This window comes from Natator depressus, chromosome 6 (assembly GCF_965152275.1).
Source record: "Natator depressus isolate rNatDep1 chromosome 6, rNatDep2.hap1, whole genome shotgun sequence".
Classification (NCBI taxonomy): Eukaryota; Metazoa; Chordata; order Testudines; family Cheloniidae; genus Natator; species Natator depressus.
This window is the reverse complement of record NC_134239.1, coordinates 2,758,328-2,815,915: the sequence shown is the minus strand read 5'-3', so window position 1 is coordinate 2,815,915 and position 57,588 is coordinate 2,758,328. Positions and strand designations below refer to the sequence as shown.

The 57,588-nt window shown below is 52.2% G+C and overlaps 1 protein-coding gene across 1 annotated transcript; it reads right to left on the bottom strand.

The window, feature by feature from the left end:
• Positions 1-39,453: 39,453 nt before the first annotated feature.
• Positions 39,454-45,682, bottom strand: LOC141988454 (serine protease 27-like). Its single transcript, XM_074954245.1, has 6 exons — positions 45,532-45,682; positions 43,553-43,585; positions 43,128-43,290; positions 42,706-42,977; positions 40,068-40,237; positions 39,454-39,735 (listed from the first exon to the last, which is right to left on the bottom strand). Exons 1-6 carry the CDS (start codon positions 45,680-45,682, stop codon positions 39,454-39,456), a joined length of 1,071 nt encoding a protein of 356 aa, XP_074810346.1.
• Between the last annotated feature and the right edge of the window lie 11,906 nt (positions 45,683-57,588).

Genomic DNA, 57,588 nt, shown 5'->3' with positions numbered 1-57,588 from the left:
AACCACCAGTTTGGGGAGAATCTGCTCTCCTTTCGGCAGCCTGCCACGACCTTGGCATTTGCAATGTGGGTTACCCTGGGCACCTCGGGTCACGCAAGACACAAGGCATTGCAGCCTTTAGATTGATTTAGGGTGCAAATTGCATGAGTCACTAATAACAGGTTCTTTCCTCAGGTGGCTTTATGAAATTCTATAACGAGTGGGACTGGAGGTTACAGATATAAAGGCAGGAAGCCTTCATTTCAAATCCAAATTACAACAGTGAATTGCACCCATACGGTAGCAGAGAGAGGTCCTGGAGCACTGGGCCTGGGGCAAGACCTGAGGCCGGAACCAGAGGCTGGGAACCAAAGTCAGGCCACGCATTAAAGCAGATGCTCACAAGTTCACTGTCCAGTACGTGAACTTGGCAAACTTGTTGCTAGTGTAGTAAGTATTAGATGTTCATGTACAAATCTGGTTCAAGGCTGGCACATTTACACCCCAGTCTAGTACAAGGCAAGATGGTTTGACAGATTTGTTCAAGATATCAGGAGCAAGGGGAGGTAACAAACAAATGTCATGCCACAGGTAAGATGGTACGTAAGCTGTGTGTTCTAGTTATTTGTCTCAGTCTATAAATGTCGGGATACCTCTCCTTAACCTGCTGCATCCGTTGTAACGACCATAGATGTGTGAGTGTTCCTGCAGACATTGATCCAGGGAGCTAAGGCCATGCTTTGCTGGCAATAAACCTGGCCAAGCACCTTCGCCACCCAACCGAGTTGGTGGCCTTTTTAGGTAGTGCTATCGAGGCCTGCTGGGTCAGCTCTCTGCACAGAGCTGGGACAGCACACAGAAAAACACACATGCAAGCCAACTGACAACACATACAAGGAAGAGATCCACATAAGGGAGCAGTTTCCAATGCTTGTGAGGATGGGTGAGAACAAAGAGAGAAGAAAGCAGTCAGTGGTCAGTACCGTGAGCGGGATATGACAAGTCAGTTTATGCCATCCTCTCAACTGGCTGTATCCAACTAGGGGCTGGGCAGAGACCTCTTTTAGACACCTTTTCCTTACATCGATACATGTCTGGAGAGGGCAAAAAAATCGCCTCAAAGCCAACAACAAGAAGTGCAACCTCCTCATAAACTTATGGGAGACCCAAGCCCTCGGCTGGTTCAATGGAGAAGGACCTTGTGGCAAGGATCCCACTGTTTCGAGACCCAGTGAAGACAACAGGAAACGGAGAGACGGGAGAGGAGGTGAGAACACAGCACAGCTTGATTCAACAACCCAGATCGTCCCCTTCCACTGGAAAACATCTGCCCCATCTGTCTTAAAATCTGTGGATCCCAGATTGGCCTCATTAGAGGAATCCACCAGCGATAAGTAGCTATCATTTTTTGGAAGACAATCACCCTCGAATTCCAAGAGATTGCCACTTACTACATGTGTGGGGCCATATTTCATTAGGTCTCAGCTCCCTGTCAGCATGTGGTATTCCAGACAACCCTAATTAAAGTTCTGGCTGTTAACATGAGCTGTTTGTGTCAAGACGTCTTCCCAGTGCTTTAGATCCACCAATATGGTTCTTGCCCTTGTTACAAACACCAAAAAGCCTATGTAAGTCTACTGTTTGAAACTTGTCTTGTTCCTTTGCCGTTTCCTTGTTTATCACAAGAAACATATTTCTAAATCTTATAATGCTGGGCTGTGCACGTATGCTAGCAGTTAGGCCTCAAACACATTCCAAAACTTATTGCAATATTAATATATATGTATATTTTATCTGTCCCTACATTCATTACAGATGTAATGACTGGCCTTTTTATCCCTCTCTTAAGTGTTTGAGCATATGAATCTCTCAACGTATGTGCATCATGCCCCATATTGTCATTGGCCAGGTGGAGAGCCGGTAGCCCGCCATTGAATTAAGTCAGTGGGCACTCGTCAAGGATATGAGACATAACGCTGACCACAGATGCGTCGCGGATCATTAGAAAAGCATATGAAAGATAGTGACGTTGAGCTATAAACCTTCCAAGATCAGGTTGGGGTGAAAGGTCAACACCATCAAAGACCAGATCAGGGGTCGGCAATCTTTGGCACACGGCCCATCAGGGTAATCCACTGGCGGGCCGCGAGATATTTTGTCTACGTTGACCATCTGCAGGCGCAGCTCCCAGTGGCTGCGGTTTGCCCGGCCGCCACTTCCCACAGCTCGCATTGGCTGGGAACAGCGAACCACAGCCCCTGGGACCTGTGGACGGTCAACATAAACAAAATGTCTCACGGTCCGCCAGTGGGTTACCCTGATGGGCTGTGTGCTGAAGGTTGCTGACCCCTGGACCAGATCCTCCAAGGTATTCAGGAGCTTAATCCCATTGATTTCAGTGGAAGTTAGGAGAGTTAGGCTCTGCACACAAGTCAGGTCTGCTTCTACCACAGGTTCAGGGCTTGTGTGTAGGCCACGTGTAGGTAGCTCCTGTCAGCTAGGCCTGAGCCGAACTTGAGTTTTCTCACAGCAGGAAGTAGGAGCTCATTTTTGGCCTACAATGGTCACGTCCCCTGTAGCAACTCTCAGGGCAGAGCGCTCGTGTCTACAGATTCTAAAGACAGAAGAAGCCATCGAGTCTAAACTCCTGCATAACACAGGCCAGAGAAATAATTCCTCCAGTCTTACAGCTGGGCAAATAATGGATCGTTCAGCTCATGGGCAAGTCTGGAGGGTGGAAATTGTTTTCTCGGGTCAAAGAAAAATGATTTTTTTTTTTGGAAAGTTTTGTGACACCAAAGAGTTTTGGATCAAACGAAACATTTCACTGTGATTTGGATGGTGCTTCAAGCTCTTTTAAAAACTTCCACTGAAAGGCTATTGCACCACAAAAAGTCATTTCACATCAAAAGGTTGAAACATTTGAATAATGTTAAGGTTTTGACTCCCCCGCCCCAATTTATTGTAGGTTTTTCTTCAACTCCAACAATTCAGCTAATCTGAAAAGGGGTAAACAGTGAGGTGGCAAAGTTTGAAGACGATACAAAACTACTCAAGGTAGTTAAATCCAGAGCTGACTGCAAAGAGCTACAAAGGGATCTCACAAAACTGGGTGACTGGGCAACAAGATGGCAGATGAAATTCAATGTTGAGTAATGCACATTGGAAAACACAGTCCCAACTGTACACATAAAATGATGGGGTCTAAATTAGCTGTTACCACTCAAGAAAGAGATCTTGGAGTCATTGTGGATAGTTCTCTGAAAACATCCACTCAATGTGCAGCGGCAGTCAAAAAAGCGAACAGAATCTTGGTCCTCATTAAGAAAGGGATAGATGATAAGACAGAAAATATCATATTGCCTCTATATAGAATCTTAGGACTGGAAGGTACCTGGAGAGGTCGTCAAGTCCAGTCCCCTGCACTCAAGGCAGGACTAAGTATTATCTAGACAATCCCTGGCAGGTTTGTCTAACCTGCTCTTAAAAATCCCCAATGATGGAGACTCCATAACCTCCCTAGGCAATTTATTCCAGCGCTTAACCACCCTGACAGGTAGGATGTTTTTCCTAATGTCCAACCAAAACCAACCTTGCAGCAATTTTAGCCCATTGTTTCTTGTCCTATCAGAGGTTAAGAAGACCAATTTTTCTCCCTCCTCCTTGTAACAACCTTTCATGTACTTGAAAACTTATCACGTCACCTCTCAGTCTTCTCTTCTCCAGACTAAACAAACCCAGTTCTTTCAATCTTCCCTCACAGCTCATGTTTTCTAGACCTTGAATCATTTTTGTTGCTCTTCTCTGGACTTTCTCCAATTTGTCCACATCCTTCCTGAAATGTGACGCCCAGAACTGGACACAATACTCCAGCTGAGACTGTATCAGCGCGGAGAAGAGCGGAAGAATTACTGCTCGTGTCTTGCTTACAACACTCCTGCTGATACAGCCCAGAAGGATGTTTGCTTTTTGTGCAACAGCGTTACACTGTTGACTCATATTTAGCTTGTGATCCACTATGACCCCCCCAGATCCCTTTCCGCAGTACTCCTTCCTAACCAGTCATTTCCCGTTTTGTATGTGTGCAACTGATTGTTCCTTTCTAAGTGGAGTCCTTTGCATTTGTCCTTATTGAATTTCATCCTGTTGACTTCAGACCATTTCTCCAGTTTGTCCAGAGCATTTTGAATTTTAATCCTATCCTCCAAAGCACTTGCAACCCCTCCCAGGTTGGTATCATCTGCAAACTTTATACGTGTACTCTCTATGTCATTATCTAAATCATTGAGGAAGATATTGAACAGAACCAGACCCAGAACTGATCCCTATGGGACCCCACTCATTATGCCCTTCCAGCTTGACTGTGAACCACTGATAACTACTCTCTGGGGATGATTTTCCAACCAGTTTTGCACCCACCTTGTAGTAGCTCCATCTATATTGTATTTCCCTAGTTTGTTTATGAGAAGGTCATACGAGACAGTATCAAAAGCCTTACTAAAGTCAAGATATACCACATCTACCACTTCCCCCATATCCACAAGGCTTGTTACCCTGTCAAAGAAAGCTATCAGGTTGGTTTGACATAATTTGCTCTTGACAAATCCATGCTGACTGTTATTTATCACCTTATTATCATCTAGGTGTTTGCAAATTGGTTGTTTAATTATTTGCTCCATTATCTTTCCAGGTACAGAAATTAAGCCAACTGGTCTGTAATTTCCTGGGTTGTCCTTATTTCCCTTTTTATAGATTGAGTCTATATTTGCCCTTTTCCTGTCTTCTGGAATTTCTCCCCTCTTCCATGACTTTTCAAAGATAATTGCTAATGGCTCAGATATCTCCTCAGTCAGCTCCTTGAGTATTCTAGGATGCATTTCATAGGCCCTGGTGATTTGAAGACATCTAACTTGTCTAAGTAATTTTTGACTTGTTCTTTCCTTATTTTAGACTCTGATTCTACCTCATTTTCACAGGCATTCACTACGTTAGGCGTCCAATCGCCACCAACCTTCATGGTGAAAACCGAAACAAAGAGGTCATTAAGCACCTCTGCCATTTCCACATTTTCTGTTATTATTTTTCCCCCCTCATTGAGTAACGGGCCTACCCTGTCCTTGGTCTTCCTCTTGCTTCTAATGTATTTGTAGAATGTTTTGTTGTTTCCTTTTATGTCCCTAGCTAGTTTGATCTCATTCTGTGCCTTGGCCTTTCTAATTTTGTCTCTACATGCTTGTGTTATTTGTTTATATTCCTCCTTTGTAATTTGACCGAGTTTCCACTTTTTGTAGGACCCTTTTTTTTATGTTTAGATCACTCGAAGATCTCCTGGTTAACCCAGGGTGGTCTCTTGCCATACTTCCTATCTTTCCTAAGCAGCGGGATATTTTGTTCTTGTGCCCTTAATAATGTCTCTTTGAAAAACTGCTGACTGTCTTCAATTGTTTTTCCGCTTAGACTTGCTTCCCATGGGATCTTACCTACCAACTCCCTGAGTTTGCTAACGTCCGCCTTCTTGAAATCCATTGTCTTTATTGTGCTGTTCTCCCTCCTACCCTTCCTTAGAATCGTGAACTCTTATCATTTCACGATCACTTTCACCCAAGCTGCCTTCCACTTTCAAATTCTCAACCAGCTCCTCCCTATTTGTCAAAATCAAATCTAGAACAGCCTCCCCCCAGTAGCTTTCTCCACCGTCTGAAATAAAAAATGGTCTCCAATACAGTCCAAGAACTTGTTGGATAATCTGTGCCCTGTGGTGTTATTTTCCCCACAGATGTCTGGGTAGTTGAAGTCCCCCAACACCACCAAGCCCTGGGCTTTGGATGATTGTGTTAGTTGTTTGAAAAAAACCTCATCCACCTCTTCTTCCTGGTTAGGTGGTCTGTAGTAGACCCCTACCATGACATCACCCTTAGTTTTTTTACCCCTTTTATCCTTACCCAGAGACTTTCAGCAAGTCTGTCTCTTATTTCTATCTCAGTCTCAGTCCAAGTGTGTACGTTTTTAATATATAAGGCAACACCTCCTCCCTTTTTTCCCTGCCTGTCCTTCCTGAGCGAGCTGTACCCTTCTCTACCAATGTTCCAGTCATGTGTATTATCCCACCAAGGCTCCGTGATGCCAACTAGGTCATAGCTGTGTTTATTTACTAGCATTTCGAGTTCTTCCCGCTTATTCCCCATACTTCTCGCATTAGTACACAGGCATCTCAGATACTGATTTGATTCCCCCCACCCCCAGTTCTGTCTTGCCTCTCCCTTATCCCAGCCATAACAGCCCATGCTCCCCCCAGATTCTGACCCTTCTCCTGGGTCTCCATGTTTTTGACTTACCTGTGGGCTTTGGTCACCTGCCCCGTCGAACCTAGTTTAAAGCCCTCCTCACTAGGTTATCCAGTCTGTAGCCAAATATGCTCTTCCCCTTCCTCGATAGGTGGACCCCATCTCTGTTTAGCAGTCCTCCTTCCTGGAACAGCATCCCGTGGTCAAGGAAGCTGAAGCCCTCCTAGCGGCACCATCCTTGCAGCCAGGCATTCACCTCCAGGATGCATCTGTCTCTGCTTGGGCCCCTACCCTTGACCAGAAGGATGGAAGAGAACACCACCTGCGCTCCCAACTCCTTCCCCCATACTCTCAGAGCCCTGGAGTCACTTCTGATCTGCTCAGGGTCATACTTCGCAGTATCATTAGTGTCCACATGGATGAGTAGCATGGGGTAGTAGTCAGAGGGCTGGGTGATCCTCGACAATCCTGCCATCACATTTCAGATACGGGCCCCTGGCAGGCAGCATACCTCCCGGGATGCCATGTCAGGATGACAGATGGGTGCCTCCGTCCCCCTCAGAAAAGTCTCCAACCACCACCACCCTACGTTTCCTCCTGGGAGTGGTGGCTGCGATCCTCCCAGCCATGAGGGTACATGGCTTCTCCTCCTCCACCTTAGGGGTGATTCCTCATCGCTCGTTGCCAGGCCAGCATATCGGTTTTCCATCACCACGGTGGGTGGGTGGGGAGTAGGGGTGGAGCACTGCCTGCTGCCAGAAATAACCAGCAGCCAGTGTCCTCCCTGTGACAGAGCCATACCCTCCTCCCCTGGTGTTGTGACAGCAGTCCTCTGTAAGCTGGATAGCTTCCTCCGCCTTGGATGTCTCCATATGAATACTGTCAGTGAATTCCTCGTGTGCGCAGATGCTCCTCAGCTTAGCCACCTCCTCCTGTACCTCTCCCACCTGCTTCCTGAGCAATCCCACCAGCAGGCACCTCTCACACTGGATGGTCCCCCCAGCCTGGCTTTCTGTGAGTGGGAAATGCAGGCCACAGTCTCTGGAAATCCACGCCAGGATCTGGGTAGAGGCATCCATGGTTAGGTTCTCTGTCTGGATGCAGGTGCAAGTGGAGGAGACAGGAGCAGTGTCGGCACTGGTGATTTGGCCCTTCCTAACCATAACAATTATATTAGGACTCCCTCCTACAAACTCCTTTGGTCGCTTAACCTCTGGCTTTTAAGGCTTTTAAGGCTATTAGCCAAGATGGGCAGGGACACAATCCCATGCTCTGGGTGTCCCTAAACCTCCAGCTGCCAGAAACTGGGATAACAGGGGATGGATCACTTGATAATAGCCCTGCTCTGTTCATTCCCTCTGAAACATCTGGTGCTGGCCACTGTCGGAAGACAGGGTACTGGGCTCGATGGACCATTGGTCTCACCCACTGTGGCCATGCTTATGACACAAATTTGTGAAACTATTCCGGGTCTTCAAACCTGTATTTTCAGTGGAAAAAAGTTTCTGCCAAATGTTTTTATCTCTTGGTAGGATGTGTGTTCTTGGCATGGTGGGGCATAGAATGAAGGCTAAGCCGTGGGGGTGGTGCGGACTTTCATTTTGTGTTACACGTTTTTTTTTAAATGGTTTAAAGTTGTATTACTTGAACCCTTCACTTCCTGGTTTTTCAGCCGTTTATATTCACTCACCCTCTGGAAGGCTCCCAGCCACCCCCAGACAACTTGAATTTGACATTAACGAAGTTTGGGGGCTTTTGATTTCCTTGGTTTTTTTTTTAAATATAATTTCTCCGCATCCCCACCTGTCAGAGCCCAGCTCTTCCCCCCGCTCCTCCGCTGCCCCTGCTCCTTGGCAAGGATTATCCTGGCACCAGAAGACCATGGCTGTATGTCACTCCGCCCACTGCCTCTCTTGTCTGTCCGTCCATCCGCACAGCCTAGCCCTCCCTCCCCAGTCCTCTTCCCCATGCCGAGACAGGCATCCCTAGGGGAATCTGCAGTGACGTCCGTGGGGCCAGACATTGCGGGGGAGGGGGGATTTGGAGGAAGGAGCAGAGGACGGTCCCCCACTCTCCCCCACTGCTTAGCCTGACCCTCCCCTTTCCACCCCACTCTCCAATGCAATTCTCCAACTCCCCCCTAGCCCCCACCCTTTGCTGCTCCAACCCCTCATAGCTCCGCCCCCCACTGGTGTCATTCCCATGCGCCCCCTTGTGGCCACGTGCGATGCTGCCTTCCCAACCAAGTCATTCACCAAGGCTCTTAGAACGGAAGCCCTTGGGGATGGGGGTGGGGTGACGACACTCTTCTGTGTCTGTACAGCGCCCAGCACGCTGGGATCCTGAGCCAGAAGTGGGGGCTACCGTAATACACCTAATAAATAACGTACAGCACCGAGCTCAATGGGAGTTGGGCACCTTTGGGGACCGGGGCCTATGAAAATGGAAATAATACGTAGCAAACAGCCCCACCCCCTTCTGTGGGTCAGCTTTGTGAACAGAAAAGGGGGACAATTGTACCTCCCCCCCCAAAAATGTCTGTCACTGGGAGTGTCCCCCGAAAACATGAGGCCCCAAATTCCTCTGGATGGGCTGGAACTCACAGCACAGGGGTGCTGTAGCTCAAACCTAAGGCCCACACCCTGTCTCTGGAGCCACCCACTGCCCATGGGGACTTGGGGGGGGGTCTTGGTACACATACTCATGTTGCTCAGTCCCTTTGGGGCATCACCATGGGCAGGTGCCAACATTTCTGGTCCCAAAGGGGCCCCCAGAGAAATCTTAGCACTCAGTTGAGGGAAGGGCCCAGCTTCGAGCCGGAAGGTGCTTAAAAGAAACTGTTGGATGAATGAGGAGATTTGGTACCACACTGGGGTGGTGGGGGGTGTTGGAGAAGGGGAGGCTGTATCTCGGGAACCTCTAGGTGAAATAACGTCCAAGTTGGATCATTAAAGCTACCCAGCACCACCACTGGACAGAGCCAATTTCAAGACAATCAGAGTCAGAATGTGGCTTTTGGAGCCCTTCAACTAGTCCACCGCTAAACAGTGGGCTCATTCTGGATTTACACCGCGGTCGCTGAGATCAGAATCCAGCCCTCACTCCACTAGCCTCAGTGGGGGTCTCTCCAGATTTACACCACTGTCACTGAGATTAGAATCTGGCCCTCACTCCATTGGTATGAGTGGAGGTCACTCCAGATTTACACCGTGGTCACGGAGATCAGAATCCAGATCTGACTGCACTGGCATCAGAGAGATCGCTCCGGGTTTACACCGGAATAAAATCTGCAGAGACTTTTTTAGTGCCATGAGATATGCGCCTTTGATTCCTCCCCAGCTGCTCCCTGTGGGGGCAGTTTTGCTCAGATGCGCCAGACAAAACAAGCACGCTCAGCCGTGAGCTCAGACACGTAGGATCTACTTACCTCCCTGGTGTAACACTGGTGACTTCAGTCCCCTTACACCAGGAGACGAGCTGGCCCACAACTCACTGGGAGCCAGCTCGCCATTCCTGTACAAAGCTCTTGGTAAAAGCGAAGGCAGGCGTGGAAGTGGCTAGCGGCGTATTTCCTCTGCGCTCATGCCTGGCTGTAATTTCCCGGTGTACAGGGCCTAGCACCATGAGAGGATCCTTCCCTGGGATCCCCAGGCACTAATCAGTCTTCAACAATTTCTTCGAAAGTGACCAGGAAATTGGATCCAGGAAGGCCAGGAGCATGAGACCTTGACGCCACCACTGAGATCGGGGCCCCCCCCGTCGTGTTGGGCACTGCACAGACCTCTCCCCACCAGGGCTGAGATAGGATTCCCTGTTGTTCCAGGTGCTGCAGAGACCCAAGGTGGGTCTGGTCCTCCTATTGTGGTGGGCACTGTCCAGACCCAGATATTAGGCCCCCATCGACTTCTTTCCCCAACTCTGGGAGGGGTGCGGGGTCTAGTTGTTACTTAGCAGCTCTGTGTTCTTGGGGAACCAGGGCGCAGTACCCAGCCTGTCTGACACACAAAAGACCTTCCCCCCACCCCAGCCTCTGCTTGAATCAGATCTGCATCAGAAGGAAGACTTACAAAAAGCAATGGAAAGGCTGGGGGAGACACACCTCAACCCTTGGGATCGGGATGAGCAAATTAAGGAAAAAGAAAAGGAGGACTTGTGGCACCTTAGAGACTAACAAATTTATCTGAGCATAAGCTTTCGTGAGCTACAGCTCACTTCATCGGATGCATGCAATGGAAAATACAGTGGGAGATTTCACGAAAGCTTATGCTCAAATAAATGGGTTAGTCTCTAAGGTGCCACAAGTCCTCCTTTTCTTTTTGCGGATACAGACTAACACGGCTGCTACTCTGAAACCTGTCAGAATTAAGGAAACTCCCCTAGCCTCATTTGCATCGAAGATGGGGCAAGGAGGCATCTCCATGAGCATACAGCATGGAGAACAGTGATTCCTAGGCAAGAACTGCACTGAACTCTAAGACCAGAAAAGCAGGGAAGCGCACGGCATGATGGGGGATCTCTGCTCCAGATGTTAATGAACCCACGCCTGTGCACACCCAGCTCAGTAGTTATCAGCCCAATTCTGGTAATAAATCCTTTATTGGTATCCAAAATAGTGACGCTCCCTAATTGCATTGTGAGCTCCCTCCAAGGAACATCGCCCAAAGCCAGGAATGATCAGCTCCCATGTCTAGCCTGAACAAAAAAACTTTGGTATCCTCCCTTGTTTACCCATAAACAAATCTCGTGTTCTCCCTTGAACCACTGTTCTTTCCCTACAAAACCCCCCTACACACGCTCAAATAAGTGCTCTGTTGCCTGGATCCAAACTCTGCATCAGGTCCACTGGGACTTCACCTTCTCCTGACTGATCGTGCTGCGGGCTCTGCCTGGCTCCCGCACTCAGGACTCTCAGCTACCATCACCTGGGACCCCCCATCGATTCAAGCTTCATGGAGTGGTGATAACCTAGCTCTCTCTCTCTCTCTCGGTATAGCCTTCTGACCCTGACTTGTGTGATCAGTTATAGTTTTCTAAACCTGAATTTTATAATCAAATTTAAGTTAGATTTAATATTATCACTGTTTTGCTTGTTTGGCTCCCCTGTGGTTATTACCTGGCAATAAATAACTTTCATGATTAAGCTGGTTGCTTCTCTCTCTCTCTCTCCCTCCCCCCACCCCCCTTGTGGGTGTTTTTTGGCTTCTTCATTCACTCTGCAACAACACTCCTTGTACCTCAGCTAAAAATCCCTGCAGCGCCCAAAAATCCTTTGGGGTTCGCTCGTCAAGTGGGTTACTACCAGAAGAATTGTAACGTGAAAGTGGGGATAGGGACGTGCTGAACCTGGGGCCTAGGAGAGTGACAGCTTGGAGGTGCTGTTTGACCCGGCCTGCTGAGTCCAAGGTCAAATAAGGGATCAGCTTGGGAGTGCTGATTAACCTGGTCCTCTCAGATGTGTGTTTGTTTGTGTGTGTGTGTTCATTTGAGTCTGGAAGAACCCAGTCCTGGGGAACCGAGGTCCTGCAGGACAGCGCCGTTGGGAGGGAACTTGCAGCAGGGAGAAGCAGGGCTCCGTATGAGAGCACAAGGGACACAAGCACTGATAGAATTACAGACCCCCCCCCGCCCCCCAGAAGAGTAACCTTAATAAATGAGCATATCCCAAAGTAATGGGCAAAGCTGGTAACATAACGATTAGAAGCGGTGGGCTAGGAGTCAGGACTCCTGGGTTCTATCCCTGGCTCAGGGAGGGAAGTGGGGTCTAGTTGTTAGAGCAGGGGGCTGGGAATCAGGGCTCCTGAGTTCCACCCCCTATTGTGACCTCAGGCAAATGGATATCTCATTTTCCTTCCTGCTAATGAGCTCATTCTACCTCCCCCGGGGTGGTGTGAGGCTAAAGTCATTAACCTCTGCGAAGCCCTGGGAGCCAGCAGGTGGGCAGTGGCTGTAATTAACCCATATTATCCACCATCGCTCTACAGGGTCAGGAGAGGAGGCTGTGCATTACTGGGCGAGGCAAGGGCGTGCCACAGGGAAAGACGCTTATCAGCTTGTTTTGCAATTTGAAGCACTCACCACGGATCTGTCACGCTGGAAGGTGCCAGCCGGTTGGTCCTTGATCCAAAGACAAACACAGCCCTGCTTGAAGCCGAAGGCTATGCCAGGCACCCATGGAAGGAGAAATCAACCCTGCTTACAGAGTTGCAGGACTGGAAGGGATCTCAGCAGGTCTAGTCCAGCCCTCTGTGGTGAGGCAGGACCAAGTAACCCTAGACCATCTCCGACAGGGATTGTCCCACCTGTTCTTAAAACCCTCCAATGACAGGGATTCCCCAACTTCCCTTGGAAGCTCGGTTCAGTGATGGAGTAGCCTTAGATTTCCCCCCTAATCTCTCACCTAAATCTTCCTTTCTGCAAACTAAGTGGATTCCTTCTTGTCCCACCCTCAATGGATGCAGAGAATAATTGATCCCCATCCTCTTTCTAGCAGCCCTGAACATCTCCCATGATTGCTATCAGCTTCCTCCTCAGCCTTCTCCGCTCTAGACTAAATGTGCCCATTCTCTCAGCCTCTCCTCATAGTTCGCATGTCTCACAACTCGGGCTTGGCAGAGCCAGGGGTCAGATGACCAAGACACAGATCCACCGCGACAGCTCGCACGAGAGCCGACCTTGTCTCACAGCTGCTTCCTGGAATTCCTCCTGGGCTTAAATAAGGGGGCTGGACCAATCAGGGGCCACGAGGGAAGGTGTCAGTCTGGCCTGGAGGAGGAACTTCCTGTGGTATATATCTTACCAGGGTTTTATTAGGTGCTAACGCACACACACTTTGTATAGCTACTGGGTAGCTATGTGGTGGTGTTGGCTAGCCTGCACCTTCTAGGCCTGCCCCTGCAGCGTTTTACTCGCTCCAATTTGGCTCCCAAAGTTCGGCGCCCAGACTTGGACGCAATTCTCCAGCTGAGGCCTCCTTGGTGAAACAGTCGCCTCCCGTGTCTTGCAGACGAGGCTCTCTTTAGCGCAAGAGTGATACTGAGAGATCGCCCAGCGCGACGGTCCCAGAGCAGGAATTCGATCTCGCTGGCTCCCCGACACGTAGAGCCATCACTGATTGTGTTTGCAGATGACACAAAACTCGGGCGGAGTGGGAAATAATGAAGAGGACAGGTCACTGGCTCGGAGAGAGCTGGATCGCTCGGTAACCTGGGTGCAAACAAACAACCTGCGTTTAAATAAGGCTAAAGAATGCAGGCCAGACTTACAGGACTGGGGGCTCTCTCCTGGGAAGCAGTGACTTTGGAAAAGGTTTGGGGGTTGTGGTGGATAATCAGCTGAACAGGAGCGCCCAGTGTGACAAAGAGCTAATGCCATCCTGGGATGCATGAACAGGGACTCTCAAGTAGGGGTAGAGAGATTATTTGACCTCTGTATTCATGACTGGTGCAGCTGCTGCTGGAATGCTGTGTCCAGTTCTGGTGCCCAAAATTCAAGAAGGATGTGGATCAATTGGAGAGGGATCAGAGAAGAGACACAAGAATGATTAAAGGATTGGAAACCTGCCTTATAGTGAGATCTGACCCCAATGGAGCTACGGCCGAGTGACCCCAGCTGGGGGTCTGGCCCCATTGACCCAAATGGAGCTACGGCCAAGTGACCGCCCTGGGGATCTGGCCCCATTGACCCCAATGAAGCTACGGTCGAGTGACCCCAGCTGGGGATCTGGCCCCATGGACCCCAGCGGAGCGACGGCCGAGTGACCCCAGCTGGGGATCTGGCCCCATGGACCCCAGCGGAGCTCAGCTTCTCATGGTGTCCCTGGGAGCAGAGGGCTAGTCTCCCCTAGAATAATGGGGGCAACACGTTCTGACTTGTCAAGCGGTTCCAAGTGAGGTGGGCACACAAAGTCCAGGCCCAGCCAGGGCCTGAATCTCTCCTAGCTCTGCCTCCCGATTCCTCAGTTACACTTGCTTGCAATGGGTTTGTCTGAGGTTCCTGTCGGCGTGAGCTGCTGGTGTTGCTAATTTAGTGCAAATGAAAGTAAAGCTGTAATGCAAGTAGGAGCATGCAATGACATGTAACGTTCGTTTCAGACTGGCTTTGGAGTAGGCCTGAGGCCTAGTATTCAGCTTGAATCCTAGCAGTAGTAGTGGTTTTGTGCGTAAGTAACCTTGGGTCAGAGGATTTAGTTACAGGTATCTTGTGATAATCTATTCGCTTTATTCAGCCAGACCTTCTTATCCCCACTTTATAGAGACCCAGCTGTCTGCACAAATGCTTACGACAATAGTTGGGGACCCCTCATAATAAATAGCAGGAGTAGCCAATAGGGGCAAGAGGCCAAGACTTAACTAACTACGCTCTTGGAAATAGGTGGGTGGAAGGAACAAGTAGATAAAAAGGGGCTCAGACCCGACCTTCCGTGGGACCTTGGGATGGCAGGGCAAGTGGCAGCAGCCTTAATGTTTGTCTCATCTTCAGGGGAATTGGCGGATCTGCATGGATCTGGGATGCGGATTCTCTTATCTTGGGTTTTTTTATTCTCTGATGTGGCTTATGTTGATCATGGTACTCATGGAACTCAAGGTCTCTTGATGCGTCTCCCCAGAATCCTCTGAATTCACCTCCAAGGAGCCACCCAAGAAGGAACGTGTTGCTGGTGCCAAGTACATTTTGCACCCCAGCAATATTCAGAAGGTCAGAAGGTCCATCAATGGCGATTAGCCAAGATGGTCAGGGACCCAACCCCATTCTCAGGGCGACGGTAAGCCCCTGACTTCCAGAAGCTGGGAGTGGAGGATGGGGTGGATCACCCCATAAATGTCCCATTCTGTGCGCTTCCCTTGAAGCTCTGGTCTGGGCCACTGTCGGAGACAGGATACTGGGCAAGATGGACCATGGTCTGACCCAGTCTGGTCATTCTTATGGCTGGAAGGACCTTGTCTCCTGGGGTCCTGGCCGGAAGGACCAGGTCTCATGGGAGATTCCCAAATCTGAGCCATTCTTTTTAGGTGACAGATCTGAGGAACTGTCCCACATTGAGGTATCATTAGAGGAGGTTTTGGAACAAATTGATAAATTAAACAGCAATAAGTCACGAGGATCAGATGGTATTCACCCAGAGTTCTGAAGGAACTCAAATGGTTGAAACTATTGTAAAGAACAAAATTGTCAGACACATAGATGAACATAATTTGTTGGGGAAGAGTCAACCTTGTTTTAGTAAAGGGAAATCATGCCTCACCAATCTACTAGAATTCTTTGAGGGGGGTCAACAAGCATGTGGACAAGGGGGATCCAGTGGGTTTAGTGTACTTAGATTTCAGAAAGCCTTTGACAAGGTCCCTCATTAAAGGCTCTTAAGCAAAGTAACCTGCCATGGGATAAGAGGGAAGGTGCCCTCATGGACTGGTAATTGGTTAAAAGATAGGAAACAAAGGGTAGGTATTAATGGTCAGTTTTCAGAATGGAGAGAGGTAAATAGTGGTGTCCCCCAGGGGTCTGTACTGGGACCAGTCCCATTCAACGAATTCATAAATGATCCGGAAAAAGGGGTAAACAGTGAGGTGGCAAAGTTTGCAGATGATACAAAACTACTCAAGATAGTTAAACCCAGAGTTGATTGCAAAGAACTACAAAGGGATCTCACAACACCGGGCAACAAAATGCTAGATGAAATTCAATGTTGATAAATGCAAAGTAATGCACATTGGAAAGCATAATCCCAACTATACATATTAAAAGATGGGGTCTAAATTAGCTGTTACCACTTGGAGTCATTGTGGATAGTTCTCTGAAATCATCCACTCAATGTGCAGTGGCCATCAAAAAGGCAGACAGAATGTTGGGAATCATTAAGAAGGGGATCGATAATAAGACAGAAAATATCATGTTGTCTCTATATAAATCCATGGTATGCCCACATCTTGAATACTGTGTGCAGATGTGGTTGCCCTGTCTCAAAAGAGATAGAGTGGAAATGGAAAAAGTTCAGAAAAGGGAACAAAAATTATTAGGGGTCTGGAACGGCTGCCGTATGAGGAGAGAGTAATAAAACTGGGATTTTTTAGCTTGGAAAAGAGACGACTAAGGGGGGGATATGATAGAGCTCTATAAAATCGTGACTGGTGTGGAGAAAGTAGACAAGGAAGTGTTGTTTACTCCTTCTCATAACACAAGAACTAGGGGTCACCAAATGAAATTAACAGGCAGCAGGTTTAAAACAAAAGGAAGTATTTCTTCACACAACGCACAGTCAACCTGTGGAACTCCTTGCCAGAGGATGTTGTGAAGGCCCAGACTATAACAGGGTTCAAAAAAGAACTAGATAAGTTCATGGAGGATAGGTCCATTAATGGCTATGAGCGAGGATCGTGTCCCTAGCCTCTGTTTGCCAGCAGCTGGGAATGGGCGACAGGGGATGGATCACTTGATGATTCCCTGTTCTGTTCATTCCCTCTGGGGCACCTGGCACTGGCCACTGTCGGAAGACAGGAGACTGGGCTAGATGGACCTTTGGTCTGAACCAGTATGGCCATTCTTATATGTATCCTGGGGCCCCATGTCTCCTGGGGCCCTGGCTGGAAGGACCATGTCTCCTGGACCTGTGATGGGCTGTGCAAACCCCACACTGGGAACAGAGGGTTAAGGAACAGCTCTGTTCATTCACATGTGTTAAGACAGCTTGATCTTCCAGTTGGCAGAGGCCGGTAGCTTGATCGATGGCACACCCAACACCTGGCCAACTGATACACCTACTCTGGGAGGAGATACCAGTAAAACTTAACACAGCCCACCTCCAGTCTGACTGGTGTCTCTGGCCCAAGATGCCTAGAGCGATGAGTATTAAGGGAGGGTACAGATGGCCAGGAAATTGCTCTTGGCTCTGTAATTGGAGTGGGTGGACAATGAAACCTAGAAATGTTGCAGGAAAATAAGGAACAATGGGGCACGTGGGCAGATCGCTCTTTGCCATGTGTAGCCTGCCTGGGATAATCGTGTTGGGGGAGAGCATTGTGTGCTCAAGTCTTGGCATAGGAGGTTGAGGTGATATTATAGCTATTTGAAAGAGGGGGAAACTGAGGCAGAGAAGAGACTTCATAGATCTGGAAATACCAGTCAAGAGTCCCAGCTCCCCTGCTATAACCCACTTCTCTCCCAGAGGTGGGGATAGAACCCAAGAGTCCTGGCTCCCAGCGCCCCCTGCTCTAACCCACTAGACCCCACTACCTTCCCAGGACTAGGGGTAGAACCCAGGAGTTCTGGCTCCCAGCCCCACCCTGCTCTAACCCCCTCCACTCGCAGAGCCAGTGATAGACGTCACAAATCCATAGGAGGCCCTTTCTCTCAAAATTGTAATTTAATTTTATTTTATATAAAAACATTGAAAATGGTCTAAAAGTAAACAAAAATATTTTGATTTTGTTGAAACAAACTGTTTCATTTAACTCGAAACAATTCCCTCTCCTCCTCCCCTCTCCCCAATTTGTTGAAAGTTTCAAAAAAATTCATTTTTGGTCCCACCTTAAACGTTTTTTCCCCCCAAGGTTTTTTGGACTCACCAGCTAGCCAGAAAAATCCATCATGTCCCATATCCCAGGAAATGGGGCCGTTCAATTATATTGCACTGTTGGGAAATATGAAAGTGATAAAAGGAGATTGTGTCCCAGCCATCCGATGATTAGTCAGTGGGACTCCCTGCCACTGGTAGTGGCTGAGAACAAGAAACAAGCAAGAGATCTTGGAGTCACTGTGGATAGTTCTCTGAAAACTTCAGCTCAGCGTGGAGCAGTGGAGAAAAAGCGAACAGATGTTCGGAGCGATTAGGAAAGGGAGGGAAAACAAGACAGAGAATATCATAATGCCACTGTCTAAAGCCATGGTGTGTCCACACCTTGAATACTGGGTCCAGTTCTGATTGACCCATCTCAAAGAGGATATAGTGGAAGTGGAGAAGGTTCAGAGAAGGGTGTCACGGAGTGTGGGGGAGTCCAGGCCCTGCACCCCTCTTCCTGGGATTCACTGAGACTCTCAGCCAGCCAGTAAAACAGAAGGTTTATTGGACAACAGGAACACAGTCCAAAACAGAGCTTGTGGGTACACCCAGGACCCCTCAGTGAAGTCCTTCTGGGGGAGCAGGGAGCTTAGACCCCAGCCCTGGGGTTCCCTGTGTTCCTCCACCCAGCCCCAAACTGAAACTAAACCCACCCAGCAGGTTCCCTGCTGCAGCCTCCGTCCACATTCCTGGGCAGAGGTGTCACCTCCCCTCCCCCTCCTGGCTCAGGTGACAGGCTCTCAGGTCTCCCCTCCCCAGGGCACATTCCCAGGTCAACACTCCCCCCTCCCTGCTGCGTCACATCGTCACATCTCTCCCCCCTTCGAGACTGAACTGAGCGGGGTCACTGTGACCAGTGACCTGGGGAAGTTCGGGGCCCCCTCTCCGGGACAGCGCATCCGCTATCAGGTTGGCACTTCCCTTCACATGGACCACGTCCATGTCGTAATCCTGCAGGAGCAGGCTCCACCTCAGGAGCTTGGCGTTGGCTCCTTTCATCTGGTGCAGCCAGGTCAGGGGAGAGTGGTCGGTGTACACGGTGAAGTGTCGCCCGAAGAGATAGGGCTCTAGTTTCTTGAGGGCCCACACCATGGCCAGGCACTCCTTCTCGATGGCCGCGTAGTGTTGCTCCCGGGGTAGCAACTTCTTGCTCAGGTACACGATGGGGTGTCTCTCCCCCTTTTCATCCTCCTGCATTAACATCGCCCCCAGTCCCGTGTCTGAGGTGTCAGTGAACACCACAAAGGGCTTGTCAAAGTCTGGGTTTGCTAGAACTGGGCCACTGACCAGAGCCTCCTTCAGCGCCCGGAAAGCCTCCTGGCACTGCTCGGTCCAGACCACCTTGTCTGGCTTCCCCTTCTTGCATAGCTCAGTGATGGGGGTGGCTATGGCGCTAAAGTGGGGCACAAATCTTCGGTAGTATCCTGCCATCCCAATAAAGGCTTGGACCTGCTTTTTGGTGTGGGGAGCGGGCCAGTCTCTGATCACCTCCACCTTGGCCGGTTCTGGCTTTAGGCGGCCGCTCCCCACCCGATGGCCCAGGTAAGATACTTCAGCCATCCCCACCTTGCACTTCTCCGCTTTGACAGTCAGCCCAGCCCCCTGGAGTCGGTCCAGCACTTGTCTAACCTGGGACACGTGGTCCTCCCAGGTCTGGCTAAAGACACAGATGTCGTCAATATACGCCACGGCAAAACTCTCCATCCCCCTCAGGAGCTGGTCCACCAGGCGCTGGAAGGTGGCCGGCGCTCCCTTGAGGCCGAAAGGCAGGGTCAGAAACTCATAGAGCCCCAGAGGGGTGATAAAGGCCGATTTCAGCCGGGCATCTGCATCCAGCGGCACTTGCCAGTAGCCCTTTGTAAGGTCCATGGTGGTAAGGTACCGAGCTCCTCCCAGCTTGTCTAGGAGCTCGTCCGGCCTGGGCATGGGGTAGGCATCCGATACAGTGATGGCATTGAGCTTCCGATAGTCCACACAGAACCGGACTGACCCATCCTTTTTGGGGACCAGCACCACCGGCGAGGCCCAAGGGCTGGCCGATGGCTGGATCACCCCCAAAGCCAGCATGTCCCGGACCTCTCTTTCCAGGTCCTGAGCAGTTTTCCCTGTGATTCGGAAGGGGGAGCATCTTATCGGCGGGTGCGACCCTGTCTGCACCCGGTGGACAGTCAGATTAGTGCGTCCAGGCTGGTTGGAAAACAGCTGTCGGTACGGATGCAGCACCCCCCTGACCTCAGCTTGCTGGGCAGGGGTGAGCTGATCCGAGAGGGGGATTGTTTCCAGGGGGGAACCAGCTCTGGTCCCAGGGAATAGATCTACTAAAGGGTCATCTCCCTGCTCCTCCCACTGACCACACACAGCTAACACCACATTCCCCCTGGCATAATATGGCTTCATCATATTCACATGGTACACCCGGCGGTGGTGGGCCCGGTTCGACAGCTCCACCACATAGTTTACCTCATTGAGCTGCTTGACGACCTTGAACGGGCCCTCCCAGGCGGCCTGTAGTTTGTTCTTTCTCACGGGGATGAGAACCATCACCTGATCCCCGGTGGCGTAGGCACGGGCCCGCGCCGTGCGGTCATACCAGACCTTCTGCTTCCTCTGGGCTCTGGCCAGATTCTCCCTGGCCAGGCCCATGAGTTCAGCCAGTCTCTCTCGGAAGGTCAGGACATACTCCACCACTGACTCTCCATCGGGAGTGGCCTTCCCCTCCCACTCGTCTCTCATCAGGTCCAGGGGGCCCCTCACCCTCCTTCCATATAACAGTTCGAAAGGCGAAAATCCGGTAGACTCCTGGGGCACCTCCCTGTACGCGAACAGCAGGTGAGGTAAGTACTTGTCCCAATCCTGCGGGTGCTGGTTCATAAAGGTTTTCAGCATCATCTTTAGCGTCCCGTTAAACCTCTCCACCAGCCCATTGGACTGGGGGTGATACGCTGAGGCCCAGTCATGCCGGACCCCACATTTCTCCCACAAGCACCGGAGCAGGGCCGACATGAAGTTGGAGCCTTGGTCTGTCAAGACTTCCCTGGGGAACCCCACTCGGCTGAAAATGGTCAGGAGCGCATCTGCCACGGTGTCTGCTTCAATGGAAGCTAAGGGCACTGCCTCGGGGTAGCGGGTGGCGAAATCTACCACCACCAGAATGTATTTCTTCCCCGACCGGGTCGTCTTGCTGAGAGGCCCCACGATGTCCATGGCCACCTTCTGGAAAGGCTCCTCTATGATGGGCAAAGGTCTCAACGCCGCTTTCCCCTTGTCCCGGGCCTTCCCCACCCTCTGACAGGGGTCACAGGATCGGCAATACTGCCGGACGGTGGTAAAGACGCCGGGCCAGTAAAAGTTCTGTAGCAACCTCTGCCGGGTGCGCCGGATTCCCTGGTGCCCTGCGAGGGGGATGTCATGGGCCAGGGACAGGAGCTTGCGGCGGTACTTCTGGGGGACCACCAGCTGCCTCCTGATCCCACAGGACTCCCCTTCCCCTGGGGGAGCCCATTCTCGGTACAGGAACCCCTTCTCCCACAGGAACCTCTCCTGGCAGCCTCTCCTCATGGTCCGTCCCTCACTGAGGTCGGCCAGGTCCCTGAGCTTCTGCAAGGAGGGATCTTTCCTCAACTCGGCCTGGAACTCAGCGGCTGGGGAAGGGATGGGGCCCGGTTCCCCCTCCGTGGCCAGGTCTGAGGCCGCAGCCTCTCTGAGCCGTGCCCCTCGGCGCTCCCTCCCCACCCGAGTAGGGTCTCGCGCCTCCAGTGTGGTACCCTCCCCAGGGTCAGGTCGCAGTGCCCCTCGCCGGCTCTGGCTACGGGTCACAACCAGGGCGGTCTGGGGGTCGCTTGGCCAGTCCTCTAGGTCTCCCCCCATCAAAACTTCAGTGGGCAAATGGTGGTGTACCCCCACATCCTTGGGGCCCTCCTTGGTCCCCCATTTCAGGTGTACCCTTGCCACGGGCACCTTAAATGGGGTCCCGCCCACCCCCGTCAGGGTCAGGTAGGTGTTGGGCACCACCCGATCTGGGGCCACCACCTCGGGCCGGGCCAGCGTCACCTCCGCGCCCATATCCCAGTATCCATTGACCTTCCTCCCATCCACCTCCAGGGGAACAAGGCACTCTCTCCGGAGGGACAGCCCCGCACCCACCCTGTAAACCGAGCACCCTGAGTCCAGAGCCTCCAGCCCTCTGGCGGGGCTGGCTGGGGGTACTCTTCCCTCCTGAGCAGGTGGCAAACTGGTAGCCCCCCTTTCCTGGGTCGCCTGCCCCTCGTCCAGCTGAGTCCCTACCCAGTTAACCCTGGGTAGGTTGGGTCTGCTCAGTTTGTCCCTGAGCCCGGGGCACTGGGCCCGTACGTGGCCTCTCTGGCCACAGTGATAGCAGCTCAGGTCACGTTGGTCCCCTCGAACGGGTCGGAGGGGCCCGACACCAGGCGTGCCCCTTTGGAGGGGGTTCTCCCTATTTCCCCGCTGGGAGGCCCCCTGGTGACTCTCTCTCTGCATCGGGGGGGGCCTGTTCTTTTGGGACTCCTCCCGGCTACCCCCTGACCGACTGTTCACAAACTCGTCGGCCAGCTGCCCTGCATGCTGGGGGTTCGCGAGCTTTTTGTCCACCAGCCACAGCCTCAGGTCGGAAGGGCACTGTTCATACAGGTGCTCCAGTACAAACAGGTCAAGCAGGTCCTCTTTAGTTTGGGCCCCCGCTGTCCACTTGCGGGCATATCCCTGCATCCTGTTGACCAGTTGTAGGTAGGTGACCTCAGGCGTTTTACGCTGACTCCGGAACCTTCTCCGGTACATCTTGGGGGTCAGCCCAAACTCACGGAGCAGGGCCTGTTTGAACAGTTCATAGTCCCCTGCCTCTGCCCCTGTCATCCGGCTGTAGACCTCCACGGCTTTGGGGTCCAGTAAGGGGGTGAGGAACTGGAGCCTGTCTGCGGGGTCAACCCTGTGCAGCTCGCAGGCATTCTCAAAGGCCGTCAGGAAGCTATCTATGTCCTCCCCCTCCTTCCGCTGGGCCAGGAAGCACTTATCAAAGCTCCTTGCAGTCTTGGGTCCCCCCTCACTCACCGCAGCCGGGGCCCCACTGCTCCTCAGCCTGGCCAGCTCCAGTTCATGCTGTCTTTGTTTCTCCTTCTCCTGCTGCTCATGTTGACGTTCCCTCTCCTTCTCCTGACGCTCCCTCTCCTTCTCCTCCTGCTCATGTTGACGTTGTTTCTCCTCATGTTGACGTTGTTTTTCATGATCCTCCAGCTCCCTCATTTTCCTCTCCCTCTCCCATTCCAGCCACATCCGCTCCAGGGATGGGGAGCTCCGCTGGGAGGATCCCCTGCTGGCTGCTGGGGTCAGGGGGCCCTCGGTATTCGCTGGGCTTCCCACAACCCCTCCCCCAGGCATAGGTAGGAAGGGTCTCGGGGTGTCCTGGGCAGCAGTCTGACCCCTCCCAGCCTGGTCAGGCCCCAGGGCCCACGCTGCGTCCGCCGGGCGGCTTCCCTCAGGGACAGGGATCGGGTCATCCAAGCGATCCCTCTCCTCCAGCTGGGCAATCAGCTGTTCCTTGGTGGACCTCCCGACGCGCAGCCCCCTCTGCCTGCACAGCTCCACCAGGTCGCTCTTAAGGTGTTTAGCGTACATCTCCCGGCTGGCCACTCGCAGGCCGGGCAGCTGTCCACGGTTTCCAGGAAAAGCCCCTAGTGTGCCGGTCCTTCTTGAGGTCACCACCTCTTTGCCAGGGTCGAGCTGCAGACTCCTCCGCCCCTGGGACCGCTCGCTGCAATCCCCCGGGGGACCCTGTTACTGCAAAAGTCCTTCTCTCTGGTCACACACTCCCAGGGGTTAACCGCCCCCTGAAACCGTCTCTCTCTGAATCTTCAGCACGCCTGGTCCCCGTCAATCCCCCTTCGTTTTACTGTTCCCCAGTCACTTACTGCAGGAAGCGCCGTTCACGGGGTGCAGTAGATCCCACCGCTGCCACCAGTTGTCACGGAGTGTGGGGGAGTCCAGGCCCTGCACCCCTCTTCCTGGGATTCACTGAGACTCTCAGCCAGCCAGTGAAACAGAAGGTTTATTGGACAACAGGAACACAGTCCAAAACAGAGCTTGTGGGGTACACCCAGGACCCCTCAGTGAAGTCCTTCTGGGGGAGCAGGGAGCTTAGACCCCAGCCCTGGGGTTCCCTGTGTTCCTCCACCCAGCCCCAAACTGAAAACTAAACCCACCGAGCAGGTTCCCTGCTGCAGCCTCCATCCACATTCCTGGGCAGAGGTGTCACCTCCCCCTCCCCCTCCTGGCTCAGGTGACAGGCTCTCAGGTCTCCCGTCCCCAGGGCACATTCCCAGGTCAACACTCCCCCCTCCCTGCTGCGTCACATCGTCACAAAGGGCAACAAAGATGATCAAAAGTATGGAACGACTTCCATACCAGGGGAGACTAAAAAGATTTGGGCTGCTCCACTTAGAAAACAGATGACCAAGAGGAGATGTGACTGAGGGCTACAAAATCATGACTGGTGCGGAGAAAGTGAATAGGGAAGTGTTATTTACTGCTTCACATAACACAAGAACCAGGGGCCACCCCGTGAACTTAACAGGCAGCAGGATTAATACAAAACCCCCCCAAAAAACAAAAACAAAAAGATGGGACGTTGCACTCCACAATGTTTTATGGAAATATGCTTATGAGTGTAAATATGATGTAATTGGAATATGCTTTATGCAAAAGGTCTCTTGTAAGGTACCATTACAAAGCTTATAATGTACTGAGTGTGGTCATCCTATTTGTATGAATGTATCGTTCTTGTATCTGAAACTAGGAATATGAAGTGTAACTCTGAGGTCCTATTGTAATTATGCAAAGTGTGGACCATTAATGGTGTTTTGCAATCTTGATGGCTCCCATTGTAAACGGTCTGTTTACTTGCTAAGCTTCCTGGGTGCCTGTGGGCCAGCCCTGGAAGAATGGGAGCTGGGGTCTTACAGTGGCAGGTGATCATGTCACCTGAACTGGAAACCATCTTAAACCTGGTGCTTTTCCATTTAGAAGGAGGAGTGGGGACCCAGAAAGGCAAAAGATTCTTGCCTTGTGCCAAAGATATAAAAGGGTGTGTGTAGCGAGGGTGATGACTCACCGGTGCGGTGCCTCCTTCTGGTTGTCTTGGGGATTAGCTCTTTCCAGTGTACAGCGCGCCCTTTGCAGGCCGGTGTCTCGCCTGCCGCTGGCCCCCGTGTCCCTCCCGTACCCCGGTACAATTTACCTTGGGGTTCTGCCACAGCAGTACCCCCCTCTCTGGGTCCACACTCTGGGTCTCCCCTCCCAGGGGAACTCCCAACCCTCCAAACCCACCTTGCCTCAGTGGCTACTGCCAGTCATCATCTAGCCCCCGCTCACTGGGCAAACTGCAGTCGGTCATGGCCACTCATCATTGGCAAGGAAGTTGGACCAGCTGCCTCTGCCTAACCCCGGGCTGCACCTCTGCAACCCCAGTACCTGTGTAGGCCTTCACCAAGGCCTGCAGCCTGGGGGTTTACCAGGCTGGAGCTCCTCAGCTCCCTTTGCCCTTCCCCAGCACTGCTCCACTTCAGGTACCTTCTCTCTCAGGCAGTTAGCCCTTCTCCCTCCAGGGCTAGAGTGAGATTCCTTCAGCTCCTGGCCCCCAGCCCTCTGATAAGGCCAGCTGTGCCCTGATTGAGCTGGCCACAGCTGTGGCTACTTCCCCAATCAGCCTCGCTTGGCTGCTTTTAACGCCTGTTCTCCAGGAGTGGGGCAGCAGCCCCACTACAGGTGGAACAGAAAAAAGGGGGTCACAGTCATGAGAACACCCCTGCTTTCCACCTAAGATGTCTGCTGGAACTAACAACGACTGTACCAGGGGAAAGGATTGGGCCCAGACTAGGAAGGAGTCTAGTCTGTGAAAGAAGCTTATTGGAACATCTCTAAGGGTGAGACATTACCTGTAACAGTTTCTTAATGTATTAGGCTTAGACTTACATGTTTTTACTTTATTTTGCTTGGTAACATACTTTGTTCTGTCTGTTATTACTTGAAACCACTTAATACCTACATTTTATACTTAATAAAACCACTTTTGTTTATTAATGAACCCAGAGTGATTAATACCTGGGGGAGCAAACAGCTGTGCATATCTCTCTATCAGTGTTATAGAGGGCGGACAATTTATGAGTTTACCCTGTATAAGCTTTATACAGAGTAAAATGGATTTATTTGGGGTTTGGATCCCATTGGGAGCTGGGTGTTTGGGGAGCTGGAGATAAGTGACCTGCTGAGCAGTTTTTGGTTATAGTCTTCAGCTTTGGGGACATGGACAAGACCCTGGGTCTGTGTTGCAGCAGGCTAGCGTGTCTGACTCAAGAAGGCGGGGTTCTGGAGGCCCAGGCTGGCAGGGAAAACGGGCTCAGAGGTAATTTCAGCACATCAGGTGACAGTCCCAAGGGGGTCTCTGTGACCGAACCCATCACAGATTCACACATTGCTAGGGCCCTACCAAATTCACAGTCCATTTTGGTCAATTTCACGGTCATAGGATTTTAAAAATCGTAAATTTCATGATTTCAGATTTTTAAATCTGAAATTTCACGGTGTTGTAATTATAGGGGTCCTGACTCAAAAAGGAGTTGTGTGTGTGTGTGGGGGGGAGGGGTCACAAGGTTATTGTGTAGGGTAATTGTGATACTGCTACCCTTACTTCTGCCGTCAAGGCTGGGCAGCTGGAGAGCGGTGGCTGCTGGCCGGGAGCCCAGCTCTGAAGGCAGAGCCGCTGCCAGCAGCAGTAAGGATGGCCTGGTATGGTATTGCCACCCTTACTTCTGCACTAGATGGACCACGGTCCAGCAGTGCTTAGGCTTACCAAAGGGATTGGCCATTTCTATTGAGACCAAGAATGTCCAGAGTGATGAGAACTGATGAGACAATTTGGGAAGGGATATTGAAACACCTGTTTCAGGGCTATTGTCCACTTAGAGAGCAAGCTGAGATGGTCATCTTGAGAGGGCAGATCCTCCCACATCTGTTTACTGAGAGGGTCAGTACTTTCCTCTAGAGGAACATCTGGATCTGAAACATCTCATACCAGCCACTGCTGGCGACTGACTGAAAAGGCCCATGGCCTGACCCAACCTGGCAATTCCCATGCTCCTAAAATATCTGCACGGTCATTTGGGAAAGGCCCAAGTCAGTTCTACAGGACAGCGCCCCTTGCAAGTGATCTCAAATGCACGGGGGTCCGCAGACTATGACTAAGACTTGCAAAGGGGCCCGCCCCTCCAGTCAATATTGCTTAGGGGGCTGCAAATGAAAGAAGATTGAAACCACTGTCCTAGACCAAGAGCAAGGCCTCAGACACACCAGTAGCGGTTTGGGCAGAGCACTCATTGCAGGGGGCGGGGGGCAGAAGACCCTGCATTGTGTCCCTTCACTATATTAGGCACCGCGAGAACTGGAAGCTGGGTCTGAGTTTCATTATGACATGGATTGAAAAAAGTAACCTCTTTTTTTTCAAAATGGAATTCTTGTTTTCCACGGATCCGCACAGCAAAGCACCTTGCATATTATCCCAGCACGAATGAGCTTGTACAGAAGACATCACCTGCACCCTGGCTGGAAGCACCAGGTCTCCTGGGGCTCTGGCTGGAAGGACCAGGTCTCCTGGGGCTCTGGCTGGAAGGACCAGGACTCCTGGGGCCCTGGCTGGAAGGACCAGGTCTCCTGGGGCCCTGGCTGGAAGGACCAGGACTCCTGGGGCCCTGGCTGGAAGAACCAGGTCTCCTGGGGCCCTGGCTAAAAGCGTTGGATCATATTAAAGAAATTCTGTATTAAAATCACAAACGAGTTTGATTCCCCATAGTTTAAATTCCAGGGTATTACTAATTAAGAGGGAGGTCTCTTGGGTTTTGGCTGCTAATTGTGTTCGTACATCCTACGAAGGAGTCTGTTCTCAAAGCAATACTTTGTAACAACAACTACTCACACCGAGAGAGACTCCAAGCGATCCTTTGTAACAACAGAAACAGCACCCAGAGACTCCCCGCCCTTTTGTTGTATTCATCTCGCTTTAACAATTGTGATTAAAATAGAGAGAGAGGATGGATGGGGACGGAGACTTGGTGTGGATAAGAAATGAATGATCAGGGAGCCTAAGAATCTAGTGACCATCAGCCGAAGAAGGCGTCAAGTGGAAACAACCAGAGGACCCCCGGAGGGCAGACTGGAATCCACCCAACAGCCTCAAGGATGGGAGAACCGAAGAACAAGATGACACCTGGCAGCACGGAGCCGTCAGGAATGTGCCATCTGCTGATTGATTCAGCAACAGCGTGATGAAGCAATTCCCATAGACTGGCACAGGAAGAAATTCCTATAAAAATGGACTCTAGAAAGTGAGAACTTTGGGGTCTGATTCTGCAAACCAACTTCCAGGAGCATCAGATGAGCATCTGACAAGGCCCTGCTCCCTCCTCATGTCCAGGCCACCTGGCCAGTGGCTTGGCATGAGCAACTCTAAGGCTGGTAACTATGCTAACAACCTTGCAGAACCTGTGTGTGTGTGTGTGTGTGAATAAATATGAGATTGAATGGCATGTTATAGCTATAACTAACTGCTTACTATGATTCTTTCTGTATTCACAATAAATGTGGCATTTTGCCTTTTCCCCTTTAATAAGATCCTGCTGGTTTTTAATTTATTGGTATAACAGAAGAACCATGTCTCCTGGGGCTCTGGCTGGAAGGACCAGTTCACCTGGGGCCCTGGCTGGAAGGACCAGGTCACCTGGGGCCTTGGCTGGAAGGACCAGGTCTCCTGGATCTGGGATGGGCTGTACAAACCCCACAAGGGGAAGCAGGTGGTTAAGGAGCAGCTCTGGGCCCGGAGGCCTCGCCCAGCCGCACCTGCCTGGCACCCTCTCACTGGGGGTACAGTGCAGCTCAGTCGGGGGGGGCCAGTGAAAGGGAGCCGACCTGCACTGGTAGGTCCTGCAGGAGCACGGCCGGAACCCCATGCCACCTGGAGCAGACCCCAGAGAGCCTGTGAGTGAGGGGGAAGAGCCCCTGGCCCCCTTTCAGTTGAAGACAGGTTGTAAGCCAATAGCTGGACCCCTGCTTGGCCTCTGGAGAGGCAAAGGGGGTGCTGGGCAGTAGGAGGTGATCCACGGAGGAGGCTAGCTGAAACCCTTGCCCAAGCAATGCACCTGAACCGCCAGCCCCGGGGGGTGGGAGGGCACAGATTCCCCTACTGCCAGCCCCACAGACTTGAGGCACTAGGGGGACAGGAAAGAAGTGCTCTGACCACTAGGGGACTCCCCCCCCACCCCATCACAGGGCCCTGGCTAGAAGGATCCTGTCTCCTGGGTTCCTGGCTAGAGGGGTCTGGTGGGTGAGAGCGGGGCTGGGAGCTAGGACTCCTGGGTTCCAGTCCCAGTTCTGGGAGGGGAGTGGGGTCTAGTGGTTAGAGCTGAGGGGGCTGGGAGCCAGGACTCCTGTGTTCTGTCCCCAGCTCTGGGAGGGGAGCGGGGTCCAGTGGGTTAGAGCAGAGGGTGCTGGGAGCCTGGACTCCTGGGGTCTATCCCTCCCATGGGAGGGGTCTGAGGGCTAGTAGATTACATCACGAGTGTTAATTTTGGCCACTGGGATCAGCACAAAATGCTGCCAGGCTAATTCCTAACAGGCTGGGATGACTGAACGTGGCAAACAGGAGGGAGGGGATGCAGCAGCCAGGCTGAGTGGTCACAGCAGCCCTTCCCAGGGTGGCTCCCATCAATCATATGCCTATCACCACGCCAAGGCAGCCATTACTGGGGAGTGCCTCCCTGGGACCTGCCTGACTCTGCTGAAAGGCCTTGACTACTTGACCTTTCACTGTGTGAGGCAAAGGAAACCATGGGAGCCAGGACTCCTGGGTTCTATCCCTAGCTCGGGAGGGGTCTGGTGGGGTTAGAGCAGGGGGGCTGGGAGCCAGGACTTCTGGGTTTTATCCCCAGCACTGGGAGGGGAGTGGGGTCTAGTGGGTAGAGCGGGGCGGGGGGACAGAGCCAGGGCTATCTTTAGGGCTGGGAGGGGTCTAGAAAGCTCTGTGTATCATGCAGTCACTTAGAGGTGTGCAAATCAGCTCTCAAACACTCCTCTGGCCGGAAATCTCCCTGGCCCGTATATCAAGAGGAAACCGTAAAGCCGGTGCCTTCCTCAAATGAAGCATATTCCCCCAACCAGTGGCAACAGTGTGCTGTTGTTCCCTTCCTTTTCGCTGCCCACAGGATTTATTCCCATCCTGGCTATGCAAGATCCCAGCTGATTTCCCCATCGCTGCCTCATGCCTGCTTCGGGTTCTGGGGAGGATTTGGGCAGCTGATCTCAGAGGTGGGCCCACTGCTCTGATTTCGGGGCATAGCTATTCTTGCAGCCCTCGCTTTCTGGGCAAGAGATAGGTGCCCTATAAAGGCTGATGGGGCCAGATCTTTAGCTGCTGTACACTGAAATCGGGGGCGGGGGGGAGGGGTGTCAGTCTGGATTTACCCCCGGGGTCACCGAGATCATACTCCTATCCCTATTAAATGCGGTGTCATCAAACAGATCCCGGGAAGTGGCGTTAACCAGTTCCCCATGCTGGTGCAAGCGCAGAACAGAGGGACAGCCCCTGGCCTGCTTGCTTTCCTCCCCCTTTCGCTCGAGGACGGGAGCTTTGTGCTCTTTTGAGACCGCGAGGCCGCCCGTCTGGACCCCGTGACTCAGAAATTTCACTCAGAAGCCGGTTCGCTGAGCCAATACGGCATCGCTTCTCAACACTGCCCTCTAGGGACCGGCTGATGCAATGGGACACCCCAGCCCGGGCGGGAAGCATCGGTGTCATGAATTTGCTCGGGCTGCCAGACCTCTGGTCGGAGGCCCAAAGCACAGGGAGAAAGCAGAACCCTCCCTAGTTAAGGCTAGAAGGGGCTGTTCAATCACCTAGTCCAGCCGCCCATATTTCACGGGCCCGAAAATTTCTCCCTTGTCCCCCTCTATTGAAGTCTGTAACTTGCGCTGGGCCACTGTGTTTTCCAGATAGGTGCCCAGGCTGGCTAGGAAGCCATCAAGGATTGTGGCATCAGCCGCTGCCCATCAGGATTTATTCTAACGGTTGATCCCCCGTGTGACCACTGGCCGCCAACTGGCAAAGGGCACGGGGTGCATAAGATTTTACAGGGCTCCCCTAGGTCAGATGTCTGAATATTAGCTCCCCAAAGCGGGGGGCATGTGAGGTCTCTGCCGAGAGCCAGTAGCCCGCTGGCCGTCACAATCCTTGTGAACTGGGTGTATGGAGACTATCGAAGGAGCTGTGTATCTACACTGCAAATTCTGTCTGCAAGCCAGAAAGTTAAGGCAGGAGGCTCCCCAGGTTTCTTTCAGGCGGGGGGGGCGGGGGGTGGGGGTAACGCGCTCTGCCTGCTCGCTTGTGCGAAGTGTGTCGTCTGTCTCCCAACCTGGCCCCGTCACAAGAGCGCCTCCTCCTGGACGGGCGGGGCGTGGCGGCTTCCTTCGCACACGGCGCCCTCTGCTGGCGGCCACTCCGGCGCTGGGGTGCGCGCTCTTCCTGCGCGGCACAGCGCCCCCTATTCCCGGCTCACTGCATCGTCCCCCCTTCCGTGGTGTCAACGTCTCCCTGGGACCAGCTGCTCCCGGTGGGGCCTGTGCCGGCCCTGTGCCCGTGGCTGGTAGAGAAACCCTCTACCCCGGGTTGCAGCCCAGGTCCCTGCTGTAACCGGCAGCCAAGGCCTGCACAAGCCCCCATCCTGGCTGCATCTTCTCTGGGCGTCTTCCTTTCCCCACAGCTCCCCTGGGACTTTCTCCTCTCTTCCCTCAGAGTCAGAGAGAGCCTCTCCCCCCAGCTGCGTCAAACGTCCTCTCTTTATAACCCTTTCCCAGCTTCTCCCCCAGCTGGGCTGTGTCAGCAATTCCACACGTATAACCCCCCCCCCCCCCCCGAGCCTCTCTTTCGATGCACCTGTGAAGGTTAATCGGCCTCTTCCGGGCCCCCTTAACCGCTTGGGGTGAGTACCCCATCACCAGCCCAGCTTTAAGCAAGAGATCGGGCTTTCTGGTCGAGTTCCTTTCTTGCAGATTTCGCAATCAGCAGGGAGGGGGTGCCGGCAGGCCTTAATTTGTAATGAAAGAGATCCTGGGGCTGGAGCAGTTTTTTTGCATTCATCACTGATGTGACAAGCCCAGAGCTGCCGGGGCTCTGACCTGCCGGGCCCAGAGGTGCCGGGGCTCTGACCTGCCGGGCCCAGAGCTGCCGGGGCTCTGAACCTGCTGAGCCCAGAGCTGCCGGGGCTCTGACCTGCCGGGCCCAGAGGTGCCGGGGCGCTGAACCTGCCGAGCCCAGAGGTGCCGGGGCTCTGAACCTGCCGGGCCCAGAGCTGCTGGGGCTCTGACCTGCCAGGCCCAGAGCTGCCGGGGCGCTGAACCTGCCGAGCCCAGAGGTGCCGGGGCTCTGACCTGCCGGGCCCAGAGGTGCCGGGGCACTGAACCTGCCGGGCCCAGAGCTGCTGGGGCTCTGACCTGCCAGGCCCAGAGCTGCCGGGGCGCTGAACCTGCCGAGCCCAGAGGTGCCGGGGCTCTGACCTGCCGGGCCCAGAGCTGCCGGGGCTCTGAACCTGCCGGGCCCAGAGGTGCCAGGGCTCGGCCCTGGCACAAATTAAGCACTGGGCTCCAGGTTTGGAAATAAGGAGAACGGGCTGTTCTGGGTCAAAGGGAGGGGCGGGATCCTTCGCCGAGGAAGCAAGTTGACTGTGCGTTTGCCTGGTGGCCGGAGGATCACAGCCAAACCTGGCTGTAAATCGCTGTCAGGGTCTTTGGCTGGGCAATATTTAGCTAGGCAGGAGAGTATCTTGTCAGCTACGCTGCGGGTTCGGCCTTCATTTTCCATGCAGGCAGCCGCTGGTTTCCAATGCTTCTCCTTGCTGTCCCTAGGCTCGCTGTGCCGTGTGACATGCACTCCGACCTGCGGCCACTGCCAGCCCCTCTAAGGGCCGCGTGCTCAGCTGGAGCCGGTAAGCTGGGGCGCCCTGGGAAGCAGATCTCTGTAAATGCTACGAGCCTCCAGCGGACCGGGGAGACGTTCAAGGCCCGGAGCGTGCCTGCTGCTAATCCACAGAGCAAGAGCGGGGCCTGCATGGGCTGAGAGGGCCGGGCTTGTATTTCCTGCGGCTGGTAAATCAGGGGCCTGAACCAGGGGCTCCACGTCCCCATCACGTTTCATCTGCTTTAAGGGTGAGTGATGGGAGGAGGGGGCGGGGCCTCAGGGGAAGAGGCGGAGCACGGGAGGGGCATCCAGGGAGCGGCAGAGCAGGGGCAGGGTCTCGGGGTGAGGGGTGGACCAGGCAGCGGGGCCACGGCTTGGGCACTGGTGGCCCTCCGCTTCCAGGGAGCTTCCGGCACTCCTGGGCTGAACCCCACTGGGCAGGTGGTGAAGAGGCAGCCCCGGGTACCCCCGGGAAGTGCGTGTGTGGGGGGGTACAAATGTACCCCAAACGTGTCAGCCGGCGTTCTCGTCCCTTGGCTGCCAGAAAAGCCAGCCGGCTAGCAAACGCAGCAGTGGCCGCCACCGCGTTTGCCCAAGCTCAGCGGCCCGGAAGCGCCGGAAGCAAGGTGGAGAACGCGGTGAAGGTATATGCGCCGACCGTGCCGCGGGGGGGCTGAGATGTGCGTGTGTTTCTCTGCTCCCCCCAAATCAAGGCACCGTGCCAGCGTGTGAAACAGACCGAGCTCTGTACGCTTCCTATCATTTTCTCTCGCCCTCGGACCGTTTCTGTGGCTCCTCTCTGAATGTTTGAACGGCCGTTTTAACCTGCGCCTGCCCAGAAGTGGACGCAGTGTTCCAGTATTGGCCTCACCGGTACCGAGGTAGAATCACCGCACAAGCCCTTTGAGGTGCAGCATCAGGCGGGGAGCTCACACTGAGTTCCTTGTCCATCATGACCTCTTCAATCTTCTCACCCGGGATCCTTCTTAAGGGGATGGGAATTTTGGCTCCAATTTTAAGGCCGGCTCAACGATGAAACAGCATGAAAAACAAGAAGCTGGCCACCGGGACTTCTCATCCAACCGGTACGGCCAGATCCCAAGTTATCTCCCGTCGCGATCAACACGGGCTTCAACTGAGTCTTGGCGACGCTTCACCCATTATCACAACTGTCAACAACACCTCCGTGTCACCTAATTGTTGCTGAGCTTCGGAGGGTTATATAAGTTCTTTTGCCTGACAGACGCTGGGGTGGTTTTGCAAATGCACGAGATGGAAAAAATCAGGACTGCACGATGTATTATCTGTGGGATGGTAGCCCCCAGAGTCACCAATCCTGTCAGGCGTGGCACAGACCCCAACCACCATCAGGTCTTCTGTTGTGTTTGGTGCTGTACAGACCCACCCCAACTAAGATCAGGGCTCCTCAGACCTAATGATCGTAATTTTTCTGTAATGATCATTCTAGAACTGAGGGTAACCAATACGGTGCCATCTGTCTGAATCTGCAGGCAGCCTGAACAAATGGTTCGCTGACAGATGGAATGTAATGGGCTCAATGGAGTGTTAACTCTGAAACCTAATGATAATAATGGGCATGGGTTGGAACTGACATGGGGGCATCTGCCTGAGACTGCAGAGAGCCTGGCATGATAGTCCCAAGAGGCATGTGTCCTGCTAACCCTATATTGTGAGTGTTCGTTAATTCTGAAGTCTAACGATAAACACGATTGGAACTGAGGGGAATTTTTTCAACCAAAACTGGTAAGCCAGAAAAAAAAAATGGAGGTTTGGTGACCCCCAAAAATGTTTTGTGGATTTGTGTTGGTTTTGCTAAATTTCTTTTATCAAAGGCAAGTCAGAAAAAATCAAACATTTTTTAAACAAAATGCTTTGATTTTTCATTTTGAGATTTCCTTTTGTTTTATTAGGAACACCATTAAAAAGGTTGAAAAATATCGAAAAGGTTTGATTTCGTTTGGTTCAAAAAGACGGTGTGTGTAATTTAATTTCAAGAAACATCAGCAGTGTTTCAAAGTGGTTGCAAGATTGGGGTTTTTTGCTCCGCAACAAAGTGGCATTTCGAGAGTTCCTTCAGCTGAAATGTAAGAAAATGAAATCCGTTTCAAATCGGCTGAAACATTTTGATCTTTTTCAGTTTGCAATGACTTCTTTGTTCAAGCTTCCTTGTCATTTAACTTAACCCCCCCCTGCCCCCAAATGTTTAAAAAACAGCTGAAAAGTTTCAATTTTTTCGAAATGAAACATTTCATTTGACCCCAAATGAATTTTTGGGGGGCACTTTCGATTCGCTAAAAAATTCTAAAATCTAATTTTTTGGTTCAACCCATCCCACCCCCTAGTTTTCAAAAAAATCCCTTATTTGCCCAGTGCTAGATGTGCCATTTCATGGCCGATTGGAACAAAACAAGGAGGATTGTATTGTATAGGGACCTACCTGCTTTGAAATCCCAAGTGGGTGGGGCTTATGCTGTGGGAGGAGCGAAGGAGAGCCACACCCCTTATTTCCCTTATTCCCCCCGCCCCTGGATTGTGAATAGACACAGCTTCGATTCATTTTTGCATCAAAGGCTTTTTATTAACAATAGATGCGGAAAGCTATGTCACATCAAGAGCAGAATTGACCCCCTCCCAAACAGTGTGTATGTGTATGTCTGAAATGGGTGTGTGTGTGTGTTAATTCCTTACCCCTAGACTGACCCCAACCCCTCCCTTTAAGACTTCTCACAGCCTCCCCCTGTGAGGTAGGACAGTTTTACAAGCTCCGTTTGACAGATGTGGGGCGGGAACTGAGGGAAGCCAATTGACTGGCCCAAGGTCACACTGTAAACTGGTGGCAGAGCTGGGAGCAGAATACAACCCCCCCACCCCCATTAGACCCACTCCCCTCACTGATCTGGGAATAGAACCCAGGAGTCTTGACTCCAATCCCACCACCTCTAACCACTACTCTCCTCTAAAAGGCAGACATAGAACCCAGGAGTCCTGGCTCCCAGGCCCCCCTGCTCTAACCACTAGACCCCACTCCCCTCTCAAAGCTGGGAACAGAACATAGGCATCCTGGTTCCCAGCCCTCCCCTCCCAGGGTAGAACCCAGGAGTCCGGGCTCCCAGTCCGCCTTCCACTAAGTACTAGATCCCACAGCTGGAGAACAAACCCAGGAGTCCTGGCTCCAGACTCTGTGCTGTAACCACTGGACACTGTGGTCCTGCCACCCACTTCTGTGAACGTTAAATGAGAACAAAAGCATGAACTATATTGCAAGTTAAAGTCAGAGAGTATTTTAACTAGAGAAAAGATCAGAAAATTCAGTGGTCCCCTTAAATTTGCCCCTGGTGGAATTTAATAGTTTGATGTAAAGGAAGTTCCTTCCAATTAAAGCTGTTCCAGATCTGGAATTCCTTATATTTGGGGGGGGGGTATGGGGGGGAATGCTTTCCGATTCAGAATGAATCCCTCCAAAATTTTAAAAGTTTCCATGAAACAAAATTTTTGAAATTCAAGTTTTGAATTTGATTTTTTAAAATTTCAGTTTATGTTCTTGCTCTTTTCATATTATGGTTTTCTTTCCTGTAATGTATCATGTAAAACACATTTCTAACTGAAAAGTCATTTCCAGATTTTTAAGAAATGGAATATATTGTTCTGATTCAAACATTTTTGTTCTGATTTCCACTTTTCTGTATGTGGTTGGTCTTTTTATTTTATAATGTATAAGCTAAAATACAGTTTGAAATGAAAAGTCAGAACTTTTCAATCTGATCAAAATGTTCCATTCCGATGTCAGCTTTTCTTGTCATCTCTTTATTTTAAAATAAAATACAAGATCAAGAGAAAGAGCGTGTGTGTATGTCGGATAGTATCTTGTATTCTCTCCTCTGTAGACTATAAAGCATGATAAATTTCAAAACAAAGTATCATAAAGTTTCATTTCAACTTCACTGTTCTTGTCATTTCTTCATCCTGTATTTTATTTTGTATTGTTTCATTTATATATATATATATATATATATAGTTTTTATTCTAGTCTACTCAACTTAGAATAGAATATAAAATAAAATCCATTTCAAAAGGAAAAATTGCAATATTTAATTTCAGCTTTGCTTTTCTTGATCTTGCATTTTATTTTGCATTTCATTTTCTATTTTCTATTTTATTTTATAGTCTCCTATATTATTAATATATTTAATTTCTTGATCTTGCGTTTTATTTCCTAGTTCATTTTTATATTTTGAATTTTATTTTATAGACGACTATATTCATGTATTTCAAATCACTTTGAAATTAAAAACTGGAACATTTTAACCTGATAGACATGTTTCAAATGGGGTTTGACTTTTCATTTCTTGATCTTGTATTTTATTTTACGTTAGCGTCTATTCAATTCAAGTAGTATTTATAATAGAATGGAAAATCAAATCAATTTCAAAATAAAAAGTCCTTTCAAAAATGAAAAATCAAAACATTTTTGTCTTTTCTTGTCATCTCTTGATCTTTGACTGTATTTTACTGTATATTATTTCCACTTTTATATTTTTTAATTTTATTTTCTCGCCTATTCTTTATTATTTACAACAGAAGAGAAAATCAAATCCATTTGAAAGTGAAATACAATTTTGAAATGAAATTTCCTTGAAATTGACCTGTCCTCATTTTGATGTCAATGAATCAGCATTTCCCAACCACAAAATATTCCATCAAAGAAATGTTTCCATCTAATTGGAGCGGATCTCATTTCTCCCCCAACACAACTCTCCTGGGGATTAAAAAGTGTATCCAATTCTAGTTTCCTAGGCCGAGTCTCGATAGGCTGACTGGTTTTTATCTTAGCCGAGTGTGAATCAGTGAATCAGCCGAGTGTGAATCAGCCACTGATTTTAAATTCTCCAGGGCAGGTTTTTTCATTCATCGCTATTGAAACGTTCTGCGGCGGGAATGAAAAACTACCAAGCCCTTCCAAAAAATAAAAATATGGAATCTCATCTACACTGGGTTTATATTGTCAGATCTCTGTCTTGGTAGGGGAGATGGATAGATAGATAGATAGATAGATAGAAGTCGGTCTTTGGGGATGTATGGATAGATAGACAGACAGATAGAGGGGCATGTATAGGAATGGATGAATGGATGGATGGAGAGGTGTATGGGGATAATAGAGGAGGTGCGTGGGGATGGATGGATGGATGGATAGATAGATACATGGGGTGCATAGGGATTGATTGATTGATTGATAGCTAGAGGCGGGTGCATGGAGATAGATAGCTAGATAGATTAGATAGAAGGGGGTCTTTGGGGATGTATGGATAGATAGACAGACAGATAGAGGGGCGTGTATAGGAATGGGTGAATGGATGGGTGGAGAGGTGTATGGGGATAATAGAGGAGGTGCATGGGGATGGATGGATAGATAGATACATGGGATGCATAGGGATTGATTGATTGATAGCTAGAGGTGGGTGCATGGAGATAGATAGATAGATAGACAGATAGATAGATAGATAGATAGATAGATAGATAGATAGTGTGATGGGGTGGACTAGTCCCAAAGGCCCCTGTTGGACGCTTCAGGGTCCTGCCTCACCCATCCCAGGAAAGGAGCAGTGGAGAGGTCCTCCAAGCGGCCTCGAATGGTTGTGAGGAAGAAACCAATCAGAGGGGCTATTAGAACGGCTAATCAGGGACCAGCAGGGCCATATCAAAGGAGCTGTGGAATAGAGGAGCACTAGCAGTCAGCTGCTGCTTGGAGCTGGAGAAGAAAGGACGGCATGCCTGGCTGGAAGAGCAGCAGGACCACCGACGGCTAAGGGGGGACAGGGACCAGGGGAGCAATGAAGGAGCTCCTAGCTCGTTGCTAGGACTGAGTAAGGACTGAGCCCAGCTGAAGGGCCACAGGAAGATAGTGTCTCCACGGAGGAAGCCCTGGGGATATGCCCCATACCAGGACCAGGGCTACTTAAAGACTGAGCCCAGGGAGGGCTAGAGAGACACCACCAGAGGGGTACACAGGTAGGCCCTGGTGGACTGTATGCCCTGGAAGGGATTTGTTCTGACTCGGCCGGAGGGCTGAGTCACTGAGAAAACCACCCGAGAACCACTGAAGGGGGTCACCAGAACTGAAAGAACGCAGACACACCCAACCAGAGGGGGCGCTCACGAGAGGTGGTTGCAGACCCCGTTACAGACGGATAGATAGATTAGATGGGGGATATGGAGATTAGGGATGGATGGATGGATGGGTGGAGGCGTGTGTATGGGGATATGCAGACAGACAGAGCAGGGCGTAGAGAGGCCAACAGATGGAAAGTCAGTGGCTCTGGAGACAGACAGATCAATAAATAGGGCTTGGATCAGAGAGATGAGAAAGTTGGGCTGTGGACGGCTGCAGAAGGACAGACAGACAGATGCTGAGTTTGCTCACACTGCCCCGTCCCCCCGCGGGTGTGAGCGAGCGAGGTGGGGGTGCATGCCCTCCCCAGGAAGTCTGTGCATGGGGCAGTGCCCCCTGGGGGGGCTGTACCGACAGGGCAGGTGGCACCGACAGATCCCACCCCCCTTCCCAGCCTGGGGACAGGATGGGAGGTGGTCCAGCCACCCCTCCCACTCGGTAGCCCTTTCTAGACCTCCATGAGGAGCCGCCCCATGAGCAGCAGCAGCCAGGTGGTCATGCCTGTCCTCGCGGCCCAGCCAGTTGCAGCGTTGCCAAGCACGTTCCTCCCCTTCTCGTCTGGCACAAACTCGATATCGGGGACGTGGCTGTGGATCCAGGCCTCGTAGGAGGTGAGGCGGATGTAGACCCCAGGGCGGTTCTTGATGGCACAGCCTTCACCCCAGCTGATGATCCCGGCCAACAGCCACTCCTTGGACACCTTGCAGACCAGCGGGCCGCCGGAGTCCCCCTGTGGGGGCAGAGACAGGGGGTGTCGGAAGGGGTGTGAGAGCGGCGCTGGGGATCGGGGCCTTGTGTGCGTGTGAGCAGCCCTGGCTCATGCTGGAGTGAATCGGCTAAATGGAACACCCGGCTAGACAGGCTGGTCCAGGATAGCAGAGAAGGGGCGGGATACCAGGCTAGATGGGCCCATGGGCCTGACCCAGGGTGAGAGGCAGGATACTGGGCTAGATGGGCCCATGGACCAGCAGGGAGGGGGCGGGATACCAGGCTAGATGGGTTCATGGGTCTGAACCAGGGAGGGTGTCAGGACTCCGCCTTCTCTGGCCGGGAGGCACTCACCTTGCATGTATCCTTCATGCCCTCAGCATACCCGGCACACATCATGTCGTTCTGGATGGACTTGGGCGGGAAGGTCTTGCCCACCACCGTGTTGTAGAGATCCCTGCAGGTCTCCTGGTCTATAATGGGCACTTGAAGCTTCTGGAGGGTCTGCGGAGCTGGCAGGTCCTCTGGGAAGGAGAGCCAGAGATAATGGTGAGGGGCCCAGATGGCTCTGAAGCAGAGCCATCGATTCCAAAGGGAGTGGAGGATGGGGGGAGATCAGAGAATTTCCCCTCTCATCCAGAGCAGTCGTCCATGTCGGGTGCTATCACACAGTCCCCGTGGGAACATCTGTGTACCGATGATGGGCCTTGTTCAGTCAAGGGGAATCTCTCTGGACTCAACGGTGGACGTTCATTGTTTGAATTGTTGTTTAACAACAAAAACATAAGTTTTCATCACCCAAGATTTGTTTAACCTTTTTTTGGTGGGGAGGGAGGTCGGTTTCAAATGATCAGGCTCTGTTTTGGGAGGTTTGCTTTTCATTGGTTGTTGGGTTTTGTTTATTGGCTATCGTTTCTTTGTTTGGGTTTCATTGATTCGGTTTGCAGTTTGGCTTATCAGTTTTCCTTTCTCAGGTAGTGGGTTTCATTTGCTGGGTTTCTGGTTTCATTGATCTGTTTTTGTGTTTTGCTTGTTGAGTGCTTTACTGGGGTTTGCGTTTCATGTCTCACATTTCATTTAAGGGATTTTGTTTCTCGGGCTTTGGGTTGTTTCATGTATTATTTATTGGGTATTGTTTATCGGGTTTTATGTTGCCATGATCGGGTATTATTTGTCAGGTTTCGTATTTCTGTTATCAGTTATTGTTTATTGGTTTCCATGATTGGTATTGGTTATCGGGTTTCATGTTGCATTTATTGGCTATTGCTCATTGGGTTTCATATTTCCACTATTGGATACTGTTTATTTGTTTCCATTATTGGGTATTATTCATCAGGTTTCATGTTGCTATTATTGGATATTGTTCATTGGGTTTTTCGTTTCCATTATCGATATCATTTATCGGGTTTCACATTGCATTTATCGGGTATTATTCATTGGGTTTCACATTTCCGTTATTGGGTATTGTTTATCGGTTTCTATTATTGGGTATTATTCATCAGGTTTCATGTTGCCATTATTGGGTATTGTTTACTGGGTTTCACTTTTCCATTATCGGCATTGTTTTTGGGTTTCATGTTACATTTATCGAATCTTGTATATCAGGTTTCATGTTTTTGTTGTCAGCAGACTTGGAAGGATTAGATTTTTTTCAGTAAATGTTGGTAGACATCAGTTTCACCGAACACACACACAAACGGACGAGAAAATATTTCCATTGATCGTAACAGAAATTTACACAGAGCCAAAGTAAGAGAACTGCTGCTTGAGAACTTATAAGAGTTTGATTTAAGGATATTGACTTTGTATATTTTGACGTGATTTTGACAATTTGTGGGAGCAGTTATGAAGCTTTCACTCTTTGAAATCAGTGTCTGCAGTCATTAAATAATTATTGTCTGACACACCCTGTTTTCGGATGGCCCCCCATAATTCCCCACAATTGAACATTTTAATTGGTAAAAATAGAAAGATGCTTAAAACTCATAACTTTGGGCAACTGTGAAAATTTGCATGGACAAAAATAAGAAAAAAAACATTTCAAAACAAATATCGGTATCTGGTTGAAATGATAAAAAAATAAAAATCAAATTCTACCAAGGCTAGTTATCAGATCTTTTTTATCGGGTTCTGTTTTTCCTGTTTCATTTATTAGGTACCGTTTATTGGGTTTGGTGTTTTGTTGATCAGGTTTCATTTATTGGGCTTGCATTTTCATTTCTTTCTTCATTGTGTTTCATTTATTTTATTTCGTCATTTATCTCGTTTCATTTGTAGCTTATTGTGGTTTGTTTATCTTATTTCATTTACTGTTTATTGTATTTCACTTATTTGTTGTTTGTTTTTCATTTATCGCATGCCACTTATCGTTGATTGGGTTTTGCTTATTGGGTTTCCTTCTATCACCTTCCATTTTTATCATGTTTTCTTTCCTATGTTTCATTGATTGTGGATGTTGTTTTATTGATCAGGTAGTGTTTGTTGGGTTTCCTTTGTCATGTTTCTTTTATCACTGATCATGTTTTGTTTATTGGTTTTGTTTGTTGTATTCCTTTGATCATTTCTCAGGTTTGTTCATCAGTTTCATTTATCATGTTCTGTTTATCGTTTATTGCGTTTGGTTTATCAGTTGTGCTCCTTTTATCATTTATTGGGTTTTGTTTTTAGGTTGGTCATTTATTGGGTTGCGTTGTTAGGTTTTCTTTATCAATTGCATTCATCGGTTTCTGTGTTTTGTTTCTCGGGATCTGATTTTGTGTACTGGTTCCCCAGTTTCTCCCTTTTCGAATCCCCCCACAAAGTTCTTCTTTGTAGACCATTTCCCATCATGAATCGTCTCGGGAAAAGAAATCCCAAATCCTGAACCTACTAAATAACCACCCCTTCCTCTGCGTCCATCACCCCAACTGCTGACTCCCACCTGCCCCTCGAGCCCATCGCTTCTCTAGTCTCTCTGCCCCAGTGCATTGATCCCAGCTCCAAAGACACCTACCACCTTCCTGGATGTTGCCCCAGCCAGTCACCCAGCATTTCATGCCTGCTGGGAACTGAACAGAGGCCGTTGGGAGGCAGATGGGGAGGATATAATTGGTGAATTGGATGGGTCTCTCCAGCTCCACCAAGGCTATGTCCCCGCTGGAGGATTCCCCGGAGTATATCGGGTGGCGGATGATGCGTCTCACGCCCAAGGACAGCTTGTGAGGTTGACTGTTGGCCAACTTGTTGACTCCCAGCAGCACCGCGTAGTCTGAGGTGTCCATACTCCTGAGAACGGAGAGAGGAGTCAGAAAAGGGGGTTGGGTGGGGGGGCTGCGGGCTGGGATTGGGGGGCACCGGCAGTGCTGGGGGTCAGAGGAGCCCAGGACTGGGACAGCAGGGGGCTGCGGGTCGGGATCAAGGGACGTTGACACTCACCGTTGGAAGCAATGAGCTGCCGTCACCACCCACTGGTTGGAGATGAGGGATCCCCCACACAGGTGTTTGTTGTACCAGAGCAGACTTGCCTGCCAGGGCCATTCGCCCTCCATCGAATCCTCACCCCCCACGCTCCGGTACTGAGCTCTGGGGCGGCCACATACTGGGGAGAAGGAGGCGGGGGATGCTCAGACAGGCTGGGGGGGATTGCTGGAGCTAGCAGAAAACAGCTGGGTACATCTGGGGCTCATCCCAACACCCCTGCCCTAGGCAGGTCTTGAACCAGCCCCACGTTGGGCCCTGGCTGGATCCGTCTCCCACAGCAGAACCAGACAGAGCCCCGATCCAATTGGCTGCCGGGAGCCAGTTGCCTGGGTAACCCCAGTTGTGTGTTACTAATGGGGAGGGAGGGACCAGAAACTCACCTCTATTGGACCGGATCATGTGGGTGCTGGGAGCTGAAAGAGATCAGAGAGAAGGTAAGAGATCAGACCCGTGGACCCACCGAGCCCAGTGTCCTGCCCTCTCCCTGCCAACTGGGATCAGATCACGGGCAAAGTTTCTCCCCAACCTTCCCAAGTTTGACACTGGCTTCTCCTCTGAGGCATGAAGTTTGTAGCCCAATCTATATGTGGGTCCTCGGCCAGGGGTTCTCAAACTTTTATTCCTGGGCCCCCCTTTGAAAATATATCAGGTTGTGACAGTCCTCCCCACCCCACACTTTTGGTACTGGACATAGTTTTCGCAGTATCAGTGCAGATCCCTGCAGAGCTAAGTAACTATACCAGGTCACCCTTTAGAGCTGGGCTCCCGGCCAGCAGCTGCCACTCTCCGGCCACCCAGCTCTGAAGGCGAGGGAAAAGGTCGAGCAAGGACCGAAAAAGGAGTTCATGTCCGGGAAAACCTGGATGTATGGAAACCCGATACAATTTTGGTGATCTTGCAACCCCCCACACAGTAGCCTTGCGACCCCCTTTTGGGACAGGACCCCCAGTTTGAGAAACTCTGTCTCTAAGCGTGTAGGGAATTTCTCTCCTTCCTCCAGATATTCCGCACTTTGGCTTGAAATCCTGGGAAAACTTGTGACCCCGTCGCGTCCTGCAGCAGGGCGATCTGCAGGTTAACTGAGTTCTACATCAGGATTTATTGCCATCGGTCAGTCCCACCCACATTCACATCGCTTGGCACTGTGTTTTTAGCTACCCAGGACCTACCTCGTGCCACATGTGAAATCAGCACTCATCTCCCGCGGAGGGTGGTACAATAAATCAGTTTCACGGCAGCAGATAGATCAGGGCCCCGTCGCGCCAGGCGCTGCACAGACCCCCCATGACGGAGATCACTGCACAGCCCACTGACTGAGATCAGAGCCTCTATTGTGCCAAGCACTGTACAGACCCCGTGACCAAGATCAGGGCTCCCCTTGTCCCGGCCACTGCCCAGACACAGAGAGAGAGGCAGTCCCCGGCCCAAAGAATTTCCGGTCTGAATAACGAAGAGAGACAAAGGGCGGGGGGGGGGGGGCCGGAAAACTGAGGCACAGAGTGGCCTAAATCATACTGGCTCTCTGATCAGAAGCCATTGAGAGCTGAAAGAACACCCACCTTCCTAAGGCCGGGCATGACACAACCACCGCCGGCTAATGTGGGTGTGAAGCAAACTCCCCCATGGGGCGGGGGGGACCCACAGCTGCCTCCTGCAGGGACCGTAGCACTTTCCAGCAGGGGTGACAGGAGCTGCAGACAGGATACTGGACTAGAAGGGCCAATGGGGCTTATCCGGGGGGTGGCAGGACACAAGGCTAGATGGATCCATTAGTTTCATCTACTACAGATGCTCTCATGGGGACAGGTCCAGGATTTCCCAATGTGAATCTACGTTGAACTAGAGGTTTCCGGGCCCCCATCTCTGTGGTCTGAACTTCCACAGGAGCAAATTTGACAGGCTAGGGGTCCCAGGGCAGCTGCAACTGGCCGAACCCCTGTCTACCCACTCCCCTGCCCTCAGGCCTCTAATGAGGAGGAGGGGGGAGGCAGATTGTAAGGCCAAGGGGGTGGGAGGGAGGGGGTTCAGGCTGGCCTCTGTGACTGACCCCATTCGGGGCCCCTTGGCTTTCCCAGCCCTACAAGCGCCTTCTCCCTGCGTGGAGCTGACGCCCAGGCCCTGAGGAGGAGAGGTGACGGGCATACACCCACACGCTGAGGGCAGATGATGCTGAGTCACTGTCAGGGCTGGGAATAGAACCCAGGAGTCCTGGCTCCCAAGCCCCCTGCTCTGACCACTCAACCCCACTCCCCTGCCGGAGCCAGGGTGAGAACCCAGGAGTCCTGGCTCCCAACCCCCCACGCTCTAACCCACTAGACCCCACTCTCCTGCCCTCCCCTCCCCAAGTCCTGGCTCTCACCTCTGGAGAGCGATTCCATCTCGTTGCAGCCTTTCCAGTAGAAATCCAACCTGCTGGCAGCCGTCCCTGTCAGCCCGGCCAGGACGAGGAGCCGCAGCCCCCACCAGCCCATCACCCGTCCCTTCTGGGCAGCTCCTCGCCCCTCCCCCATACCACTCCTGAAGGGTACAAGCAGAGCCTCTCCTGCGAGGCAGCCAACGAACAGCTGCCGGGTGCCCTCTGGGACTCGGGACTCCTATATACCCAGGCGAGCAGGGCGGGGAACAAAGCGGCCCAACTCGTTCCAGGTGAGGATCCCAAGCTTTGCTCCAACTTGTGTGTGGTGGAACCCAGGAGTCCTGGCTCCTAGCACCACCCCCACCCTGCTCTAACCCACTAGTCCCACTCCCCTCCCACAGCCGGGATAGAAACCAGGAGTCCTGGCTCCCAGCCCCCCCCCCAACCATTAGACTGCACTCCCCTTGCAGAGATGGGGATAAAACCCAGGAGTCCTGGCTCCCAGCCCCCCCTGCTCTAACCCACTACACCCCACTCCCCTCCCATTGTGCTGGGCACTGCGCAGACCCTGCCCAAGACTGGGGCCCCGATGGACACCCATGAATGTTCAGTGCTGGGATTTTATTACAGTAATCGGGTTAGTATAGTAATCGGTGTCTGGGTGGTAGGGCCATCTGACCACCCATCTGTCTTCTATCGATCACCATGAAACCCCACTACCCCCCAATTTCTAACTCCGTTGGCTCCAGGGATGGTAGCTCTGGATTTACACTGGGCTCACGGGGATCAGAATCCGGCCCTGCTGGCCAAGCCCCTAAAGCCGCCGGGAGACTAGGCTGGATGGGCCTGTGGGTCTGAGCCAGGGTGAAAACCCCCCAGTCTCTGCCTTTTATTATTTTTCACCAGATTCTGTAACTTTCTCCCTGGCGGTTTTGAAGCTAAGATCTCCGGTTCATTGCTTGTGACCTGGTTTGTAAAACTCTGAAGATAACCCATGCTAGAGATGTTTCTGGTATTATTAATGAGCTGGTATTGACCTATAATTATGGTGATTACTATTATTTAACTCAAACGACCAAAATACTCTTGGGAGGAACACATTTTGAGTTAAATTTCAGCAGCTCGGGCCTTCGTGTCTTACTCTCTGTATTGTGGTACCACCTCCAGTGCCCGGAGATGGACTGCTACCTCATGGGGCTAGGCCCTGGACAAAACCCTTTCATTCTGAAACCTCTCTTGCTCTTCCCAGGAGACCTCCAACTGCCACGGGAGCAGAGGAGAGTGGGTTGGAAATGGTACGGTCCCATTCGATCTCCAAGGCTCAGTTTTCTCACCGCTCCAGCAGTGCCTAGGCTGGTCCCAGCTCTTACTGTTTACTCCACTCACACGCCCACCCACGCCAGGCGTGCCACCCTGGCAGTTAGCCCAGTTCCTCCTCCCGCCCACGCTGGTCTATGTGCCTGCTTCTGTGAGATGCTCTGGCTGCTGGAGGAGGGTAACTCAAGTTCTCCCCAGTGAGAACAGCTGCTCGTGACCCACCACCTCCCATCTGCCTGCCAGTCTCCTAATATAATCTAATTTAATCTGCCTGCCCTAATCTCTGTGCCCGTCACTCTGATAAACTGACCTTTCTCTCCTAAATCTGATATTTCCTAGTCTTGTCCCTCCTAAAATGAACTTTCTAGTCCAAAACCTCTCTCCTAATCTCATCTAATTTTATCTAATCTAATCTAATAATACCCCCTGGATACCTAATCTATTCTAATTTGAGCCTTTCCTAATCTAATCTAATCTAGTCCAATACAATATGACTCCCTGATAACCTAATCTCTTCTAATTTGAGCCTTTCCTAATCTAATCTCACCAAGTCTAATCTAATCTGACATTCTGAAAATCTAATCAAATATGATGCTTTCTTAATGTATTCTTAAAGTGAGTTTCAGAAAATCTGATGTAAACCTCTGAAAATCAAATCTAACCCGTCTGAAACTCATCTGACTATAGACTAATCTAATATATCTCTCTCCAACTATTTCAGTGCTTCAGTCACCCAGCTCCTGTCCTGTTAGATTTGCTACCCAAATTGTCCATCTACTTCTCTTCTAATTGAGTTGAATCTAATTTCTAACTAAAATAATCTTCCACTTGCTACTTCGCTCTTAAACTAAACTCTCCTCAATTCTGTCTTCCCTGATCTAATTTCTACCTCCATGATCTAATTTTATCTATTCCGAAAGACATCAGTTTAATCTCATCTCCTCTAATCTAAAATATCCCTGTTCCAATCCAATCCAATTTAATCTGTTACTCCATAATCTAAAATAACCTAATTATCTCTGATACGAACATCTGGGCACTTCATATATCAATCTAACTGCTCTATTAATTTAGAGCCAGTTTTTAAAAGTCATTATTGTAATCGCCTTGATTTGGACTTTAGATCCACTGGCTGTAAGGATTTATGCCCAGCTCTTTGAGGGGAGTGGGGGTCTAGTGGTTAGAGCAGGGGGGCTGGGTTCTGTCCCTGGCTCTGCGAGGGCAGTGGGGGCTAGTGGGCTAAAGCTGTGGGGCTGGGAGCCAGGACTCCTGGGTTCTGTCCCTGACTCTGGGAGGGGAGTGGGGGCTAGTGGGCTAGAGCTGTGGGGCTGGGAGCCAGGACTCCTGGGTTCTGTCCCTGACTCTGTGAGGGGAGTAGGGGCTAGTGGGCTAGAGCTGTGGGGCTGGGAGCCAGGACTTCTGGGTTCTGTCCCTGACTCCACGAGGGGAGTGGGGGCTAGTGGGCTAGAGCTGTGGGGCTGGGAGCCAGGGCTCCTGGGTTCTGTCCCTGACTCTGGGAGGGGAGTGGGGGCTAGTGGGCTAGAGCTGTGGGGCTGGGAGCCAGGACTCCTGGGTTCTTTCCCAGGCAGGGCAGGGATAGGAATACAGTAGTTAATACAGATGGGTCTGGGAGACCAGACTCCTGCACTCCAGTCCACACCCTACCATTCTCTCACCACGTGCCCATGGCAAGGCAGCCTTCTCTCAGTGCCTTAGTTTACCCATGTGGCCAGCGCCGCCCTCCTCTCCTGGGATGAGGCTGTGGCTGGATGCGCGCCCATCTCTGCAACACCTGTCGGGTGTCAGAGACACACTTCAAACCAAAGCAGTCACACTTCCAGCTCAGCTTGGTCCAACCGTATTGGGAATTGTTGGAGAAGCGACTCGATTCTGTGGCTTTTAATTTCTTTTATGTTTGCAAAGGAGTGTAGCGTTTAAAACCTCACGGGCAGGCCCGGCAGGCTTCTACTTCAGACACGGGGCGTCAGGAAAAGCCCTGGCTCTGGGCGGGGATGGGGGGGGTCTAGCTGAGGCCCTGTGGTGGGACTGGGGTCCCCTGGCTCCTGCTGCAATAAACAGCGGGAGCGGGTAAAGCCTTCGTGGCTGCGGGCGGGATTGGGTGGGCAGACGGCGTCACAAAGGGAATTTGAGCGACGTGAAGCATGTTTGCCTTTTGTAAACACAAGGTTTAAGATGTAAAGGTTTCAGAGGGGCAGCCCTGTGAGCCTGTATCAGCAAGGACTCCTCGCTGGTTTTGTTTCTACTTAAGTCGAAGCTCGGGCTAGAAAGCGATTTGTCGCTTTTTAGAGCAGGAGTTGAAGTCTGGTTGGTTGGTTTTTTTTTTTTACCACGGCTTAAGCAAGAGTCGTTTTAGTCTTTTGGTGGGAACCCCCCGTGGCTGAATTCCGTGTCTATCCGTCAGACGTGAGCCAACCTTCTTTTGTTAGTCGCGTGGGGGAATCTGTCCCTCTTGCGGGATTTGCGGGCTCTAAGGTTTGTGCGAGCGGGAGCAAGAGAAAAATGCAGGAAACAAGGTGGGGCGGGAGGGAGCGAGATTAAAACGATACTCTTGTGCAGGGCTCTAGGGTCTAGTGGGGGGTTGGGAGCCAGGACTCCTGGGTTCTATCCCTAGCTCTGGGACGGGAGTGGGGTCTAGTGGTTAGAGCAGGGGGGGCTGGGAGCCAGGACTCCTGGGTTCTAGCCCTAGCTCTGGGACGGGAGTGGGGTCTAGTGGTTAGAGCAGGGGGAGCTGGGACCCAAGGATGCAAACTTTAATGGTGAAATGTGGCAGCTGACTAGAATCCAAGAGTCCTGCCTCCCAGCTCCCCCCTCCCCACCCGGTGACCTCATTAACAAAGGGAAAGAGACACAATTTGTCTCTATGATGCTTCCACTTATTTACGGTTGCTGATTGTTTTATTACTGAGGTTTTTATGGATGTGCCCTGGGCAGGCTCGCAGGTTTGGACAAACACACGTATAACTCCGTAAATACATTCTGATAACCTTAATTGTGCGAGAAAGAAGCCATTTAAGGTTAGGGTGTGAACCCAAGAGTCCTAGCTAGAATTCAGATTGGAATGCAGAGGCGGCTGCCTCTCGGCGCCAGAGGAGCCCTCCCCATGCGGTGTTATGTGTGGCTGTTCCCCAGTTGCTCTGCCCCAGAGGCGGCTGCATCTCGCCACCAGGGGAGCCCTCCCCATGCGGTGTTATGTGTGGCTGTTCCCCAGTTGCTCTGCCCCAGAGGTGGCTGCATCTCGCCACCAGGGGAGCCCTCCCCATGCGGTGTTACGTGTGGCTGTTCCCCAGTTGCTCTGTGTGATGAAGGGGGACTGTTCTTAATGTTTCCTCTGAATAGTGTGGGGGTGCCTCAGTTTCCCCTATGCAGTTCTTAAGTATCTAAGGGGTGGGATAAGGGGGTATGATCGTTGCAGAGCCCTAGAGGGCAGGTGTGTGCAGGGGTCTGGACACAGAGAATGGCCGACACCCTGTTTCCTGGCAACTGATGGCCTGGGCCCTTCCCCCCTGCAAGGTGAGAGCTAAAGGGTTGGAGAACAAAGGAATCTGGTGACCTCCTGGCCAGGGAAAGGGACAAAGCCCAGAGGAGGTGGGGCTGGGGGGAGTTTCAGTTTGGGGCTGGCTGGAGACATGGAGTGAAGTGCAGACGTGGTTGTCTGGCTCACTGCCTCCCAAAATGGATCCGGCGGAGGGGTCCTGTTCTCTGCACCTACAAGCTCTGTGTTAGACCATGTTCCTGTCGTCTAATAAACCTTCTGTTTTACTGGCTGGCTGAGAGTCACGTCTGACTGTGGAGTTGGGGGGCAGGGCCCTCTGGCTTCCCCAGGACCCCGCCAGGGCGGACTGGCTGTGGCAAGCGCAGGGAGGGGCAGAGGAGGCTGAATGCTCCGAGGTCAGACCCAGGAAGGTGGAAGCCGGGTGAGCTGTGTGTCCTGAAGACAGGCTACTCACAGAAAGGAGACTTCCCCAGAGTCCTGACTGGCTTCGTAGGGAGCAGTTCCAGAGCATCGCCCAGGGACTCCGTGACAACTGGTGGCAGCGGTGGGATGTACTGCACCCCGTGGATGGCGCTTCCTGCAGTAAGTGACTGGGGAGCAATAAAATGAAGGGGGATTGACGAGGACCAGGCATGCTGAAGGCTCAGAGAGGAGTGGTTTTGGCGGGCGGTTAACCCCTGAGAGTGTGTGACCAGCGAGAAGGACTGTGCAGTAATGGGGTCCCCCTGGGGATTGCAGCGAGCGGTCCCAGGGGCGGAGGAGTCTGCAGCTCGACCCTGGCAAAGAGGTGGTGACCTCGAGAAGGGCTGGCACACTAGGGGTTCTCCCTGGAAACCGTGGGGCGCTGAGAGCACACAGGCCTGTGAGTCCACAACAACTTGGGAAGAGCAGAGCGATGGCCTGTCACCATCTCCTGAAGAAGGACATTGTAATCCTGTGCAGAAAGAGAGGGTTGAGCATTGGAAAGTTCACCAAAGCACAGTTAATCGTGCAGCTGGAGGAGGATGACCGCTCTAAGGGACAGATTCCTGACCCAAATGGGGCTAGAGCAGGATCTGGGAGCAGCTGGAGTGGTAGCCAGGCATCGAAGACTCCTGTCCCCGACCAGACGAGGGTCTTCACGATCGGGTTCCCCATCGGGGGATCGGAGACGGACGGGATTGGAGCTGAGTCCGAGAGAGCGGGAGGACTGTGAGAGACAGTGAGAGCCCAAGAAAGAGCTGCAGAAGCAGAAGCGGCATGAATTGGTGGTGGTGGGGCGGAGAGGCCTAGGGGACCTCCCCGGGGTGAGTGGGGATAGACCCCAGGGGGCCAGTTCCACAGGGAACCTCGAGACTAAATTGCTGCCCCTGGTTAAGGAGGGGGGGATGTGGATGCCCACCTCAGTGCCTTTGAGCAGGCTGGCGCTTTGAACCAGGGGGACCCTGCAGAAAAGCCCCAGTGTCTAGCTCCCTTGGTGGGTCCCGAGGCCACAGACTCCGTCAGCCAGATGGGTGGGAAGGTGGACAGGCTCCCACTCCTGGTCCCAACCTATATGTCTGTGTGGAGTTTCCTGGGGGCCAGGCCCCTCGGACCCCAGTGGGAGCGGGAGGTGATGGTCAATGGGGAGATATTCCTGGGGTGGCGAGATCCTGGGACAGAGAGAACTGGTGTCAGGCCCTGGGTGGTGCAGCCTCAGATGCTGAGGGGCTGGGTGAGCTGGGTGAGGGTCCCAGGGATGAAGTCCCTCGCCCTGCCTATGGCCCAGATCCCTGTGCAGACCCAGGAGGGATGGGGCTGGCTGGCCGTTGGGGTGCTCCAGGACACCAGCTGCGAGACCCTGTTGTGGGGTGACTGTGTCTCTTTGGGACAGGATCCAGGCCCTGCTCCGGTAACTGCCAAGGGTTTGAATTTGAATCCAGGGAACCAATCGGTGGAGAGGGAAATGGTCAGTGAAAATGCAGATGACCTGGCTGGCAGCGGGAAGGAGCTGCTAGGCTCAGGCTACCTGCCTGCCTGTAACCAGACCCCTGGGGCTCCCCACCCCCCTTGCACACCGGAGAGGGGGCTCACGCTGGCTCTGATGCAGTGAGGAAAGCAGCGAGCTCGCTGCCTACCCCACTGGGACAGCAAGGGCAGCGCTGAGGACAGGGGGAGCTGAGACCCCAGCTGAGTGGGGGGAGACACAGGCAGGGCAGGGATCTGTTGGGAGAGGCAAGGTGCTTGGTAAGGAAAGTCTGGATGAGCCTAGGCAGCCTTGTGAGCTGTGGCTTTGTCTAGTCAGCAGGGTGGGAAGGCGAGGAGAGTGGAAGAGGAGTGTCCCTGGACCTTACCTGTTAGCTGGGTGGAGAAGTGTGACAGTGAAGGGAATGTGCCTGTGGAGGGAGCTACCCTGGTCTCCAAGCAGTTGTCTGTGACCAGCCTTGTGTGCTGGGACCAGGGGAATGAGATCCCAAGCTGTGTGTCTGGGAAAAGAGAAAGTGTGTCCGGCTCTTCTTTGTCTGTGGAGCAGACAGAAGGGGCCTTTCAGCCTGTGATGGTTGAGGGTAGTGCAGCTGTCTCAGAGCTGGTTCTGGATTCAGCTAAAGCCCAGGAAGGGAAGGGCCCGAAGTTTGTGTCTGCTCAGGAGAATGGCACTGTAACTAGGTCACATCCAGTTAGCGTCTATGCAAAATCCCAGAGACCAGATAATTCAGGTGCTTGTATTTTGCCCGTTGCTAGTGTGTGGCTGGGAAAGGGGGCAGCAACTCTGTCTAATCAGGGTGAGATCCTAGCCAGGGCACAAGGAGAGCATGAAGGTGATGTGATTGTGTTACCTACTGAGGATGTGGAAACCTGTAGCAAGAAGGAAAAGATTCCTGAACTTGTGTGTGGCAAAGGGAAGGAGAATGCTTCTGACCTTTTCTCTAGGAAGTCTGTAAGTTTGCCTGAAAGGGGATTGTGTAGGAATCCGCCGGATGGGCCAGAGGTAATTCTGGATGTAAGGGAGACCCAGAAAGAGTCTGCTGTTGCTCAGGAAAGTGTTCCTCTAGAGCAAGCCCTAGGTGAAGAGGGTAAGAGCAGAATTTCTGTGAGGGGTGAATTGTTACACCCTAGGGAAAGGAATCCTCATGGAGTCTTTGCAAGCAGTTGACAGCCTCTGAAGGGTGTGAAAGTGATTTATTCAAGAAAGTTTCAGTTCCTAACAGCCAGAAAGTTTCTGTTGTGAATGGATCCACTGACTTTCCTGTTGAAGGATCCAGCGTGGAGAGCTTTGAGGTCTCAGACGGAGTGAAAGCTGTTAAGAAAGTTAAACGGTCCTATAACCAAGTGGCTGTGTTTGGCCAGCTTGTTGGGGAGACAAGGTTGTTGAGAAAGGGATGTCTCCATGTTAGTTCTGTAAGTGAACAGTATGTGGCCCAGGTCAAGATGGGGGCTCTTAGCCAAGAGAGCCCGAATTGCAGCCCTCCAGACTGGAGCGCTGGGAGAAGACCCGATCCCAGTTTGACCCCCTGTGGTTTTGGGCTGGCAAAGGGCACGGGCCGCGTAAACCTTCCCACATGTGGCCTGCGAGTGCTATCGACCACCCCCGACCTAAGGGAGGGCGTGAAACTGGAAGGGCCTGGTGTAACTCCCACCAAGGAACCGGAGAGATGCTGGGGCATTCATGGGAACGTTGGTGGCTTCGAACTTCCCCAGGTCACCGGCAAAAGTGACCCCGCTCAGTTCGGTCTCGAAGGGGGGAGAGATGTGACGAAGCGGGACTGTTCTTAATGTTTCCTCTGAATAGTGTGGGGGTGCCTCAGTTTCCCCTATGCAGTTCTTAAGTCTCTAGGTGGTGGGATAAGGGTGTGTGATCCTTGCAGAGCCCTAGAGGGCAGGTGTGTGCAGGGGTCTGGACACAGAGAATGGCCGACACCCTGTTTCCTGGCAACTGATGGCCTGGGCCCTTCCCCCCGGAAGGTGAGAGCTACAGTGTTGGAGAACAAAGAGATCAGGTGCCCTCCTGGCCAGGGAAAGGGACAAAGCCCAGAGGAGCGGGAGGATGGAGGGAGTTTCAGTTTGAGGCTGGCTGGGGATGAGGAGTGAAGGGCAGACGTGGTTGTCTGGCTCATTGCCCCCCCAAAGAGGACCCAGCTGAGGGGTCCTGTTCTCTGCACCTACAAGCTCTGTGTTAGACCATGTTCCTAACGTCTAATAAACCTCTGTGTTACTGGCTGGCTGAGAGTCACGTCTGACTGTGGAGTTGGGGGGCAGGGCCCTCTGGCTTCCCCAGGAGCCCGCCTGAGCGGACTCGCTGGGGGAAGCACACGGAGGGGCAGAGGAGGCTGAATGCTCCGAGGTCAGACCCAGGAAGGTGGATCCGGGGGAGCTGTGTGTCCTGCAGACAGGCTGCTCCCCGAGAGGAGACTTCCCCAGAGTCCTGCCTGGCTTCATGGGGAGCAGTTCCAGAGCATCGCCCGGGGACCCCGGGACACTCTGCCCCAGAGGCGGCTGCATCTCACCACCAGGGAGCCAACTAAGGGATGGATTCAGTCCCAGCCCCTTCCCCTACCAGTGCCAGGGGGCTGCCTTGCAGCCCAGCTCACAAGGGCAGGGGCCCTGGAGGACACCTGGAGGAGCCCCTCCTGTTCAGCTCACCAGTAGCCACTTGCTCCCATTGCTGGGCCTTGGCTGACCCCTTGTGGCTCAGGACCCACACTGCAATGGTCGGGAACAGAGAGAATTAACCTTGGTACCCAGCCCCCGGACCGGAGCGCTAAGCCACCAGATCTCCCTCCCTCTCTTGGCTGGTGATGGAACCCAGGAGTCCTGACTCACAGTCCCCCGCCCTGCTCTAACACACCAGACCCCACTCCCCTTCCAGAGCTGGAGAGAGAACCCAGGAGTCCTGGCTCCCAGCCCCCACCCCCCGCTCTAACCCACTAGACCCCACTCCCCTCCCAGAGCCGGGGAGAGAACCCAGGAGTCCTGGCTCCCAGCCCCCCTGCTCTAACCCACCAGACCCCACCCCACTCCCCTCCCAGAGCTGGGGAGAGAACCGAGGAGTCCTGGCTCCACCCCCCCTGCTCTAACCCACTAGACCCAACTCTCCTCCCAGAGCTGGGGAGAGAACCCAGGCATCCTGGCTCCACCCCCGCTGCTCTAACCCACCAGACCCCAGCCCACTCCCCTCCCAGAGCTGGGGAGAGAACCCAGGAGTCCTGGCTCCCAGCCCCCACTCCCCTCCCAGAGCTGGGGATAGTCCCATCTCCCTTTCACACCCTGCAGCTGGAACCTCAGCAGCCCCGTCAGTCAGAGGGTCTGTGTGGCGCCCATCACAGTGGTCTCCAGGCAGTCCTGCAATGAACGCGAGGGTGATCTGTCATACTCATCCCCATGGGAATTTAAAGGCTCTGTGTGATGAGTCAGCCAGGGCTGCATGGCTTGGAGGGGGTGAGTCACTGGGGAAGAAATGGGGCTGTCCATTTCAATATACCTCATGGTTCATTGTTATTGTTTGTGATTATTGCTTTTCTTTCTGGCTGACACACACCACCTCTTACCCTGACCCCAGCCGCAAGTTCTTGCAGTAAGGTGGAAATAGGCTTGCTGATGTCAAGCTGCGGTAGCCAGTGGTTAGAGTTGGGAGCCAGGACTCCTGGGTTCTCTCCACAGCTCTGGGAGGGGAGTGGTGTCTAGTGGTTAGAGCAGGGGGGGCTGGGAGCCAGGATGCCTGGGTTCTCTCCCCAGCTCTGGGAGGGGAGTGGGGGCTGGTGGGTTAGAGCGAGGTGGGGCTGGGAGCCAGGACTCCTGGGTTCTACTGACGGCAAGCAAGGGGCCATGCGGCTCACACCGCTTTAAACCCATCCACCTTCCGCCAAGGCAAATGCTCATCTTGGCATAACTCCCTGAGTCCGGTCGTACAAACATCATCACCCCTCGTGTCTCAGCGCACGCCCTGCTTGCGGTCCGGCGTGCGCCAGTCTGCCCCCGTTACAGCACCCCCCAGCAGTGTTTGCCGGGCACCGAGCCCTGCAGGCACCGAACTTCCCTGTAATTATCCCTCTGACGGCGCGCTGAGCAGGCCGGGCAAGTCAGCCCCCTGGCAGGAAGCTCCTGCAAGGCTGGGATGCTTCGGAGGTGAGATCAGGCAGGGCCTTGCAACAGGCCGGCGGGACGGATTTCCCACCCCTCCAGGCACCCGGGACCGGGAGCCAGGCCCTCGAGGGCTGCACGACAGCTGTGAACACCCCAGCAGCGGCCTCCATGAAGCATCAGCCGGGATCCGAGAAACCCATTGGCCACGGAGTTTGCGTTTTCACAGGGAATCTTTAGTTTTTACATGTTGTGAACCAATTAAAACCTTGTACAGTGGAACCCCGATTGCCCGATCAAACTGGGACCGGGCCCAGATCAGATCACCAAAAATTCAGATCATCAGAACGGGCGGGGCTCCGGCCAGGGGTGCCAGAAAAGCGGGGGGCCAGCGGGAAGAGGCAGTGTGAGAGCAGGCCTTCGGGGTGGGGGTGGGGGTGGGGCCAGGGGTTGGGTGCCTGTGCCCCCCCGACCACTTTTAGGGCACTTCCGCCACTCCTGGCTCCGGCTGTCAGCTTAAAAACTGTCAAAATAATCAATACTGCGTTGTGTTCAAACCCCTCTTCAAAACTCACCCACGCGTGATGCCGACAACGGTGCGGCTGCTGATGTGTACAGCTTGCCGTTGACCATGGTTTCCTTGTGGTCCTCTGTCTGCCTGCCTCCATCTGGCATCTCTTGTCATACACACAGACTGGGGCAGAGATGGTGTGTGAGTACAGCGCCTGGCGCAATGGGCTTGTGGTCCATGACTGGGGCTCCTAGGCGCTAACGTGATACCCCTAATAAATACCGTACAGCGCCTGGCGCAATGGGCTTGTGGTCCATGACTGGGGCTCCTAGGCGCTAACGTGATACCCCTAATAAATACCATACAGCGCCTGGCGCAATGGGCTTGTGGTCCATGACTGGGGCTCCTAGGCGCTAACGTGATACCCCTAATAAATATCGTACAGCGCCTGGCGCAATGGGGCCGTGGTCTCTGACTGCTGCTTTTAGGTGCAACCATAATAACCTAATGCAAAATGCTCCACGCCTGACACAAGGGGCTCCTGCTTCCATGACTGGTATTACCATAATACACCTAATGACGAATAAGATTGTTCTAGATTATTGATGTACAATGTGGTGATTACTTATACACCTCCCATCAAGCCACCTCCGGAGGTCTCCGTTGTCAACGTTTATTTGCT

Bases quoted from the DNA above. Each gene is read 5' to 3' on its own strand.
- LOC141988454 (XM_074954245.1), bottom strand. From the start codon at position 45,682: ATGGGGGAGGGGCGAGGAGCTGCCCAGAAGGGACGGGTGATGGGCTGG. The intron at 43,586-45,531 runs GTGAGAGCCAGG...GATCTCTTTCAG, and splicing joins GATGGAATCGCTCTCCAGAG to CTCCCAGCACCCACATGATC. The intron at 39,736-40,067 runs GTGAGTGCCTCC...CTGCCCCCACAG, and splicing joins GCATGAAGGATACATGCAAG to GGGGACTCCGGCGGCCCGCT.